General features: G+C 40.6%; 1 protein-coding gene across 3 annotated transcripts; it reads left to right on the forward strand.

Moving 5' to 3' along the window:
* Positions 1–968: 968 nt before the first annotated feature.
* Positions 969–40,906, forward strand: PCDH10 (protocadherin 10). 3 transcript variants are annotated; one of them, XM_077176772.1, is made up of 8 exons: positions 969–1,361; positions 2,077–6,739; positions 8,191–8,249; positions 8,783–8,889; positions 17,870–18,175; positions 31,490–31,585; positions 33,544–33,618; positions 35,888–40,906. In XM_077176772.1, the coding sequence occupies exons 2-7, from the start codon at positions 4,142–4,144 to the stop codon at positions 33,576–33,578; spliced, it is 3,201 nt and encodes a 1,066-aa protein (XP_077032887.1). In that variant the 5' UTR covers positions 969–1,361; positions 2,077–4,141; the 3' UTR covers positions 33,579–33,618; positions 35,888–40,906. The 3 variants fall into 3 exon arrangements, with proteins under 3 accessions (XP_077032887.1, XP_054489486.1, XP_077032889.1); XM_054633511.2 differs by lacking the exon at positions 31,490–31,585; XM_077176774.1 differs by lacking the exons at positions 31,490–31,585; positions 33,544–33,618.
* Positions 40,907–72,089: the final 31,183 nt, after the last annotated feature.

The raw sequence follows: 72,089 nt of genomic DNA on the forward strand, positions 1-72,089 counted from the left end.
TGAAGGGCAAAAGAACTTGGCTGGGGCAGAGGGGATGCCCTGGCCCTGGGGCACCAGCACAGGCTGGACCTGGGGCTGAGCACCCTCCAGATCTGACAACTCTTCCCCCTCTTATGCACATGCATTCAGTTTTGTGTGTGGATGATTCACCTTCCTGCTGTGTATGAGTTAAAAGCAAAAATTTTGTCTTTAAAATGATCCTTGAGGTTTGGTAAATGGAGGTGCCAGGGAAGCTCTGTGTGAGCAGAAGTATGATTTAGCATCTGTTCTCCTTGTTAGAAAGTGCCCCGTTGTACTCGGGGTGCCAAGGAGGATTTGGCAGGGGAGAAAGGTTTGACTCACCCAGGTGCCATCCCCATCAGCACGGAGCATTTACAAACCTGGCATCCTCTCTCTCCATCTCCAAATCACAGCACACTGAAACGCAGCGATACGAAAGATTAGTCTTCATTCGGCAAAGTAATTGCCAAATTAAATGATGCCAGATGGAAAAACTAAAGGCCACGGTGTCAGGGGTCTGTCCATAGCCCTGGGCTTTAGGAAGAGGTAAATACACAGGTCTCAGCTGGTGCTGCAGGAGGTACGTGTCCGGCGGGAAGCCGGCGCTCGGACTGTGCCGAATCGATACCTGCTATCGAAGGGAGCAGCGCGCAGCGTTAGGGCCAACCCAGCGTTATCAGAAAATGATATATTGCACATTAGGATGGATAATTCATGTCGCCTTCATCGGCTCAGACCGTCGCGAAAATTCATAAATCATTTTCTCGTTCATGTATCGCCTAAGTGCGATTTGTCACTCGGCATCAGCGGGAGGGCGGCCGCGGATCCCCGCCGGATTCCCAAAATGGAGACCCGGCTGCGCTTGGAATCGCGGGGGCAGCTCGGATCCCCGGGCTGCGGGCCCCCCGGGAGGGCGGGAGGCGGCTCCCCCCGCGCCTATACACGTGTGTGGATATAAATATGTGTATGCTCCCCGCTGGCTGCTGCCCCCCGCATCACGCCGTCTCCGCAGGAGCCTCACGTGGGTGTCGCGCCTCGGGAGCGCCCCGAGCCCCCGGGGATGTGTGCCCCCCTCCCAGCCCTACCTCCGGGGCTTCCTCCGGCCCGCACAGGCGGACACGGACACGGACACGGGCGGGCTCGGTCTCCCGGGTTTCGCCCGCGTTCCTCGAAGGCAGGAGACGTGGCCGCTCCGGGGGGCCACGGCGGCGGGGAGAGAAGGGCTAGAACTGCCCCGGGTGGCGTTCAGTGCCGGGCAGCGGCCGCTCCCCTATGGGCATCCACGGGTCGTTCCCGCAGGAAGGCAGGACAGGCAGGATCTCCGCTGGCCGCGCCCGGAGCTGGCGGCAGCGGGCGGGCAGGTGAGCGGCGGCGCTTCTGCACGGGAAGGCAAGGCAGCGAGCTCCCCGTCCGCATCCCGCGGGCAGCGCCAGCAGCCGGGCCATTCTGAAAAAAAAATTTCAATTTGTCTGCAAAGCACCCACTGGAATCACCCCGCTACAGAGCCCGGGGGTGGGTAGGGAGCCAGGCAGAAGGGGAGAACAGGATGCAGTTTGGGGGAGAGTGGGCATCTCCGTGCCTGCCGCGCCGGCTGCCGCGGCCTCACAGCCGGCCAGGGGAGCGCGGAGCTGGGCGGAGAGGGGCGGCAGGGCCGGGGCCGGGTCCCGGAGCGGGTCCCGGAGCGGAGCGGAGCGCGCTGAGTGCCCCGCGGGGCGGCGGCGGCGGCGGCGCTGGCGGGCGCAGTGCGGCGCTGGAGGCGCTGGGGGGCGCCCGCCGCCCGCTACAGCGGCCGCGCCGCCGGGGGAGGGGCGGGGCGGGGGCGCGCCCGCGGCTCCGGGCGCTGGAGCCCGGCTCTGGACATCGCAGAACGGCTGGGATCGCTGGGAATTGCTGGGGAGCTTCAAGGCCGGCTCCAGCCCCTCCTGCCACGGGCAGGGGCGTCCTGCACCAAACCGAGTTACTGCCAGCCCCGTCCAGCCTGGCCTTGAATACTTCCTAGGATGGGGCATCCTCAGCTTCTCGGGGAGAGCTGTGCCGGGCCTCTCCATCCTAATGGGGATTCCTCTGTTTCCGCAGGAAAAACGCGCCTGTAGTTCATTGAGATACGCGGACGGAGCCGCTGCTGTGTGATGGATTAGCGATGGGGTAGGAGCAGGAGGTGCACGTCCCTGCTTTGTGCTGCTCTTCAAATAAAATAACATTTGGGGGGGAAAGCCTCCGCAAGAATTATAACTATTGTATTCTTTTACTCTTAATTTATTCATTCGGTAGCCTTAGGGACGTGGATCTCTCAGCCAGCACCGACAGCCGGTACCGGAGCGTTTCCCTTGGATTCCTCCGGTTATCCCTGAGAGAATATCGCACTCCAGGGATATCCGCCCCACCACCCTGAGCACCCAATGACAGGCAGTATTCCTCCTTCTCCCTCTGCCACCGCGCCTCACGGTCTCCTGTTGCACCAGCGGAAATTCCAAAATGGAAATAGGAAAATACCGGCGCAGGCTCGCGGTGCTTTAAATTGACTGGAGCTGCAAACACCGTACGAGTAAATGACGGAAAGTTGCGCTCTCTCCACTGTGGAACACACCAAGGGGCGGGGAAGGGGAATGGAACAACAACAACAACCGCAAGTTTCCCTCTGTTTACGCTTTTTTTTTTCCAAAAAAAGCTCCACTGGAAAGGAAAGTTGGTGGCGGCTGGGTGGAAAATCCCTCTCCAAGGAGCGGGGCTTGTTGACGTTTACCCGGGTTGCGTGTGTGTGTGCCAGGGACGAGCGGCGACCCAGCGGCCGCGGCGGGGGAACCATCACCCAGGAAGGGGAGAGAGGCAGGGAAGGAGGCAGAGAAGGGGAGAAGGAGGCAGGGATTGAGGGAAGGAGGCAGGGAAGGAAGGAGGGAAGCGGGCAAGGAGCGCTGAGGGGCTGAGGCGGCTGGCGCGCGCTCTGCCCGCTCTGCCCGCCCAGCCCGCGCGCGGCCCCGCCCAGCCGTGACGCAGCGCCCCCGGCGCGCGACGCGGCCAATGAGACACCGCCCCCGGGGGCGGTGCTGGGCGCCGATTGGTTGGCAGGAGCCGGGCGCTGCGCAAAAACAGCGGAGCGGAGCGCTGCCCGCTCAGAAACTGCTGGCAGAGATCGGCGGAGCCGGGCCGGGAGCGGAGCCGGGACGGGAGCGCAGCGGCGGCGGCACACATAGATACAGGGGCTAGGCGAGAAAGCAGCAAGAGAGGAAAAAAAAATAATCCCCACCGCGATCGGCACCGCCGTAAAAGCAGAGTGATGATGATGAACGTACTCGTAGCAATAACAGAAGAAAAGGAAAGACCTTTGACAGAGGAGAGAGAAATCTAAAATCTTTAAATTAAAAAAAAAAAAAAAGGAAATACCAGGGACATCGGGGAATGAAAGTTTTGGGTAGCTAAGCTGCTCTCTGCCTTTTTTTTTTTTTATATGAAATCTTTGTGCGGGTAATTTTATTTTTTTTTTAATTTCGCGGTTTTCTGCCTTTTCCTTGCATCCAAAGAGGGCATGCCCACCGGCTGTTCCAGCAGCATCTAGCCTCCAACTCCCACCAGGAAGACAAACCGAGGACAATCTTGAAATACAAAAATTTCCTCCTTGGAATTTGCTGCTGCTGCTGCTGTCTCTGCCGCCACTGCTGCTGCCGCGGTGCAGTGCCAAGACTCTCGGAATAAATAAAAGAGGGCTACAGTGTGTCTCTAGCTACAGCCGGCTAATAGCTATTTTAGTTGGCCGTACATCTCGAAGATCACAGATGAAGCGGGGACGCCTGTCTTCTTCGTTTGCTCAGCGTGTGAAACATTAATCCCCGTAACAGAAAGGAGGGAGATGGGGGAGAAAAAAAATCCTAACATGAATCAGAAGAAATAGTATCTAGCAACCCTCCCCCCCAGCCCCCCCAAACCAACCTCTCCCCCTCCCCTTCCCCCGATCCCCCTCTCTCTCCACACGCTTGCAGGCGCGGGCACGCGCGCGCGCGCACACACACAGACACACAGACGCGCGCACACAGACACACAGACACGCACACACACTGTACTGTGTATTTTCGAAGGAGGAGGTGGCTTTTGGAAGAGGAGGCAGCGGTGGTGTCGGGGAGGGGGGAATCTCTTTCCCCGTCTGGAGATGGTTGTGCTATTCCTCTTTGCCTTGCTCTGGATGGTGGAGGGGGCTTTTTGCCAGCTCCATTACACGGTGCAGGAAGAGCAGGAGCATGGCACGTTCGTGGGGAATATCGCCGAGGACCTGGGCTTGGACATTACAAAACTTTCGGCTCGGCGCTTCCAGACGGCGCCCAACTCCCGCAGCCCTTACCTGGAGCTTAACCTCGAGACCGGGGTGCTCTACGTGAACGAGAAGATCGACCGGGAGCAGATCTGCAAGCAGAGCCCCTCCTGCCTGCTGCACCTGGAGGTCTTCCTGGAGAACCCCCTGGAGCTGTTCCGGGTGGAGATCGAGGTGCTGGACATCAACGACAACCCGCCCTCCTTCCCGGAGCCCGACCTGACCGTGGAGATCTCGGAGAGCGCCACGCCGGGCACCCGCTTCCCGCTGGAGAGCGCCTTCGACCCCGACGTGGGCACCAACTCCCTGCGCACCTACGAGATCACCCCCAACAGCTACTTCTCCCTCGACGTGCAGACTCAGGGCGACGGGAACCGCTTCGCCGAGCTGGTGCTGGACCAGCCGCTGGACCGGGAGCAGCAGGCGGTGCACCGCTACGTGCTGACGGCGGTGGACGGCGGGCAGCCCCAGCAGCGCACCGGCACCGCCCTGCTCACCGTCAGGGTGCTGGACTCCAACGACAACGTGCCCGCCTTCGAGCAGCCCGTGTACACCGTGTCGCTGCCGGAGAACTCGCCGCCGGGCACCCTGGTGCTGCAGCTGAACGCCACGGACCCCGACGAGGGGCAGAACGGCGAGATCATCTACTCCTTCAGCAGCCACATCTCGGCCCGCGCCCGGGAGCTCTTCGGCATCGCGCCGCGCACCGGGCGCCTGGAGGTGAGCGGCGAGCTGGACTACGAGGAGAGCAGCGTGTACCAGGTGTACGTGCAAGCCAAGGACCTGGGGCCCAACGCCGTGCCCGCGCACTGCAAGGTGCTGGTGCGGGTGCTGGACGCCAACGACAACGCGCCCGAGATCAGCTTCTCCACCGTCAAGGAGGCGGTGAGCGAGGCGGCGGCGCCGGGCACCGTGGTGGCCCTGTTCAGCGTCTCGGACCGCGACTCGGAGGAGAACGGGCAGGTGCAGTGCGAGCTGCTGCAGGGCGACGCGCCCTTCCGCCTCAAGAGCTCCTTCAAGAACTACTACACCATCGTCACCGAGGGGCCGCTGGACCGCGAGCAGCCGGGCGGCGACGCCTACACGCTGACCGTGGTGGCCCGGGACCGCGGCGAGCCGCCGCTCAGCACCAGCAAGTCCATCCAGGTGCGGGTGAGCGACGTGAACGACAACGCGCCGCGCTTCAGCCAGCCCGTGTACCAGGTGTACGTGAGCGAGAACAACGTGCCCGGCGCCTACATCTACGCCGTCAGCGCCACCGACCGCGACCAGGGCGCCAACGCCCGCCTCGCCTACTCCATCCTGGAGAGCCAGATCCAGGGCATGTCCGTCTTCACCTACGTCTCCATCAACTCCGAGAACGGCTTTCTCTACGCCCTCCGCTCCTTCGACTACGAGCAGCTCAAAGAGTTCAGCTTCCAGGTGGAGGCCCGCGACGCGGGCGAGGAGCCGCAGCCGCTGGCCGGCAACGCCACCGTGCACATCATCGTGGTGGACCAGAACGACAACGCCCCCGCCATCGTCAGCCCCGTGCCCGGCCGCAACGGGACCCCGGCGCGGGAGGCGCTGCCCCGCGGCGCCGAGCCGGGCTACCTGGTCAGCCGGGTGGCGGCCGTGGACGCCGACGACGGCGAGAACGCCCGCCTCACCTACAGCATCGCGCGGGGCAACGAGGCCGGGCTCTTCCGCATGGACTGGCGCTCCGGGGAGCTGCGGACGGCCCGCAGGGTGCCGGCCAAGCGCGACCCGCAGCGCCCCTACGAGCTGGTCATCGAGGTGCGCGACCACGGGCAGCCGCCGCTCTCCTCCACCGCCGCCGTGCAGGTGGTGCTGGTGGACGGCGCGGGAGAGCGCTCCGGGGGCGGCGGCGGCCCGGCCGCGGGCACCGGGGCGGGGGGAGGCGGCGGAGGCTCCGGCGAGCATCGCCCCAGCCGCTCCGGCGGGGATAACTCGCTGGACCTCACGCTCATCCTCATCATCGCCCTGGGCTCCGTCTCCTTCATCTTCCTGCTGGCCATGATCGTCCTGGCGGTGCGCTGTCAGAAGGAGAAGAAGCTCAATATCTACACCTGCCTGGCCAGCGACTGCTGCCTGGGCTGCTGCTGCTGCTGCCCCTGCTGCAGCCGGCAGGCGCGGGCCCGCAAGAAGAAGCTCAGCAAGTCGGACATCATGCTGGTGCAGAGCTCCAACGTGCCCAGCAACCCCGCGCAGGTGCCGGTGGAGGAGTCGGGCAGCTTCGGCTCCCACCACCACAACCAGAACTACTGCTACCAAGTCTGCCTCACCCCCGAGTCCGCCAAGACCGACCTGATGTTCCTCAAGCCCTGTAGCCCCTCTCGCAGCACCGACGCCGAGCACAACCCCTGCGGGGCCATCGTCACCGGCTACGCCGACCAGCAGCCCGACATCATCTCCAACGGCAGCATTTTGTCCAGCGAGGTAAGGACCGGCACCCCCCGGCATCCCGCACCCCCCCAGCCCGCGCAGACTTCATCCCCGAGCATCCTTCCCCAAGCTCCCGCTCCTCCTTCTCCTCCTCTCCCGTCGCGAAAGGCGTTTTGCATTCCCAATCCTGCTCGTTTCTCCTTTAATCCGTCCGCTGCCTCTCCCCGCTTTGCCCTCTCATCTTTGGGGGGTTTTAGCGACAGGCGGGGGTCTCAGAGGCGATTGTGGGGTAGACACACACGCGCACCGCTGGCTCCCTCCCGCTCGGGCTGAGCAGCTGTTGCAGCCGAGCGTGTTCCCCCTGAGTCCCCCTCCCACCCCCCTCCGGTGCCTCTGAATGAATCTGGGCAGCATCGTGGCGCAGAGATGCCCCCGAGCCTGCGGTAGCTGTGAGTGGATTGCCTGTGGGTTGGGAGATGGGCGGGGGGGGGTTACAGCTCTTTGCAGCATCTCTCCGCTTGACAAGGCTGAAGTGGCGTGGGGTGTAAGCACAGGATGCTCTCAAGGAAGGCTTTAAACGCGTGTGTTTTTCGGTCCTGAAATCTTTTCATGTGTGACTAAAGCTTTGGGGGAAACCCCCTTTGGGACTGTGACAATCACTGTAGTTAGCAGGAGCTTTAATTAATTTGTGAATTAGGGTTTTTGACTTTTCTTGACTCTGTCTGCGCAGCTCTTTATAACCCCAAAGTTTGCAAAGAGCAGCAAGAAAGAGTTTCTGTAAAATTGTGTGCTGAGACTTAATGTCCCCTGCAGTCTTGCTTATGCTGTGTTGCCTGGTGTGTAGAGAATTTTTACTAAAGCATTTACCATGCCATATTGCTCTCCCATTAATCTTTTGTGCTGGCTTAGCTCATGTATATTGTCAGCACCTCTCTGCCTGTGCACTAGTGAAAACCTCACCTTCTCTCCTACCCTGAAACCTGAGTGCTGTCCAGTCTCACAAAGGTGGTTTGGATGGTGTTTTCTAAGGCATTAAGTTCTGCAGTGAAATTTCTAATATTGATTTGTAGTACTGCCCTTGCCTCAAAATGTCTACAAAACTCTTGACTTCTGCTGCTTTTTTGATGACTTGAGGGTATCTCAATGTATTTTTTTTTTCCTTATGGTGCAATACCAGTACCATCTAAGCAGTCCACAACTCTAGAAATAGTTATGCTAATTTTTGGTGGGAGTCCTTGTGATGCTCAACAGTGTGCACTGTGAGAAAACGTCAGAGTCTTGTCTCAAAAAACTCCAGAAAAAAATCCCTTGTGCCTTCCCATCTGTGTGACTCAGAGCTGATTCTTTCCCCCCTTACATTCTAGAAACAGATTTTGGAGGCCTACTTGCAGCTAAGCATTGCCATTTATAGTGACTATGGTGAGCTGCTCCCTTGTATATTCTCTGCTGCTAGTTACAGAAATATCAAGAGTTAAAATATCTCCCAATAATTTGTTTTCTCCTAGACAAAGCATCAGCGTGCTGAGCTCAGTTATCTAGTTGACAGACCCCGACGAGTAAACAGGTAGGAGTTCTGCAGCCTTGGTTTCCTCATGCATGCTTTAGCAAGTCTGAGTGCTGTGCAGAAATGTATTTACTACAGATGTGACTGGGTAGTAAAGCAGTGGGAAGTCGAATGGATGTAGATGCACCAAATAAAGTTCGATTTAAGGCTTTTCTAAACTGGTTTTCAAACTGACTGAAAAGAGAACAAAATCCCGGTTTGTACGAGTCTAAAACGTGCTTCAAATACTTAATAACACGTTTCTGTAGGATCTCCCAGAAAACATTGTCTCACTGAGCGAAAGTTCAGCTAACCAGCTTAAGGAAATGCTACCAAATCACTTTTGCAGACCGCATGAAAACCAGGAGGGGCAATAACCCTTGCTGGCCTGAAAACTGCTCGTTTTGTTCAGGGCGGGCAGGGCACCTCGGTGCGAGCCGTGCAGGAGTGAGGGGGGGTAATGCAGCGCCGTGTTTGGCCATGTGATGGCGGAAGAATGTTTTACGAGCTCCTCTTTCATGTTTATTCTAATGTAAAGATGTTTCTGTGTCTAGTTCTGCATTCCAGGAAGCAGACATAGTAAGCTCTAAGGACAGTGGTCATGGAGACAGTGAGCAAGGAGACAGTGATCATGATGCCACTAATCGAGGTCAATCCTCTGGTAAGTCTGATAAGAGAATGGAAATATTGGATCTTTAAGTAGGGAGACTAGAAGGAACAGTTACTTATAGGAATATAATACAAGAGAGGCATAAATAAGGTGAGCGTATTTATTTTTTGGGAGGCTGGGTTTACATCAGCTTGCTGCTACAGGAGGCAGTTTTGAACCTCTTTTGGTCACGGGGCAGAATTTATTTTATTAATGTGGTTGGGGATGGGAATTGGTGTGTTAAACTCCATCATTCACTGTAGCAAAACTTCCTGTACATTAAAACAAAGTTATTGGTACATTTGATAGTACATTTTCTCCTATGGCAGATTTAGAGAATCTCAAAGCATTAAGCAATTCCGTTTAGTAGGCACTTCAGCTGGCACAGCAGTGAGAAGTGAAGGAGGAGTTCCCAAGGGAAAGAATGAACCCAGTGATTGAATGACAGCCAGACTGTGAGGGGTTTTTTTTTCAGGGGATCAGTGGAGACACGTTGGGTGCTCTGAATGTGTAATACCTTCAAATTTTGGAGGATTGTCTGTTAATTCGAATTGAGGCACCATATAGAGCAAGTGGTCTCCATGTTAATAAGATATTACTAAATACATTTTCTTGACAGAGGAAAGAAAGGCTTTCAAAGGCTATGAATCACTTAGGAAATACACACATTGCAGTGTTATGCCCATATGTAGGGCTTGCTGTCTCAGTTCGCATACTGTCAGTTTGCTTCTGAAAGGAACATTTGTTCAGAGCCTGTGCATTAGAATTCACGCTCACCCTCTCACTGCATTTTAGCTACAAATGCTGGGCTTTCTTTCCTACCACAGCCTCCCCAGGTCTGGTACATCTTTGTGCAACACAGTGCTGCCTTTCCCCTTGTTTCCTTTGTGCTCTGTCACGTATAAAGATTTGCTACAACCGTGTCATACAAACCACTGTCAGTCCTCCTTTTCTGAATTCCCCCTGACCCCCACCTTAGGAGGCACAGGGCAGGGGACCCAGTGCTGCCACAGCAGTGCTGCCTCACCCTCCTGCTCTGTTAATGTCCCCTATTTTCCTGCTGCTGTAGTCACTGTGCCCTTAACGATGGGAAACCCAGGCACCAGGGGAAGAGGAGGCTGCCACAGGGCCTCTTTCTATTGCTGCAAGTCATTAATATGCAGACCTAATGAGACTTGAGAAGAGCCAAGAGTCTCTGGAGCTCCCTGCTTCTTGCAGGGCTTCATGCTAAGTGAACAGAGTGTCTATTTTGTGTCTGGGAACCTGACAACAAACCAGGTCTTGCCAGAAGTTTACATCTGAACACAGAGCCTCTTTCATTTTTGGCCTATATATGGCGTATGATTTATTATTGTTTGAAAAAGCCATGTATTTAGCCTCCCCCCACCCTTTCTTTTGCACTGTTTCTGATGCAGCAATCAGGGCTACTGAGTTATAAAAAGCTCTCTCTCCTCCTGCCCTCCCTGCATTCCTGGTTTTTTTTTTTCCTGCTCTTTTACGCATTTTACTGCAGCAGTCATCTCCATGAACATTTCAATCAGCTTAGTCCCTCAACATAATGAACCATAATAACCAAACAGGAGAGAAAAGAATAAACATCTGCAGAAGGGGCTGGATTTGACTGATGGTGGGAATATAATCACATAGTTGCACATCAACTGAAAGCTATTTTCTTTTAGATGCATTCTGTGCTGTTATTGTTGTGCCTCTGTTCTTTATGCTTTCCCTCCATTTTAAAAGTAGACTATGAATACTTTTCCTATTTGGCATTGATCCTTAGTGGGGTAAATTCTTCTACATTTATATTTTATGAAATAGTAGAGAAAAACTATTCTGTACTTTTAAATAATTTCAAATCATTTAAGAATCTGATGTGATCTGTGAACTTCTGTATCTTCAGTGGTGATCACATAGTCAGTAATGAAAGCTGACAATTAGGCTTGGTCTACTCACAATTAGTAGGTTGAACCGAAAACTCAGACTACACCAATTTCATATATTGCTACTGAGATTTGAGAATAATTTGCATGCACCACTTTTTTAATGCTAGTCCCAGATGAACATTTCAATACAGATCTCTGTAGAAACTGCTTTAATCTTCTTCACACATATTATCTACTTTTCCTGTAAGTTTTGGGCTGAATCATGCTGCCTAAATGCAAAGAATGTGCCCTTTTACCTCAGTGATGACAAGATATTTTGACATAAATCTTCACTCTTGCTATGAGCTTTGGGGATGAATTTTAAGGGGAAAAAAGTAGCATAAATCTTGTTTGATCTCAAATGGCTACAGGAAATATAGAAGGAATGCCTTCTCAATTGCATTGGTCATTCTGATGCTCTATAATCAATTCTTTCTAAATTACTGAAGGAAAGCACATTGATTGATAGCGTGGCAGCAGTTTGGGCTGTTTTATTTTCCCAAGATGTTACCTGATACTATGCAGCATCATATTTGTTTTCAAAAGCATCTGAAAATATTTAGTAGGTAATTCACAGTGGCAGACAAAACTCATTCCCCACCAGTTTAGTCAGCAGCATGTTCTGATGGCAGAATATCTATTTACTGCTCAGCACAGGACCTCTGCCACTGGTGAGCACTCCTGTGGCACACAAGTAGCTATTCTGTAGTAGTCCATTGCAATCCAAACTGTGGTGTCATGGTCAGTTATTAATTGGGAAGGAAAACATGTAGGATGAAAATCCATCACGCTGCCACAGCTTTATCTCGTAGAATTTAGAGAAAAATCTGAACTGTGCCGCTCTGCATATCATAAAATGTTTTCTTGGGTTTTGAAGTTAGATCACAGCTCACCTTTTCACAAAATATGTTTGCTTAAAAGTGATTTAATCATGGTTTAAATGTGCTGAAATGCATGTAAGGGATTCATATTTTTCCCATTAAAGTAACATATAAATGCCTCACAAATATCCACATTCTTACCTACCTTAACACTGTTGAAGTACTAAAGTGCTGTCATCTGCTTTTTGCAGGGAATGGTAAGGAGTGAGATGCTCAAGATCCTAATTTTTTGTGGATTTAATAGTTATTTCATTGACTGGGTTAGTAATCCGAGCTTTTTGAAAAAAAAATGACTTTACAAAAGTGAAGAAGTGCAGGAGTGTTTTGGCAAGCAGAGGAGGGGTTTCTCAAATGTTTGAGAGAAAAGCTGCTACTTGTTTTAGAGTAAACACAACTCACACAACACTTCTACCTCTTAGGAACACGCTGCATTTCAGCTGTGTTCTGTAGGAGTAATTCTCAAGCATGAGGTTAGTTTATTTCCCATGGTTGATTAATTTCTTGGCCTCCCTTGTGAAACTGCCAGCTTGGGTGCCAATTAATGCTCTGCATGTGTGTACATTTAAATTGTATGATTAGACACCTGTCCTGTAAGATTTGGACTGGTGCCATCAATTTATTTCGTATGGTTGCTCACTAGCTACTTGGCTTTCCCAAGCAGAGTCCTTCACAGTATTACCCTTTTTTTTTTTTCCATGGAATTGGCACAGAATCTCAGAGGCACTTCAGGGAGGAATGCCCAAGATGAGGAGCCAAGTAGATTCACTGCTTTGTATATCCTGTAAAATGCATTAAAATATCCTGCCTTGTATATCCTATAAAATGCATTTTTTGATCTGCTTTTGGACAGTTTACATTGGTGACTGGCTGAAACCTGAAACTAGGCTTTTCCTGTTGGATTTTATGAAGGGAACTGGTAAGGGTTTAATGCGAAGGCACAGGGTGAAACACTGGCTCACACCTTTTCAGTACAGATTAGCTGAATGCCAAGAGGGTTCATTATGGCAGAGGAGCTGCAATATTTCAGTGTCCATAAGGAGAAGAGTAAGAGAGGTCAGAAGAAGAATTTCAGTGATAAAGGGACAGAGAAAACCAGTAGTTCCTCTGAGCCTATGCAGACTGACAGCTAAATCCTGTTTTGAAGATCACTTGGGCAAAAAGTCTATCTCAGATAAAGTGAGAGTGTACATGAAAATGGCTTAGAAAAGTGCTTTGACTGAAGCTAAGTGCTACTTCTGCTTTTTGTTTTTTTGGTTTTTTTTTTCCCCCCTCTTCTTCCTTGGCTTGCATGCTTAATAATGTTCACATCTCAGTGGTCCAGATAGGCCTTTGAAGCTGAGATTTGGAAAAGCTGAATATTCAAGATATTTGAGTCTTTATTCATGTTCTGATGCAGATGAAGTCAGTTTTATCCAAGGCAGCACACCAATTACTTAGTGAGAAAGAGTGATAATAACCTTGTTTCTTAAGTCCAATTCTAAAGCAGATGACTACTTTAACATCATTATCCTCATTTACCAATAGAAAACATGAATCCTGGGAAATGAGATACTTACTCATTGATAATCTAACCAAATGGATAGTTGTTCTGGGAATGGGAGCTCTGAGAAGACCTGGTTCCCTACATCACACCTATCTCACATCTAACTAGCACAGGAGAAACAGAAATGTTATTTCTTTCCAAGTAAAAGGCAAGGTTCTCAAAAAATAAAAAAAATAATCCACACATTGGAGAAAAACCCCTCTCAATAATGGTATTGCAAAAAATATTTTGTCAGCATTTAATTTGTGGTTTTTATTTTTTGTTACATCTTTTACTGAGTAATGCACATGAAAGTGTTCACTTGTTGCTCTTGGTGTATGGTTCTTCTCTCTTAGTTAATTTGAGAAAGGACACATTGTTTAAAAATGAATTTAGGCCTAATTTTTTGCCTTGACAAAACAGTCTTTCAAACCAATTAAAACTCACAGAGAAATTTTGATTTTCTTCTTTTGAAATATGAAAAGGAAGCAAAATGGACATCAAACAGACATCAAACTTAATTAACACGTTTCCTAGTTTTTGGCAGCTTTTGAGGGAGGGACAGGGGTTTGTTTTCCTTTAAAATCTGCAAAGTCAGAGTTGTGGGAGAGTTCATATTGTCCACTGGCCCCTCTGGTAATGAAATAGGAGTGAGCTGGTGGCCTTTGTCATGAGTTGTTCCGTTTATGCTGCATTTGGAATAGTGCAGTGCTGATCCCTGTCAGAATTTCAGTGCACTGTCCTGTCTGTTTGTATCCACAAAGGACATTTGAAATTCCTAATTCAGAGTCACCTTTAAAATCTCAGTTTGTCTGTATGTGCAAGGTCAAACAGCATAGCTAAAAGAAAAATAAAAATACAAAGCGTTTTTCTTTGATGTGGATGTGTAATTGTGATGGATAGTTTAGTTCAGAAGGATCTTATATATATATATATATATATATATACATATATAAAACCAGATTTATGAGAGAGATGAGATGGAAGTGTTAAACTACTGCACATTTTGTTATAAATCAAGAACATGATTCCTGGGGTATGAAGGAGTTCTGTGCTGAGTATCTCACTTCTTTACCATGGTATGTCCTTCCTTCTTGGAAAGCCACAAATAGCCCTTGCTTTTCCCCAACCGTGTGTTAAATGTTTTTCAATTAGAGCCAGAAAATTCTATACTATGACCCACAGGAAAAAGGTGGGGAAGAATAGCCAGCATTCATACCACAGGCAGTGTAAATTGCATGGCTGCCCAGGGATTTTGAAAATAAGCTGCTAATTTGAATTTCTTTTCTGTCAAAATACTAAACCCGAGGGCTTGGTTCTGCACCTGTTAAACTCTTAGGGGCTGTTGTGACTGCTTCAAGCTGGAACAATTCCTAACCCTTGCCTCTCTGAACATTTTGTTCCCATTCTAAACAAGCATTTACATTTAGCTATGTGCTCCAGCAGGGTATATTTAAATTCCAATGTATATAATTTGGTTTTTTTTCTTTTTACAAGTTCTCCTCTCAAAGAGAGAAAAAGTTTGCAGTACAAGCTCACATTATATATCCCCTACATTCATTACTTTGTTTATTAAGAATCCTGACTTATAGTGGCTATAACATCTCTTTTATAATAAGCTGTTATATAATACTATTCAGTGCACTGCAGTAGACAAGCAGTATTGAAAAGGGAACAAAAAAATATTTGTATAGAGACATTTTGCAGTTTAGCAGCTGATGTGAGAACAAAATAATAAAATGGAGGGTAATATTCCAGGTGAAATAAAGATCCATGAAGGGAAGAAAAGGGTATATACTTGAATGTGTATACTTAAAACAATATTTTTCTAATCTTTCCTTCCCCATAGACTAAAGAATATAATTTAATATTTACCCCTAAGTTTTTCTTTCTCCTCCTGTCTTTCAGGAAATATTCAATTAATATGGTCACTGATACATTATCAGCAAAATGGAACTGTAATTATTTTCTTATTAAACATAGGGCAATTTGTTTTTTACATGTATCTTTGCCAAGAAGTCTGCAAATTGTAACACTTTCATGTTCATTGTCCCTTATATCTCTGGAAAGGCAAAAAAATATCTTTCTTCAGATATTTCAATACATAAGATACACACACACACACGGTTTTATAAACATTTTTAGATAGTAATTTCTTTCTGGGTAACCTGCATCTAAATATTTCTTTTCAGTCTTTGATAGCTACTACCAGTACAGAATTTATTTTTGCACTATTTTTCTCTTTGCCTGATGATCTTCATCTGATTCTTTAAGCAGTTCTGCAGTTCACATTTGCATTCTTCAACAGTTCACTGATCAGAAATTTATTTTCAGGCTTCTGCATGCCAATTATCAAGGCAAGCTTCTAATCGAAACTGGACCTGGCATTGTATATTGCTTAATTTAAAATTAAAAAGTCATTATAAAGTGAGATTAATCTGAGACAAAAACCTTTTATTTCTCATTTCCTCATGATTTTTTTTTCCATCTAAATGATTGCCTTTCTTACTCAAGCACTTGTTGATAGCTCATAATCATTGTTCCTTTCTGAAGAGATTGTTTTTTTTCTGTAGTATGAGATATTACATAAATATTATTAATATAATTCAAATTAGAGTTCAAAACTGTGGTAGAATTCTTAATACTAATCCTCACACTGGAGATCAAGCTAATCCAGTTCTTTACAGTGTTCCCTGGTAAATGAGCTACATTGCATGAATCTTATTACAAGAATCAACTAGGTTGGAAAAGATCTTTGAAGTCATTGAGTCCAACCTGTGCCCTAACACCACCTTGTCAACCAGACCACGGCACTGAGTGCCACATCCTTAAAGTTCAAGGCACATCCTTGAGTCTTTCCTTTAACACCTCCCTGTTCCATTTCTGAGTGGAAATTCTTCCTAATGTTCAACCCAAACCTCCCCTGGCACAGCTTAAGGCTGTGTTCTTTTCTATATTACAGCTGTTCAAATTTTTTTCCTGTTTCTGTTACAAGTAGTGTTATTTTTTTTTGTAATTCTAATGAAGTGCTTGTAAATGCAATGTTTATAACAGATTTAGTTCAGTTTTGATACACAGCTAAGATGCTCAGTTCTCCTTATAAATACAAGAAAAGGAGCTTTTTTTTAGTGTGATGTTGAAGATTGTATTGGTTTAACCCAAACAGCAGCTAAGCACCACACACTTGCTTGCTCATTCTCCTAGGATGGAAAGGGGAATCAGAAAAAAGTGAAGTTGTGGGCTGAGATAAGAATAGCTTAATAATTAAAATAAAGGTAATAATAACAAAATGGAGAAAGAGAGAGGAATGAAATTGAAGACAGAGCAATGATGCACACTACAGTTGCTCACCAGGCACTGAGCGGTGATTGGCCCCTCCATGCCTTCTCCCAGTTTATATAGTGGGCATGATGCTCTCTGGTGTGGAATGGCCCTTTGGCCAGCTCACATCAGCTGTCCTGGCCATGCTCCCCTTCAGCTTCTTGTGCATTTCCTCACTGGCAGAGCATGGGACACTGAAATGTCCCTGATCTACTGAGTAGCTACCAAAGAATTAATGTGTTACCAACATTATTCTCATATTAAATCCAAAACACAGCACTAGTACCAACTACTAGGAAGAAAATGAACTCTGTCCTACCCAAAAGCAGGACAAACCAACTTGCAGATGCTGTGTTTATTTTAACTCTGTCCCTGTGATTTCATACACCATTCCTCTCAAGTATAATCCAATGACTTCGTGACTCTTAGCCAGGAAATATTCCTTTGGAAGGCTGATCTGAAAGTGGTCAAAAGCAGCATAGCTTGTCATTTGAGATCTTAATAGCATTAAAGGATTTGTAAGCAAACAGTTTGGTGTTGGCATGGATAATTGTTTGCTTATATAGGGGAAGCATTAACAATTTTTTCAATAGTATCCACAGCCACATCACACTGGACTGCAGTTGCCTTTGTACTGCTAATTGCAGTATTTTATTACAGGGTTCTGTCCCATTTCTTGGATGACTTGATAATAGCAAGGTCTACTGCAGCAGCAATGAAAACTGTCTCTGAAAAAGTGATGTAATGATTGAATAAGCTCTCCTGATCGCTTGAAAGCTCCATTCCTACTTTGTAACATCTGCTTTTAATATCAATAGGCTCCATCTGTATACTGATGTATGCACAGATAGTTCTTTTATAGGACTCATTAAGGTTTCATTTCATAACTGAAATCTGTGATTTCTAAATCCAGACTTTCAATTTCTTTGGTCAGAGACGCATTTATGTAGAAACAATTCCTGCATGTTCTTAAGCAGGTATTTTCAACCAGTGAACCACAGACATCAACCTACAAGCAGAATTGAACTTTGTAGGAATGGGTTCTAAATAGGGAGATCTGCAAGGGATTTTATAAGAACCACTGATACTCTTCTTGTGGTATTTTTGTGTCTGTGTGTGACATTCTGGCATTTATTTATGCTTGTTACAGGGTGTCTTTGACTTCTGAAGACTGGACAGCTAGATTTTTTTCGTGTTGTTGTTGAGGAGATGAAACTAGCGGAAGAAGTTCTTACGGCATTTCTCTTTCCGCTTCTCTTTCCTTGGCATAATCTTTCTTGTCTGTCAGCAGCTGTTCACGATGCTGAAGCTTATATCTGTAGTTTCTTTTTCTTTCATGCTTGCAGGCATGGATCTCTTCTCCAACTGCACAGAGGAATGTAAAGCACTGGGCCACTCGGATCGGTGCTGGATGCCTTCCTTTGTTCCATCCGATGGACGCCAAGCTGCAGATTACCGCAGCAATCTGCACGTACCTGGCATGGACTCCGTTCCAGACACTGAAGTGTTTGAAACACCAGAAGCCCAGCCCGGGGCAGAAAGGTCCTTCTCTACCTTTGGCAAAGAGAAGGCCCTTCACAACAGTCTGGAGAGGAAGGAGTTCGATGGACTGCTGTCTAATACACGAGCGCCTTACAAACCACCATATTTGAGTAAGTACTGCTCAAAAAGCTCTCTGGAAGAGTTCCCTTTGCTGGAGCAAAAATTAGCTCTTTCTGCTTTTCATGCTAGGAATAATACAGGCACAATCTTAGGAATGGGGGGGGAGATGACTTCTATTGGATTCAGGCACCAGTGAAGAAGGCATTGTTCAGTGCTTTTTAAAAAAAAAGACAAAATCTTGCTTGTTTTTAGTGTGACATCATTGTCAGCAACAAAAGTGTCAGCTAATATTAGTGGGGGAGTTACTGTGTTTGCAGGGTTGCCCTGATGAAGGCAGGAATGATGAATCCATACTCCAATTACTCCATATTCTCAGAAGGCTAATTTATTACTTTATGATACTATATTATATTAAAGAATACTATACTAACTATACTAAAGAATACAGAAAGGATACTTACTCAATGCTAAAAAGATAATAATGAAAACTCGTGACTTTTGCTAAAGTCCCAATACAGCTTGGCCCCAATTGGGCAAAGAGTCAAAACAACTCACACCAGAAACCAATCAGGCAATCACCTGTGGGTAAACAATATCCAAACACATTCCACATGAGCAAAACACAGGAGAAGCAAATGAGATAAGAATTGTTTTCCTTTTCTCTGAGTCCTCTCAGCTTCCCAGGAGAAAAATCCTGGGCGAAGGGATTTTTTCAGAGAATGTGAGTGCCACAGGGGAGTCACTCAATTTTGTTTTCTGATGCTAGATTATTTCCAAACTTTTCTTCAGTAGATGGTTTAAACGTTGGTGTTGCCAGGCTAGTGTTTTCTATGACTGGAGTTAAATTGAGAGAGCTTCTAGGAGTTTCTTTCTGTAACTGAGAAGTGTCTTGTGAGTAAGCAGTATGTATATTATTTTGAAGTAGCTGTTTTCATAGTTTGGAAGGAAGGGCCTTCAGTCTGATCATCTTTCAGCCTACATATTATTGACTCTTGTCAGTGCTCCTCTGTGCCTTCTGTCTCATTCCAAAATCTTGCCTCTTTCTTTAGTCACCTTTTGACTATGGTTATGTGGTATGAAAGAGTGTGATAGATCTCAGAGACCTTTATAATTCCTTTTGGAGTCTGAGCCAGCTGTAGAACCCTTGAATAGCACTTTGATCTAATATGTCTTTTTCATTCCATTTGATGCATTCTGTATTTTATTAGAGACTGTAATTTCCTTGACTTTGAGAATTTATGATGTTTATCTCATCCAAATAAGCCAAAGACATTAACACTGCAATATTGACCCTGTTTTAAAGCAACAGAGGTCTTTTAGGACAGCAGATTGGGGATAAAAGAGAAAAGAATCTGTCTGAATGGTATTAATTTATTTATTTTCCTAAAGCATTTAGTTGTTTTGAGGGGTGGTGTGCTGGCAGTCCTGATATGTGAAGATCTTTGGTACAGATCATTCTTAGCACAGTTCTCCCTTCTAAATTGGCTGTCCTGGTATTTTCATTCATTTAGGAGAGGTCTTTTTACCACTCTTCTCTTTAGATTCACTTTACTGACAACTTTATATTTGGCTATCAGTTCTGATCTGTGAAAGCTCTTCCTAAAAACCTGTCCTGAGACAATCAGCTTATTTTGTGGCTCAATTACTTATTTTGGGCTAAAATGTCATGTGCCAATCATCCAGTCATATTCTAAAGATTGGTGGGAAATTTCAGTACGGCCTAACAAATTTCAGTCTTTGCTGAACTGATCTTTCATCATTTATTTCTACAAAATATTCTTCAGCACTAAGGCACAATCTAGCAGCATTGATTTCATCACTGTCACCTCAGCTAATTTTAATTTAACAGGTTTGGTAGCATCTTTAGATGGTCCAACCACAACCGGGTTCTGGTGCAGTATGGATGTTGCAGTGATGATTGTTATCTGATGACACCACAATGGTAGTTCTGCTCTAATTTGTTCCAGGCCTGGGAGTTTAATTTCAAATAGCAATGTCATACTTGTTTTATTGATAATTTAGAGATTTTAAATTTTGTTACACTAGCATAAGTAGTTTTGTTGAACAATGTCTTTACATAGAGACATTGATCTACATCTTGCACTTTCCTGGCACAAGGGCATAAAAAATTGGAAGTAAAATATCAGAAGTAACCAATATAAATGAGTGTTATTACATAATCCACGCTTGAGAATCCAGATTGTTTTGCTTTTTTTCCTTGAACCTCAAAACTAAAATTTCTACAAAACAAGAGTAATGCTTCTCTGGTTTATTTTCCCTTATTTTGGTGAGGGATTTTTTTGGGTTTTGTTTTGTGGTTTTTTTTCTTTTTTTTGTATTTTAGACTATAATTTTATAGCAAAGAACAGGAACAACAAGAACAAAGTAAGCAGTAGTTGTAGAAATGAGTAAATAATTTATTATTAATAATGTATTAAATAAATGAAGAAAAGTATATAAGAGGAAGTTGATTTAAGAAGGAGCCTTATTTGATTCACCAGGTAATTGCAATTAAAAAAAAAATTAAATTCAACTTCTTAACACAGAAGACCATGTCAAAATCAGTTTGCCAGCAGAATGACTTTTTAAAAGAGATATGTGTGAATCACAACACTCATATTAAGCAAAAACACTATAAAAAGTTGAAGCATGTTTGAAAATGGTCACATGATAAACATGTGAGCAGCTAAGAATAAAAAGTGTATTGCAGAATGCAAAAACTATTTGAATTTAAAAGGTGTCTTAAAAAAAAAAAGAAAGATTCTCAACAAATGATCAGAAAAGAGCAGAAATTCTCACTAGTGACTTTGAGGATAGTAATTAGTGAACACAAAAGGGACACCTTAGAGCAAAATAGCCAAAGGGATGCAAACAATATAGACAACTTCAAAATACCAGGTGTAGTAAGGTAGGGGAGAACTGGTGAGTCTCTTGAGCTGCAGTTAGTGAGGACAAGGATGTGGCAGGGATTCTAAACTGTGTCTTTGCATTTGTATTTACCCAAGGAGGGACAGAGAAAGGCAGGCACATCTAGGAAGGCACCCATCCCAGGTAACCATTTTAAATAAATGTGTGAAAAATGGAAGAGGATGTTGTTGAAAAAATTGACTAAAATAAATAGAAAGGAGTCAGTGGATTATGTGTTTTGTTAATTTTCAGCTCTTCTAACAAGAGCTAGTAACCAAAGAATGTCAGGAGTTGTGTTTGTCACTTAAAAATGTACTAGAAAACATTGTAAATTAAAGACCGATGAGAAGCCTCAGCATAGGACATACATTTGTAATTTAGGGGTTTTAGGAACAAGGCAGCTGGCATCTGACCAGGAAAGTAATGCAGGAAGATTGTCAATCTATTAGAATTTTGATAGAGTGAGAATTAATCAATAGAGTGTATTTGAACTGTCAGAAAAAAACCCTTTAGCACAGCTTCTGTGTAGTAGAAGAAGCTCCTAAAATAATCAAGTGTTGTCATAGGTCAAAGCCTTACCAGACTGTGCCTAAGAGGAAAAAATCATGAGGATAAAATGTTCCATTTACTTGGGGGTAAATGTTCCATTTACTCTGCAGAAGCAGAGTCCCCCAAGCGTTTATGCAGAAATCCAGGGAGTTTAAAAAAAATAATTATCTAGAAACAGCAACCAGAAAAAGAGGGAAGTGTCTGCAAATGTCATGAAGGGGTTTGGGAGCACTGGCTCTCAAGTAGCACATACCCCTGATGTGCAGTGAAATGTGGGCAAACCTCATCTCCTTCCCAGGTCCCTGGCTCTGGAATGGAGAGCTGCAGAGCCCTGCCAGCACACTGGGAATGCTGAGGAGCTCACTCCATGGGGCTGTGCCCTTAGTCAGTGGCTCCAGAGGTTAGCTGGTAGCTCTAGGTGGGGCTTTCATGGTGCCACAGGAGTGTGTCTGCTCTGGGATTCCTCCAATGTGCTCATTCAGTGCAGAACCTTCAGAAAGATCAAGGTGGCGGTGCATGTTAGCACGAGAAATTTGAATTCATCCTTAGGAAAAAAAAAAAAAGACCGTGGAATAGTTCCCTCAGAAGTTTCCCACAATGCACAGAGCCAGCAAGAAGGAAATAAAATACCAGGTTGTAAAAAGGGGAATTGAATTGAAAATACACTGAAAAAAGTGCTACAAAACCCCTACACAGATCGTGTCACTGTGTTCCTCTAGACAGTCTATTCATTCCATAGAAACACATGGCATAGCAGCAACAATACTGAAAATAACTCTGCAAAGTCATATCAAAAGCTTGCAACTAATTAATGTAGGCAAGCCACGATAGGGATGGGAAGTGAAGGAGGCTGCATGAGAACTGGGGAAGTAAACTGTGTGCTTTTGTTTGCTGGGCTCAACAGCAAGGGAGCAGCGAGGCAGAGAAAGAGCTGCAGGGCAACAGGGTCATGAGCTGATCATCCACATTGGATCGTGCACCTTACACACTTGATAAAATACACATAGATCGCACACATTTGATAAAATGATACCAATTTGACATAAATTGCAGTAACCTGTTGAACTTGTGCAGCATGATTGAAGCTGAAGGCTCCATATAGTGGGAATTTGGGTATTTGGGTCTTTGCGGTTGGAGGTTTAGGCTATTGCTTGGTTAAGTGAAAACAGCAGCTGTATTACAAATTGTTATGTAGAAAAGTATAAAAATCTCATATTTTCTTTTTTTTTCCATCATCCAATTTTCACTTAAGCCGTTGGACTTACTCATACACCAATTTCCACATAAACATTCATATTCTATGTATTATTCTGAATGAGATGTAATGTAAGTAGATTTCTAAGTACTTAATATATTTTGAAGAATATATTTATTTCTGTAAGTTTTATGTAATTGCTATGAGTAAAAATTACAAAGTTATGATTGGATCAGTAAATTGTAGGATTTTTGAAAATAGTCTCCTCATAGAGTGACTCCAGAATTCTCCTAACTCACATAATTTTCTTACTGTGCAACTAGCACTTAGTACTTGTTGTTCATCCACGTGGTTTGAACAGTGCATTTCTGCAGACAGTTAAGAAATTTTCATAATGACTTGAATGTTCATAAAACATGAAAGAAATTCTGAACTTCACCAGAGAAAATAAGTGAAATAACACTGGTGAGGAAAATAAAATGTAGCTTTTAAAGAATTCCTATGCTTTCAATTCTAACCATTTACAGCATTTTTTGCTTTCAGTGGTGGTTATATTAGCCATTGTTTTTATAAATATATAGCTAGAGTTCCCAAAATCCCTAATCCAAGATTCAAAATCAGTTGGACCAGATTCTGTAGGATATATAACAGAGACTATCTCCACAATGAATACCTGATCAGTCTGATTCTGCTCTATTTATAATACTTTGAACAAGGTCCTGACATGATAGCAGTGGAAACAGCACCATTAAATCTACCTCAGGAGTATTTTGGTCTATAATTAAGAAGAAATAGCTTTCATTTTTTTTTAAATATAATTTCTGGTTCACTCTAGATGGGCAATAATTTTATAATGCTTTAGAGCTTTCCTGAAGTTTCATACTGACATTAGCAACAGAATAATTTTTCTTCCTATTAAAGGGTTTGGATTTTTTCACTATACAAAAGCAGTCAAAAATTGCCATAACACCTGAACTTTCTATGTAGAAATGCTTATTTTGCTCTAAAAAAAATTACTTTGGCAAAGCTTAATCTCCTTTGAAGGCAGGTTGAAATAAACTACATAAGGGCACAATTTCCTGCATGAAATAACAGTGTTTATACAGGTAGACATTCTGAAATAATGATTGTGTTCTAGAGTAGCCCCCTTGTTAGCTCTGCAACATTTTCTACATACACTCAGGCATTTTCATCCTCACTGATGAAAAGCTATCATTATCATAGAAAGTATTGCCACCACCATCAACATATTTTCTGTATGAATCAGGATTTTATCATGTTAGTTAGGACACAGAGGATAAAAAAGCTGGACTCTTACCCAAAGAGCTGGTGTCTAAGCAAGGTGAATTGGAAAGGGGGAAGAATCCCTTTCTTCTTGAACAGTTGTTCATTGTTCATGAATTGGACCATTAATTTATTTAAAATAAACTACCACAGAGCTGACACAAAGCACAGTTTAACTTATAGTTATTATCCACATCCCTGAATTAGATTAGAATAAATGACCTAGAGGAGAAAAATGTTCATGTATTTATACCATGACAAGAAGTGGCTCAGAATCCTTTGATTATTTTTCAAAGGAATAAAAAAAGTGCATGTAAATATTTATTGTGTATTTTGAACTAGTTGGGATCATAAAGGCCCAATTCTGTATGCCAGGATTTGTAACACAACATTTTCTACTGATGTCTAGCATAAATATTTGAAAAGATGTTTTAAGCAAGAAGTCTTCACTGTCTGGAAACAACTTTCCAAAAAACAAGAAATAAAAGAGGGAGAGAGAAATTACACTTTGGTACAGTCAATATGACGGAAGAAGACATTTCTTTCATTTTTTATTTGTTTAGTTACACCTCATTTCTGGGAATTATTTGGGTAGTTTTATCACAGCTGTGATGGACATAATAGTTTTCCATTTACATAAATATCAATAAGAGCTTTTTTGAATGGGACACTCGATTAATTTTAAAAAATGAGGCCTTCCTGCATTTTTGCTTTTAAAATTAGCCTACGTGATTTCTAATACAGATCAGGTATAAATTTGTGAGCTGTCTGATCCCTTCATTAATAGGTTTATAAATTCAATTTGTGATTTTTGCACCCACTTGAAGTAAAAAGGCACAGAAGTAAAACCCAAGAAATTAGCTCCAGTAAATTGGAGTTCTTGGTCTAAGAAGAAAACATCATCATGCTGGATTAAAAGAAGTTGTGCAAAACAAAATTTTTGAAACAAAATGTTTTTATTGTTTTATGTACTTGTTTTATGAATAAACAAGTTTGGTGTGCACAGTAAAAAGTTGTTCCTTTGTAAATAATACAGTTTTGTGGTCAAAAAGAGTTAAAACTATGTGGATATCCTGCCACAGTGAAGCTCCCTTATATTCAGGGGTTCATCCCTGGGACAGGCCACAGCTCTGATTTCTGCACAGATTTGTGCAAAATTGCTCAGCAGAAACGGAGGATGAGTTGAAGGGCCACCATCTAATAATGCTAAGAAACCTAATGGAATTTTTTTTTTCTTTTCTAAAAGGTCTAGTAGAGCATTCCCATAATTGCTGTATTTGAAATGCTGAGGTTTATTTCCTCATAGCTCAAGTTTGCCACTTCAGATACATCACCCCTGTGAGGTAAATAAATCTTACAAGAAACCTCCTACACCTGAAATAAAACTTAAACGTGTGCGCTAATTACAATATAATTGAGGGAGAGCAAGACTCTGATGTACTTTTACTCATAATAGTAGGTTCTTTATGATCTTGAGTAAACCACTTCTGATGATTCAACTGTTCAGTGTTTATTGCATAACTTCTGAAAGGTATTTTTATCTCACACTCACGACTGGTTCACGTTCTTCTTCTGAATATATTCCTCTTGCAGCTCCTGCTCAAGGGGAAGAACACTTACAGAGCATTATTGCAGCAATAGAAAGGAAATGGATAGTTCAGAAAGCCAGATTAGAAAGGAATATATAAATGCAGCAAAGAAAACTTGGCTGTAGCCCAATAAAGCCTATAAATTACATTATTTTAATCAATTTTTATGGAAATAATATAAGAAAGTGAAATATGTGTTCTTTTAATTTTAAAGCACAGGTGATAGCTATTAAATACTATTTGCTTCAATCTGTTTGTGTAACTGTGGTCTTGGAAAAAAATTAACAGTGTCTGCCACTGTACAAAATACTGATTAAAAACTGTGCCTGTCCTTGAGTTTACATAATGTCTTTTATCTGAAATAACTCTAGAGCGCTTTCCAGCTACAGTGGAGGAAAGTAATTGGAAAAAGTTAGGAAAAAAAAATAGTGAGTTTTATTTGAAAGAAAATTATACTTTTAATTAGTCCTAAAAATACAGAATTTCAACTGCTTTTTTTCCTCTAATGGCAGTAAAAATCTGTATTTGCCACTTCTGACTGGAATGCATAGAAGTCTCGTGTATCTGAGCTATCTCAGACTGCTGCTATATTTATTCATTTAGGTCAATTTTGGCAGTGCTTATGTGTGCTGTGCATATACCATCTGTGGAGATTTTTCTTTTTAAATGATGAGATACCATTTTCTGTGTTCCTACCAGTGGAGTATGACAAAGTCTGAAAAACCTAGCAGAAAGCTTGCTTGAAACTTTAGAGTAATTTTTAAGATTAGTGTGCTATGCTGGTTTAAAATTCCAAAATGCCTTTTGTCCCATCAATTTAAATCCTATGCCAAAAGCAATTTAGCCACTTAGGGACATGAATCCCTCTGGGAAGCATGGAGATGTTTGCAGTTAAAATTTTCAAAGGCACTGAAGTTATTTATTTTTGATAGGCAAAATTCTATTCATTATAAATAAATGCTGTTCTCCAATGTACAAAACCTCCTTGCTGTGACAGTCAGGAGCTGGAGAATTGAATGTGTGCCTGATCCTGGGTTTGTGCACAGCAAATCTTTTCCTCTCTGCGTGCCTCTGCCCAAGGAACTCCTTGGCCTGCAGAGCAGAGGCAATTATGCTCGCTTTGGGTCTTTTCCTGTACACAATAACTGTGATTTTCCATGGGCATTTCCACTGCTTTAATTTTTAGAGGGTTTGCCTTTCCTTTTTCTTCCTTTTTCTTGCCTTGACCTAAGTGGGAAAAAGAGGGAAAAGCATTTAAAGAGTGCAACAAATAAGCGGTGAGATGGGGAAGCAGTGCATCTGTTTATCACGTTTGGACAAGCACGCTGTAGGGATCGGTGTTGCTGTTTGTCTGGCTAGCCTGTAAACAGCTTTATTTGTGTATTAACCACTGAGAATCCACATTTCCATGCTAGTAGTCTGATGACTGCTGCTGGGAAGTAGCTGTGAATATATTTGTTTTAGAAACATAGCATGGCGAGGTCAGAAAAATGAAAAATTAGGTATTGGGTACCTTTTTGGAGAAGAAGTAGGAGATACAAGAAGAATATTATTTTTAACTTCAATACCTGTTGGAAAAACTAAATATGATGTAGATTCACAGAAAATCCAAACTCTTCTGAGGTAATTTGAGTTCTTTCTTTGTTAGGATAATGATCTTTATAGGTTGAAGAAAATGCAGTGGACATGGAGAAGCAAATTTTCAGAACTTGGTTCCTAGATTCTGCCTAAAAATCACAGGCGTGTATGAATACTTGCAGGAGTAAATCTGCATTTTTTGCATACACATGAACCTATCTCATATGTGTAAAGGGTGTAACTTTACATGACATTTTTACAGCTCATCAGAAGTAATGTGGCTTAGAAAGGGAAAATAAAGGATGCAGAGTAGATCCCCCAAAGAAGTCCAGGGATGACAGACTCCTGGTTTTGCAAGTGAGCTGAGTCTTCTGACTTTATCTTTTTCACCTTCAGCATCACAGCTGCCTTCAGCCCTGGAAAAAGATCCATTATGAAACTGCTTGAACACAACCTTTCTTTATTCATAAGGGATTTTATAGATGCTGATAGTGTGAATTCATCTTTTGTCAGAGTAAAATTCTGTCACTTTGTGACTTTTTTAGTTGACTGTTTGGGCTTTAATTTAACATCCATTTATGCTCAATTGGAATTTAGATGACAATTGAATAGAGCTGCACACAGCTGTGGGTATTGATAGGAACTGAGATCTAAAAAAGTTCTACCTTACAAATGAGATGCAGTAATAACTTTTTTTCTGCTCCACTTGAGATAAAGGACTGTGTGCTTTGTACTTCCACGCTTCTTTATGGCTACTCTGATGAATTAAACAGGATCCTTTCCACCACTGGAAGGTCATGGTCTGTACTCTCACACTCTCTGGCCTGTCTTTAACCTGTGTCAAGCAGCTTTTTTCCCTAAAAAGTCTGGGACATGGTGCCAGGGACGACAACTGAAAGCAGATTGAATTTGTTCACGTGCTGAGGCCCACGTAGATTGCTTGATATGGCTGAGAAATTTTAATGATGTGGGCATAAATCATTCCATTCTGGTAGTCTTAACTCTAAAGAATGGTGATGGGCAAGCTTCATTTATGGATAGAAACAAGCCAATATGTGATTTTGAAAAAGAGAAGTTTTGAAAGGCTTGTGACAAGGCTTCTTACACTTAAGTGTGTTATCTTGGTAAACTGGGAAAGACTCCCTGAAATCAGAGTGTGTGCTGCTTATGACAAGCAGTGTGCTTTAAAAAAGAGAATAAAACATTCAGAAAAAGAGTGGGAACATACTTGTCAGGTCCTAATGCCAGCTAATCCCTGCTAGGAAAGAGGAATGTTGGAAAAAAACCATCATGGCAAAGATAAATTGGATAGGAATTCATCGTGTGATGCTGATGTAATGCTGTAATGCATGTTACCTCATGTAAGAACAAGTAAATTTAATTATTTCAGGCCAAACCCTGCATGAATAATTTAGACACCTCTGAAGGCCACCAAATGGTGATCTACATGTCTGCTTCTCCCTGGAATCTATAGGGAACTGAGGCACTTATGAGCAATTTAGGAGGAATGGCTCCTATCCCTCCTCTTCTCCCCAGGGCTCTGAAAATTTTAAGTCACATTGTAGCTGGCCTTTAATGTGTTCTGCATTGGTTAACCCTCAAACTGAAATGTTCATTTTCAGGCTTGTCAGCTGAAGGAAATGTGTACTGCAGATTTTGTAAGAATGCAATAAAAATGGTGAATTTTTAAAACAAGGAAGAAAAACAAATGGAGAAAAAGAAAAGAAGATTGAGGAGAAGAAATTACTGTTGCATACATACATATAAGCAATTTTTGTTAAAAAAATAAGAAAGGAATCAAATAGGAGTTTTACTAAGCATGATACCAAAATTGTTAGCTTATAGTGAGTTGCAAAGAATGTGAATTGGTGCTACAACATGTATGCAAGTAGAATAAGTTGTTGACAGAGAATTTGGAAATATTCTTAGGGAATATGCTCTGTGCTTTAAGTTTGACATACACCAGGAGTAATTTGGGAGTTATTTAATAGGCCTTAACAACACAGAACATAATTATAAGAACTCTTGCAAATTTAAATATTCCGTGGTGATGTCATGCATTGTCTTTAGTGCTTTCAGGTAGATAATATAGTTATAATAGTACAGAAAGACAAAGAAGCTTTATTCCCACTGTATCTTGTGGAAAAAAATGGTCTTTTGTGTTTTTATGGTACATTATAGAATACAGCTTAGTGCTTTTCTCTGCTGAGTTGTAGTAACTAAAAAGCATTGTTTCGGTAGTAAATAATCAGAGCCAGAGATAAATCAAATCTGACATCTACTGTGCCTCTGGCTGTTGCTGGGGGTGGAAAAGAAAAATTCTCTGCATTTAGAACAGAAAATCAAATGCACATGAAAGTATCCTGTGTGCAGCAGAACATTGATGACAAAATCCAGGGCTTGATTCAAAAGTCAATCCCTCTTAGTCATGTGCTTGATGTAAAGCACATGTTGATTAAGGTCACTGCTTACATGAACTGGGAATTGGGTAGTTGTTCTTAAAAGCTTTTTTTTTTTTTTTTTTCTGTTTTTTCCCCTTTTTTTTTCCTTTTCCAGAGGATTAGCAAAGTCCAGGTAGCAAATAAATCTCAGATCACCCATTAGCACCAGAGAAACATTATTTCAATGGCTGTCATGATGTGTCAGCATTTGTATCAGGCATCTCACTTTCCATAACAAAATAGTTGTGTGTTCTAAACATTGAAAATACCTAAATACCTTTTAAGTATGTATTTTCCAATCTCAAAGCTAAAAGAAGTGGCAATATGTGTAAATCAGCAATTTGGTCAAAAATGTTTTTCTAAAAATAATGATAATCTGATGTTGGTCTGGAACATGATGTTCAAATTTGAAAAGTGGCAGTTTTGTGCTTAAGTGCAAAGGACAAACCTCTCTCCCCCTTTTCCTGGAGTAGGTAACACTACTTGTCAGGTTTAATGCATTATGGTCAGTGCAGTATCCAGCACTGTCAAATTTTGGCATGGTTGAGAATCTGTCTTTCTTGAACGGATTGAAATGAATATAGACATGGAAATGTTATGCACTCAATGAAAGGAGAAAGAAAAGCAGAGTATATGTGGTTACATCGTTTTCTTTAAACAAAAGACAGGGGTTTTTTTCCATAATCATATTTGTTCCAGAAGTAAATATATAGTCTCAAATGAAGAAACTATTTTTATGGCCTGTGGAGATTATTTATTTAGCTAAAATCAGGCCTGTTTCCAGAAAACTTTTAGTGCAGCAATAAAAACTTTTGCATTTTGGCCTACTCTAATTTATTCACAGCCTGAAGACCCAGTGCTCACAATTGGTTTTCTTGTTTCACACGAAATCTGGGTAATTGTACCCATCAGTCCGAATGCTGTCGGTTTATTTTAGAAACAATATTTATATCTAGGATTTTGCAGATGCCAGAAGGAACATTTCAGCCATGCTGAATGCCATATTGTTATGGGGTGGGGGGGAAATTCTACCCTGGGGCAAATGACAGGTTCACGTGCAGGAGCTTCTCCTGCCTTGCCTGTGTTGTCACATGCCAAAATTCAACAGGCAGAACGTGGTCTCATTGTCACCCAACACCTGTAGTGGCCTTCAGGGCCCTTCAGACACATCCTAAAGCACACAGACAGTGATCACCAAAGCCAGCAGACTCATTTACATTAGGGGAGATTTGAGCTTATTTAATTATTTATCTATATTTTCAAATGCAAAAATAAGTATGTTCCATCTTTCTTCTTTTTCTTTTCCCCTCCCCGAACTATTTGATATAATGCAGAGTTCAAAAGTATCACATTAATTGTGTAAAATTAAACCCACATTAATTGTGTAAAAAATTAAACCCACATTGTGTAAAAAATTAAACCCACATTAATTGTGTAAAATTAAACATGGGCATCTGGAATGCAAGGTATTTTATCCAAGATTTCTCTACAGAATATACAGATTTGAAGAACGAAATCACTGCACTAAAGCCTTGAAAGAAAAGGAAAAAAGTTCCCCTTAAACTAATTCATGAGGAAAAGATATATGAGCAAAATGTTACTTTTATATTTGTGTACCAAAGTTTATTGGCCTGGATGAGACACTCTCTTTTTATAATGCCATTAATGGAATATTCATAAAAGATTATTAGCGATGCTTTAGCAAACTTCTTTAAGTAATAGATCACTTTTAAAATAAAAAATAAAAAAAAAAAGACTTTATGGATTGCAAAATATACTGAATTGACACTTGCAGTGACTGGAATGCTTTTTTATCCACAGAACATGGGTGGCAGCAGAGTAATCCCCATCCTCCATCCCCCAGCCCCAGCCCCAGCCGTGTGTCTCACCCTTTACCTGGATGCACCACTACGAAGGGTGAGGGAGCTATGGCAGTTTACTCTGCATTCCCATTCACTTGTTGACCTCTTTCCAAAAAAGCCATACTTGCTGATATCTGAGCTCCAAGCTAACAGGAGCAGCCAGGTTATTTCTCACAGAATACATTCTACCACTGCTTAGGTCTTGGTCTCTATTTGCTTGGGTGGATTTAGAGCAGTCTGGTTGGTTGGTTGATCACCAGAATTATCATTTTCTGGTTCTGGATGGAACTTAGTAAAGAGCCATGTTTCATATGCTACAGTTAAGATGTAGACTGTAAGGCAAACCATCAAAATATGAAGGACAGTTAAAATTAACAATGCAGATTTACAACCAACCTTGCCGTAATGCATATGAGGTGATTAACTCCTTTTTTAAATTATTGCTCACTGCAAGTGAAGCCAGAATAGCTGGGCTGTTTCTGAGTGAAATGCAGGAAGTTACAGCACCCTGTGCTCCTTCATCATTTGCTGTATTCTGTGGGGAAGGCTTGATCTGTGTGGCATGGTGAGGCACACAGTTTGTACAGGGCACCCACAAGAGAAGACAGTGAGTTGAGTGCTTGCACAAGAGCCTGTGTGAAGGCAGATATTGCTTGGATATTGTCTGAACTTAAGGAATGCAGATCTGAAACAAGAAAAGAGTTTACATAGTGTCTTTACCCCTGTTCTGCGGTTGCAGGGGGTTTTTGATTTAAAAAAAAGGGGTTTATATCATCTTTCTCCTAAGTGAAGGGGGATCAGGAGTATATCTGTAACAGCAACAGCATGCCTGGTTTTTTATATTCTTCAGAAATTTTATTGTCTAGAAGTTCCTTTGGATCTTTAGGCTGTTGGCACTTGTAGGGGGACTCAGCAGTTGTTCTGTTAAGAGCAGAAATAATGCTGTGGGAGCTTATGGAGCTCTTAAATACAGTCCAGAGGGAAAGTGACAATGGTTATAAAAGGTATAGGATGAGTTTATAGTATGGGTTTTTCTTTTGCTGCTTGGGTTGCCAGCTGTGGAGGGAAGCACTGAGCCCTTTCTCTGTCCCCTTTAGATTAGCTAGCACTGCTAAGCAGCAGCAAAATTTGATTTTGAAAGTTTGAAGGTGTTCCAAGCACAGGCAATCCCTTCTAGGCTTTTCCATAAGAGGAAATGCTCCTGCCTGTACTCACAGTTTATAAAGTAGTAATCCAACATCGAGTTGGATGCAATAGGATGATTTGCAACAGGGTGAAAGGAAGATTTATTAAAGAGACAAGGGCTTTACAGTATTTTCTGTTCATTTCTGATCCATGAGCTAGGAATAATTACTGCATACTTTACTTTCTCTTTCCAGTTTATTGTGTTAGTGTTTTCAATTTCTTTTTCTGTTCCACTACCACTGATGTCTTGACATGTCTTCCCTTATCAGTCTACACAGAATTAGCTCACTGTGGATGGGAGGCTTATTAGGGTGTCTTGAGCAACAAATGAATCTTAATATATTTTTGCCAGTTCTTATTTTATTTATTTTATTTTATTTTATTTTATATTTTATTTTATCTTATTTTATTTTATTCCATATAAATTGTATGCATTAAGTACTCTTACCGTAATGCTCAGAATCTTTGTTGTTCCAGGAAGGATTGATACAGCACAAATCCTGTACCCTAAGAATTTTAATTGTAATGCTTGTGAATCTTTAATCATCTTGCTCACCTCAAATAATATTAGAATATATTAGTATAAATTACATTAGTATAAATTACATTATCAGAATTACGGAACTGCTTGTGACTAAAGCCTTTTTTCTGACTACCCATACTCACACAGACTTGAAGGTTCCCTGTGTACTAGTTTGAGAGTTTGGAACAGGTGGTAAAATAGGGATGAAAGAGAGAGCTGTGATCTCAGAGGAGATATTAGGCACCAGAAATTATGGTGTTCTTGTTCCAGCTCTTACACTGACTGTGATACTTCCATTTCTATAGCACTTGCCATCTCTGGATCTCAAAGTGGATTATAAAGAATAGTGATTTAAACCTTCCTGCACCTCTAGGAGATAGGTAAGCAATATTATTCCCATTTTACAGATGGAGAAATTGTGATACAGAGAGGCTTAGTATTTGTTATTTAAAAGCTTATTTATGAACACACATGCATGCACACACAGAGAACTGGAAACAGATGTCAGAACTTTCGTTGCTCTCTTTTTTTAAGTTGAGTCCACCCTCCTTTCCATTTAACCTCTCTGATTTATATTCCCCATCTGTAAAAAGACGGAAACTGGTATAGACATGCAGAGATTTGCTTGCACATAAATTTCTGTGCAGAACCAGAAAAACAGCCAAAAGTTGCCTTTAAAATCCAATGCTTTTTATGTGTTGGCAGAGGATATTTTAAGATTTGGTACAACAATTTTTGTAGGTGGGGAGAGTTGCAGTAGTTCTGCAACTTAAATGCATACTATTTAGTTATTGCTATAAAAGGGCTTGATTGTTTTGTAATATAAGCATGTTAACTGGAGATTAAAAATTTCCAAATGCATCAATTTACATGGCAAAAGGCCAGACGCAGCCAGTAACTCAGTCTCTGCATTATCTGGAAGATGGTGCCACATCAGTACACTGTGTCAGACAGGAGAGGGGCAGTGGTGCTGCATAAAAGCAGTGATTGCCCCAGCTGCATCTCTGCTTATCTTTCTCCCAGCAAAGTCCTACTGTGTCTGTAGTGCAGCACGAGTTCCTCAGTGGCAGACACCAATCTAGACAACTATGCCTAAATATTTACAAGAGAACTGAAATTATGACTGAACTTTGGGAAAAAAGTTTTAAAGATCCAATATAAGTCTTGTTATTTTTTCTACCATTACTGGAATGATTGTTTCTTGTAATATTAAAAAAATACTCTTTAAAAGATATTTGGATACTGGATTTATCTGATCATTCACTGCACCATGAAGGTTCTGATCTCATTATTCTTAAAAGCATTGTTTAAAAAACATCTTGCAGAAGCTTTTAAAAATTCTTTCTAATTCTGCTACTAATTTGCTACAGAACTGAAACATTGACAACCTCGTCTATTAGATGTTTTATTTTTAACAACACATCTGGCAAATTTCTGTATGTTGAACAGACAGCCTATGCAGAAATGTTTTTCACATTTTTCTGTGTGCACCCTGTAGCATAGCCAGGCTAGATTAGACAAACATCCAACACCCACAGTAACATTTTCCTGTAAGTAATCTAACTTCCAATCTAACTTCCTTGTGATACAGTACCCCGATTTCATACCTTTACTGGTGAATATATATCTAGGAAATAATTATGGCTAATGTATATATTTCTGTTAAATGGAACGGAGACTGGATGTGTTTATGTGTCACCACGCAAGCATCAACCTGTACATTGATTGAAAGATTCATTTGAAAGTTAAGATTCCTTTTTGTTTCAGCTGTAAAACTTCACACAGAGAAGCAGACTGAATTTCAGGTAGGGATTTAGTTGATTTGGAGCTAAGGTAACACCTGATTTTATCACTCTAAGTTTTACCAGATAAGAATGGTGCTGATGCTAATTATAATACTTGAGTAAGTGAGTTAGTTCGTTGGTTTAATGTGTGACTGAGATCAGAATTTAACCTGGGGTCTTCCTGAATGCTGGTACAAATCACTTGTTACTTTTGCTCCCAATTACAGTTAAATTAACCAGTGTCTTGAGGTAATACAGCTACTGCAGCTGGTGGATTAGGATATGGCTTTGCTAATGCATTGACCTTCTTCATCTGTGTAACATGAGTTAATTTTCAGCCTGACAGTAAGTGCTGAAATTTGAATTGTAGCACTAATGTACCATTTTTTTCATCCGTCAAACCAGACTGAAGGGTCATTTAGTGATGAGGATAATGGTTCACTTTGAAAGAGAAGGAAAACTAGCTTCTGAATTTTAGGGGGCATTCTAGATCTTGCTTCAAAAAACAAGCTGAACTAGGGGAAAATTAGCCTGTGACATTCGAGTAATACTTCACCTGTAAGTCTGAATATTTGCCTTATACTGACTCTGTACAGGCACATTGGAATATTTGCCATGACAAGTTAGACAGAATAATAAAACAGCCTATGAAATTTGATATTCAGGCTATCAAGCCTCAAAAAGAGGCTTTCTCTGAAAAGTGAATCAACATTAAACTGTTTGCTATAATGGGAATTTCCAGCATCAGTTTGTGACAAGTTTTGATTGTTTCTCTACACCCTAAGAAACCCTAAACCTAAGAACTGTTGGAGACTGATTTTTTATTTTTGTTCCTCTCAGAAGTGTCTTTCTTTCTTTCCTGCAGCACGGAAAAGGATATGCTAGTCACTTCTACAGGACTTACCTGAAGCAGCATGATTTGCACAAAAGAAAGTCGACCAACAAAAAGCATCAGCTTTCAACTTCATTATCTTGGCCATCCAGTTCTGTGTAACTGAAGGATTTGTGTGCTGTTGGAGACATCCTGGCCAACAATAGGACCTAATTGCTCTCAGCAGGCCTGAGAAATGAGTTGAAATGTGTAGAACTGTAGAAACTTCAGAGGCAACTGATCTTGCCTCTCTGATCAGTGTGTGCCTGTTTACAGCACTATATATCTTTCTCTCTCCAAAATGTCACTGAGCCCTTTAGATGTTTATATTCACCACAAAAAGCCAATCGTACAGATAAAAGAGATGTGCATTATAAATGCAATATCACTGTTTTAAACTTGACTGTTTTATATTATTTTTGTGTGATTCAAGTGTTCCCCAAACTATTCCAACTTTACAAGAGAGATTGTGATCATGTTCTTTTCACCTGTGGGTCATAAAAATGTTGTTAATCTGAAGACCCACAAAATTATCAAAGACATTTCTGTAGTTTATACACCGTGTTGCAAAGTGTTTACTGTACTATTTCAAAGCTTCTAAATAAATATAAAATATATATATATTATATTATATATAATTTTCCGAAAAACGTGGTACAACTTAGTTGATTTTTAAATGGATTCATACAGTCTACACCATACACTAAAGCGAGAAGATAATTCAGGGTTCCTAAGCTATCCTTGCTAAAAACAAAAATAAAATAAACCTTTAATAGTACTTCCCCAAAATTCGTATTTTGGTCGATCCTGTTTTTCTTGTTTAAAAAAAAAAACAAAAAAAAAAAGCTGTAAGCAACAACATTTTGTCCAAAAAGTTGTAAGGAATTTTCAATGCCAAAGATGCAGCTGTCAATATTACCCCAATGAGCGCTATGTACTATCAGAGGTATAAACCACTCTCCGTTATTTTGATTGTGTTTCTATGGTTTTTAATTTGGAATCACAAAACCTTTTCTAAGGCTCTATAAATTCACCTGTATATGTTGTTAAAAAGAACACTGGGTGTCTGTACATTTTGCAATGTAAGATATAATGTAAGTGAAGTTAAGTATTTTAAGAAAATCATCCCAAGCTCATAAATATGTATACATACATACATACATAAATACATACACACACACACAAACACCCACACATCTCTCTTTAACATAGTTTTGTGAAACTATACAAATATATTGCCTAAAAATATTTCTCTTGTGGCTAGGAATAGTTGTCGATAGAATTCAAATTACAAAGGCAAAGTGTATGCCAGACTCTTTTATCACAAAGGAGATTTCCAATTAGGAACATGGCACATTCTCAGCTGACCCCTGTCCCACGGGAGTTCAAATGGTGTTGGCCACCATCTTTGTTGGGAAAAGGATTAAGCCCTTGCATATAATCTTTATGTTCTGTAATAATTCTGTGGTCTGAAACAGTATCTTAGAGCGTTTCTTTTCTATGAAATATTGAAAAAAGTAAAATTTCGAAGGTAAAGTTTAAAACTACTTTCATGTCCATGGAGTTTAAGTACCATTTACTAAATGTAAAAACCTAGTAAAATTTTTTTCTTTTTTTTTTTTTTTTGTGCTGTGATTTTTTTTCCCTTACTGTACTTTAATACATCAACTAATGAAAGCAAATGAGAGCACACCTTTGTTGTCAGCCAATGCCTAGCCAAATTCAAACCAATCTCTTCTGATGATTCAATATTAAGTAAAACGAGAGCAAATGTTTCATTGGTTGCAGTGGGATTTGGATCATGCCATTATTTTGGAATTCTGTTGTCCCCACCAATGCTGCCATGGGATGAATGTGTGAGAGGTCACTGCTGTGTCGTAATAGAATTTGGGTTTCTCATTTTTGTTTGTTGGTTCTGGGTTTTTTTTTTTTTTTGTTCTCTTTAATGGCAGTTTCTATTAGATAGGAGTATATAAATCACCTGTATGAAAGCCATCTTGCTGTGGATCCAAATATACACAGGGAATCCAACATTCCTGATCAAATTCCACGAGTTCTTTGTACAACTAGTGGACTGGGCCCTGATGTTGTTAATTTAATATTCCAAACAATTTAATATGTTAATTAAACACTTTAATGTGCACGCCTAGCACGTTTGTATAACGACAAATTGTTTCATGAGATCCTTTTAAAAATGTGTTTTATACAAAACCTAATTCAAAAATCCCCCAAACAACTTCAATAGCTATTGATTTGAGCAAATCCAACAGTGAAATGTTCCTCCTGCTCCAGGTAGCAGACCTTTTAGTTGCCTACAGGCTTCATTTATTTTATGAAGAAAAGCAATGGAATTTGTGACAAGTATTCCATTTAAAGGAGATTGCTAGATTCTTGTGTCTGCTTTTAAAGCAAGAAAGTCCTTGCCATTCTGAAACCTGTTTCTAATTCGGTTTTTAACAGACATATATTGTAATTTATGGTTGTTTTTTGGTCTTTGGGAGGAAAAGGAAATTGTTTAACTTTCTATATCATGGAAAGCCAAAGTGTTTCTATTTAATGAAACTCTCTTCACATTTTGCATGCCATTTTTTTTTATTTTTTTCAAAAATTATTAACCATATCATGTCCTGTCATTCATTTCCAAAACTGAACTTTTTCCATCAAGTATGATATACATACAGATTATTAATATTTTTTTATTCTTATTTAATGTTAAATATCATTGGCATTGGTCCATATATACACAGAAATCCTTGTGAGTTCACTGGGATGAACTCAGTTCATCCTAGAGAGCTCCTAAAAGGAGTTATGGTAGGATGCAGAAGTGTCAAGGAAAAGGAAGAATTGAAGTACTACAGCCTGAGCTTTTGAGATGAAGCTGTAGCTCCTGCTGATTTCCCTTGCTCCCTGTGAGTTTTGGTGCACTAACCTTTGCTGGCACAAGCCTTGGGACGCATTAAATCCCAGTACATAGCTGCTGTCCCAAGAGAAGGGCAAATTGGGCAGTGCAGAGGCTCAGTTTGTCCTGTTCCTTTGTTTTAGTGGGCAGGTGGCCACCTCCCTTTGAAATTGCCTTGTTCAGCATCTCCCAATTATTCCATCACACTGCTGGGAGCAGGGGCACGTCTGTGAATGCCTTCAGACCTCTCCCAGTGTGTGTGTGCCTCCTCCTCTGAGCACAGGTGATGCAAATATTGAAGGACTCTCATCTGCAGGTTGGACCCAACAGTGAACTGAAAGTAGTCAGGAAATGTTTAGGTTGGGTATTAAGGGGAAAGATTGATGCCCATAAAACTGAGATGAGGGAGGTTTTGGCATCTTCCTCATTGTAGGTTTTCAAGGACAGTGCAAAAAAAACCCAAAAAAACAAACAACAAAAAACCACCTGTAAGGGATGATATAAGTGTAATTAAAGCTGCCTCAGAGAAAAAGCACAGAGAAGGCTCTCAGTCCTGTTGTTCTGTACTGTTCCTGGTGGGGCATGCTGAGCTTTGGAGGGGTTAATCTGTGCACAGCTGTAGGGATAAGAATGTTCTATCCTTCAATTAGTTATTTGAAGCAATATTTAATGTCTCAATTTACCATTTATGAGCATAATAGAACAAGCTGCCTGTGAGAATAACTCTTTGGAGTAAATTAGAGTTCAAGCAGAGAAGATAGGGTCTTATAAAAGATAACAATATGGAATCAGGTCTGTGAATCTTTTTTTTTTCTTTTTTAAACTCCTGATTAAGATATGTAGCAATAGATTTCTAAGCAGCTTGCCTATTCAAATTCTTCCAAATCAAACTTCAGTTTCTTCCAAAACTTAGAAATACTAACATTTCACTACTTGAAATAGAATTTCAATTTTTTAAAGCAAGTTTTTGCTAACATGCCTATTGAGGGAAGGTATTTCCATGAACGTATTCTTAAATTACTGGAACAAGGTGTAGTAATTTAAATAGTTTTTTTTTTCATTAGTGTTGTTGCAAAATTAGGTGAAATTAAATACACAGATAAATACAATTTGTAAAGATTCCTGCATTATAGCCTCTATATAGTTGTGAGGGAGATACATGTGTGTGTGTATGTGTGTGTGTGTAACTATAGTTCAAATTCTGGGAAGTTGCCATGGGATTTTTTTCCTTACAGCTCCTATCAGTAAATGTAAACAAAAGGGTAGAAACACACGTTAGGGTACTACAAAACAAGACTTGTTCCTTAGTGTAGAATGGAGTTTTGCATTCAAGAATTAAATTCAGCCCCTTCTTCATGTGTTAAACCCACAATCAAGCACACAACTCATTTTTTTTTTTTTACTTCCAAAATGTTACCTGCTCATAGAAGGGGTTTTTTTTTCATCCTTTTTTTAAAGTAATATCATTCCTCAGGGTAAAGGGTGGATAAATAGATAGTCTTCCTAGGCTGATAAATTGCAATTGCAATTTTGCAAGGCTGTTAAATATTTGTATGTCTTACCTGGAGAAAGCTGATCGTAACCCGCCACTGTTCCATGTTCTTCTAGTCTCAAGTTTTATGGCATTTGGACTTGTGAATTAAAACCTATACAAAGGTGTAGGGGCCAAAATAATCATCTTTGACATGCATTCAGTTATTGCAATTTGATTGCAAAAAATTGGCATTAGGTGTCTATAAAGGGTAGAAAGGTGTTTATTCTGTTCTGTTTGCAGTAATGTAAAAGACAGCCAGTAGGACTTTATTATAATATTGTGCTATGACAAATTCTGAAACTGTGAGTCAAATCCTTTGCACTGATCCCTACAATCATAGATCAAATTCTTCTTAAAGACCTCCTTAATTTTATTTTGTCTCTAAGAAATGGATACATATATATATATATATATATATAAACAAATATACACAGCCATTACAATCCATTGTTGAGCATCTGTGTTTTTGTAGATATCCTCATATGTAAGAAATAAGCAAGAACTAACTTGGACAGATTTCTTGAACTGAAATTGTTTTTGAATCTGAATTTGTTAATAAAGTTCATGATATTGACAGACATCAAGAAAAATGAAATCTCTGTGGGTGTAGCTCTCCAGAAGGCAAACGCTTCACTTTTAGGAAGCATCCTGTCAAAAAACTGTATAAATGCAACTGCTGGAAATCTTGCTGAGTCAAGATGAAAGATGCTGTGCTAAAGCTTTCTTGTTCACTGTGTCAGCACTGATTAAAGTGTCCTCTGGATGGTAACCACTTTAGGCAAGCAGAAGATATCAAAAATTGCAAGTGCTATTGAGATAATGTTTACCATAACTGTGGAAGAGAGACAAATAGGTGAATTTATACTGAAATATTGATCTATATCATACAATATGGAAAAAACAGTTAAATCAAACATTTAAGAAAAGACAATGCTTTCAAATACAGGCACTTTAATCTTTGAAGTTCATCTGATGCTCAGCTTAGAAGCATATTTTGGGTAACTCATCTTTGATTTGCACTAACCCTGGAGAGCAATGTATTGTATGACAAAGCCTTACCACTGCATGATAAAGGGAATGTAACCAAACCAACCTTAATTTATAGAAATCTTGGATCCAAACATTCAGGCTGCAAAACTGTGCTGTATTTTATATGCATCAGAGCCTAATTCCATTAAAGGTAGTGGCCCAAGTTGCAGTGATATGAAGGAGAGCAAAAGGAAGTTTTCGTTTCTTTCTTTATGCATTTTTAAGCAAGAGCAGCCTGCAGTAAAATTATTTGACATCAGAAAAAGGGAAACTTCACTGGCTTTTCTTTTAAAAAAGCTGCACAATCCAGTTTGGAAATTTGAAACTTTGGACATGGCTATGTGTCAATGTAAACCAGATATTTCTAATAATTTTATCTCAAAGCAAAATAACACAGAATATAAATGAAGTTATATAAATGTTTAGGTTTTCTATTAAGATAAAGACAGAAATGCAGTCCTGAAAAGACAGATTCATGTTTTTATTATGCAGAAGTTCAGACAACTAAAAATTCATTGGAACAGAGTATTCTCACACTGCCCTAGTTGTTGGTTGAAAATGTGAGCAAAACAAGCAAAAAAAAATCAACCTCAACCTCATGGATGTTTCAGAAGGTTTTGCTCTGGAAGGTAACAGATCCTAAGAACATTATCTCCTTTCAGAATTGGCTGAAAGATGTTTTCTAGCATCTTTGCTGCCCTAACATACTTGGAGTGTAAAAGCAGCCCTCTGAATGGTTTGCACATTCACCTCAGTGGAGAGTTCTCATTTGTTGAGAATAATCTGGAAAAACGACCTAGATGAAGCCTGATGTCAAAATTGCCTAGTAATTCCATGCCCATCACTACAGCTTTTCTAACCAGGTATCAGAATAATTTAAGGCTGAAATGTTTTGGGATGCTGATGGAAAAGCAGTGGTGTGGCACTATTCCTATGTGGAAAAAAAAAAAAAAAGAGAGAGACAAAGAGAGAAAATATTCTCTGTTCTTCCTAGTCTCACAGACATCATTAATTGATACTTAAATAGTGTTTTGTTCAGGAACATAAATACCAAAAAAGGAGAAGGATTTCACCATGAGAGCAATATATTTGTTGTGGCTTGTGCTATATTAAAAAAAAAAGGGAAGAATGCAAGCAAACATTCTCATTCTCAACCCCCTGAAGATGATGCTAAATGATGCCCTTGGAGCTCACAGCCATTCAGTTTTTGAGAGAGGCTCTGTTTGATTTATATTCTGGCTGTCAAAAAAGAAAGAAAAAAGAGACTGCGCTGGAAATTAATATAATTAATATAATCTAGGGGAAAATGCAATATACCTTGTAATAACATCATTAAACCTCACTGAGCTGCCTGAAACAATCTGTTGAAAATTAAACATACAAGCAAACAAACCCCCCAAAACAAAACACAAATCTCTTTCTTGGCACTCCAGGTACACATTTACATTAGATCACAGCTAAGCTGAAATAAAATGGCTGAGGTATATATGGGAGGGATCACATTTTTCTTACACCTGTTTCCAGGGGATGGGAAGGGGGGCAGTCCTGGCATCCAGCACTTCCTTGGGGACAGGAACATTCTGGAACATTCCTCATCCTATTGTGACAATTTAAGAATTTACATACTTAGTTCCAGATGTATTATTGCATATTCTTCTTCAAATACAACTTTTTCAAGGATGATACTTCACTGTGCTTTTGACCATTTATGTCAGCTATTTTTGAGGGGTCCCTCTCATTAGGAATAGTTAAGTAATAGACTTACCGGTCTAACTTAATTTTTCTTTTATAATTATAGATGGAGTTCAAGCAGCCCTTATCATATAGAAACTATGATTAAGGCCCCCAGGTTTAATTTTGCTCCTTTGATTCCTGTTGTCACTTCCTGTGTTACAACACAGGGAATTAATTTAATTTTATTATTAAAGAAATACAATTTTGTTCTATTTAGTAAGTCTGATCTAAGAAATATCCCTTAATTAGGAAAAGATTGAGGCAAAATCAAGTAGATAGCTGTTTTTCTTTTCTTATATAAATAATTTCCAGACCTACCACTGTTCAAGAAGGACATAAAATGCAGTAACAGAAAATATTTGAAGTCTGCACTTTGATTCACTGGACTAGGGAAATTGCTTTCCTGTTTCCTTTCTATCTGGAGTAAACTGGAAACCACTGTTTGCATGCAAACTTTTTAGGTGTTTAATTCTTCATTCACAGATTTAAATCTACTGCTTTACTGAACACATTGCTAATATTCACAGATTTAAAGCTTCAGGGGAAAAAAAAATAAACAAACTCAAAACATCTTATGTTCTCATCCCAAATATAACTTTCAGCACTGGGAAATATATGGAAATTGAAAAAAATATTTATTTGAAAGATGGATATTTTTATTGATAGATTTTTTAAGATAGATTTTTAAAGATAGATTTATTTGCTGCTGTTCTGTGTGGTTTCATATCCTTTATTAGTAACCAAAATATACTCCAGTGTTATGACAGATGCCTGCATCACTATCATTATTTTCCTGAGGCACAACTGAGAAACTTCATACTGCAGAGGTGGGAATAAAACCTAATTCCTAAATCAAAATAATAAGGTAAAAAAACACCACAACAATCATTATGCAAGAAAATAATGTGAAATCACATGGGTGCAACCATGCTGAGCTCTCCCCACATCCAGGTTAATGAGCTAACTAGCAGTCTAGAGAGCAATATGCAATTTGGTGCCCTTGGTCTCTCTGTCAAAAGAATATATAATTATTCTTTTCAAAATGGGACAGCTTCAAAGAGAAAAATGAAGAGCTCTTCATCTTTCCACTCAGAGCCTAAATCCTTTTGGATATGATGATTAGGGAGGGTTGGGAAAAGGAAATTGGGTTTAGAGCCCATCATATTAAAGAAGCATTTGTCCTCAGCAGCCAAGATTATGAGCAAATACTATGATCATATGGCATAAAAAGGGCCTCTGACAGCATTTCTTTGTCTGGTAGTTTTCTGCTCAATACTTTTTTTCTGCAAACACCTAAAAACAGGATCCTGTTTTTGTTAAGATGTTTGTTAAGGTGTTAAAGACTAGATACCTACGATTTCCTGGGCAGATGGTATGACTTCTGGAATATTTTACCAGGATGTGAGAAATCTGTATTCAGTTCTTTCCACCTCGTGTAATTTCTGCATCCACACCCAGCCTGGAAGAATTTCTAAACAGCAAGTTGGAGGATTCTCTCCTTTTCTACTGTTGCAGTCTGCAAGATCATTTAAACCTCCCATGGCTGACCACTGATTAAATACAAACTCATTTTCTTGCTCTCCAGTGAGTGTGTGATACTGTGCAAGAACTTTTGCTCGGTAGGTGTTTGTAGATGACACAGAGTTTGGCAGTAGGTGTATAACAGAGAGCTTTCTCCTCTTCCAAAGGGAGAAATCAAGAATAAACCACCCCTGAAATGCTGGTCATGTAGATGAATGTCTTACCAGAAAATATTTGGACATAGCAGTGGCAAGGGCCATGGTGGTGTTCACAGGGGTCTTAGGATGAGGGAAGAGACAAGGATCTGCCTCCATGTTTCAGAAGGCTTGATTTATTATTTTCTTATATATATTACATTAAAACTATACTAAAAGAATAGAAGAAAGGATTTCATCAGAAGGCTAGCTAAGAATAGAATAGCAAAGAATGATAACAAAGGCTCTGTCTTGGACAGAGAGTCCGAGCCAGCTGGGCTGTGATTGGCCATTAATTAGAAACATCCAACATGAGCTAATTGAAAATCCACCTGTTGCATTCCACAGCAGCAGATAATCAATGTTTACATTTTGTTCCTGGGTCCTCTCAGCTTCTCAGGAGGAAAAAATCCTAAGGAAAGGATTTTTCATAAAAGATGCCTGCAACAAAGGGCAGTCTAAAAATCCTACACGAAGAGAATGCATTGCTGGGAGGGACTTACTTGGTATTTACTCAGCAAATGTCGAAAAGTTCAGAGATTCTGGATAATTGAATACATTTTCTGCAAGGTCTGTCCTGAGTCATCCTGTTGATGACAACAAAATTACCATACCAGTTGAGTTGTTTCCCTGGAACGAGTGCCTGCACTCCAGCATCATAAACTGCAAAGGCACAGACAAGACACAAAGTAAGAGTGTGGCTCACAGAACTGCTGGTAAAAAAGAGGATTTGCCCACCCCTCAGTGCCCAGGGTTGGGGCTGTCTCCACCTGCTCTCTGCTTGGGAGAGTGGGATATACGCTGTCCTGCCACCCTTGGGAGGCCCCATCCCCAAAGCACCTTGACATGAGGCAGTCATTGCTCCCAAATCTCTTCCCTTGCAGCAGGAAAAGAACTTTGAAGCCATTACCAATACAGGCTGACCTAACCTGTTGCTAGAGACTGAAATAAAGCAGGCACGATATGCCTCCATTGTGAAAGGGAGATCCCAAACGTGGTGCAAAAAGAATATTTCATTTTAAGATGCAGCTTTGTTTTGATTATTTTATTTATTTGATGTTATATTATTATGAAATACTAGAGTATTTAGATTGCAAAATACAAGTTGTTTCAAATAAATCAAACAAGAATGTTTCCTGTGCATATGCTGTCACTTATATTACTTGAGGTCTTCACTTTACATACTTGGTCCTGGCATTCTCTTACAAAGGAAAATCTTTCAGACATATAACAGAGATCTGTCTCCCTCTTTCCCCAATTTTCCCCCCTTCTGAGACATTTCAATTGGCCTGACCAAATGAAAAAATAACATAATGGGAGACATATGAAAAGAATTTCATTTAAAGAATTTTGTGCACTTGTTGGCGTGCAGGTAAAATCCTACTTCAATTCCTGTTTTATCCAAATAAACCAAGGAGCAAAATGTAGATTCTTAGCCCACTACAGGTCAACATCTTGCCCTGACAGGTCCATTGTAAAGAGGGTAAATGGACACATTAATCGAAATACCAAATATCTATGTAGAACTACAATGGTATATTTATATTTTATAACTATAAAATATAAATATACCATACAGTTATATTTTATATTATAAAATATAACATTATATAAGTTATACTTTATAATATAACTTATAATATAAGTTATATTATAAAATATAAATTATATAATAAGTAATATTCTATATTATATATAATATATATTTATAAATATATTATATTTATAAATATATAACTATAAATATATAATTATAATTATAAACTTATAAAATATTATAATATATCATAATATACATCATAATATATTATATTATATTATATTATATTATATTATATTATATTATATTATATTATATTATATTATATTATATTATATTATGTATATATTTATATATAGTATACATAGAATATATATAAGTATATATCTATATATATTATATTATATATAAATAATTTGACATTATATATTATATTATAATATATAATGATATACTATAATAGATATTATTATATTATAATATATATATATATATAATAACTAATCAATGAATGCAAACTGTATTAAACAGTGAGATATGGGGTTGTCCCTCTCAAAGGCATAGCACAGAGTTCACAATTTAGGGAAGAAGAAATGAGTTAATATAAAAAAGTATCTGAATGCATCACTCTGCTTTCTTGAGATAGGCTAATTATACTAGAAGTTTGTCAATTTGTCATCAGTCATCCAGACTAAATTAGATTATATCATTCCAGATTGTATTATTAGAAGTAGAGATCTCTTTTTGCTCCCATCCTGTTCCCAGGATTTGTGCTCCCTTAGGGCTTTCAAAGAAGAAAGAGGAGAGCAGCAGACACTGTTCTGGCTTGATGCTGGTGAGAATATCTCTCTGGACTGATCTTGGATTTTAACACCCTCTTGTATTCCCCCCTGCACTTTTTCAACACACAGGAGCTAAATTTGGAGAAAATGTCTTTCTTAAGAGATCAAAACCGTAGCAGGCTTTGAACCCTTAAATAATATGGAAGATCACAAGAAGCCTGTTCAAGTCAGAAGGATCTGCTTATCACCCTGAATTATATCAGTACCATCTTTCTCTTTATTGCCCTGAGAAAGGGCAGAATCAAAGATAAAATAGCATAAAAAATGACACCCTGTGGCCTGCTCATCTCTGGCTGCCATTTGTATGTTAAATCACCAGCAGCTGTCATGATCAGAAAGTGTGGGAGTCTGGGTTGGAGGGGATAAACATACACAGACAAAAATTAGGGCTTACTTCCTTAAGGGAAGGCAAAACAAAGTAGAAATTGAGTGGTATGGACAGTACAGGTGGTGAACAAGTAACTAACAATGTTGTTTGAGGAATATGGGGCAAATTCTGTGTTCATATCTCAGTACTTCTGTCTGCATCACTATAGTGTATTGCTTCTCGAAAACTGAATGGAGAACACTTTTAAATGTCATTTTATTAGGCATTTTCATTAGGTTTGGTCATGTGTGCTTATGTCATGCTATAGCTACAACAATCAACAAAAGTTTGGAGTTCCAGAAGGTTGCAGCCAACTCTCCTGTTTGGGGGATAACACCATCCATTTCTTTGCACAGTGAGCTCACTTTGCTGGGACTTCAGCATGGAGCCTGCTTTTGGTTACCTTTCTTTGAATGAACTGGGGAGCAGGCCATTCCTGCTGTGGAACTGTGTGGGAAATGGATTTGTAGAGAATTCTCAAAGCCTGACAGAAGGCTCACATAGTGTGCACGTGTATGCAAACCCGGAGATAAGAAATGCTGACTTAGAAATGCCATGGAATAGGACAAACATTGTGGAGAGAGAAAACAAGTTTCAAAGGATAGCCTTGCAAATGAGACTAGATACTTTGGACAAATAAAACCATGAAAGATGCATTGTTGTAAGACCCAAGAGGGGTAATTTTTTTGATGATTAGCTTTAAAGCATTTACAGCATGGTGTGGCTAAACTGATAGGCCAAGAAACACTTATAGTGTATTGTAATTAGGAAATAGTTGGCTTCTGATTGTGATGGTGTGAATTATAACATCTGTATTGCCTCACCCTTCTCATGAGACTGAAAACGGAATAAAAGTTTTTAAAACACCTCTCAGTTGCTCCATCTCTAGGTCAGGAGAAGGGTTTAATCTGGCAAAACTATCCCTTGGTCTGTACTCAGGCTGAAGAGTGGATCCTTTACAACTCACAGCCAAAAAGAAATCAGCTGTGGAAAGTAATTTTTATCAAAAAGTGCTTCATGGCTGTGGCAGTTTATGGGTGGTATCCTCCAATTTAGTTTTCCCGCTGAAACCGCTCCGAACCTTGTGCTGCTCACTTCTGCTCCCTCTCACTCTCCCCCTGCAGCAGGATGGACAGAACTGGAGGCACAAAAGGAAAAGATCATGTGTTGAGATACGAATAACTTACTGGAGGCAGCAATGAAATAAGGAAATAAACAGCAACAGCAACAATATTAACAACAAAAGTGTGAGGGGAGGGGGTGAGAATCACATGCAAACGCTCACCACTGTAGCATGCGGAGCCTGACAATACCCAACCACAGCCCTCTGCCCCAAACTGTAAGGCAGCTCTTCCTCTGCTCCCCCTAAAAATGATACCAGCTGGCATAGAATATACTCTAGGTCCTGGCCATATCCCACTCCTGGATACTGCAGAAATTAACCCTGTCCTGGCTGGAACCAGGGCATTGTCTCCAAACAAGGATTTAAAAAAGTTCTGAGCAATCGCAGGTCAAAGGGTGCTGGGAATATCCAATGTTTCTCAGAAACATGTTGCTACATTAAGAAGGAGCCTGACTTCCTTTCTCCCCAATTATGGATGCAGCATTTCCATCATTTTTATTTAAACATTAAGCTTTCTTTGTTCAACAAACAGAAGGCACATTTACAGATGTCTGCTGGGAGGGTACCGTGAATTTTTCTGTCTCCCTTAGCTGCATATTTATGCAATCCATGCTGAGCACTATTTTACAGGTAGGAACTTATGCATGAAACAATGTTGAATTCCACTTGTTTGTAGTTTGTGTAACTTTCAACTGATAGAGTCTCATGTGTTACATCTGTTAGCACTTCACTGGGAAGTAGCTTTCCTTGATGGCCTGCCACTCCTCAAGAAGGATTCTTCCCTTTTGTTCCTAATCTCTGCACAGCATTGCTTTCTCTTTGTTACATGGATCACTTCTCCAGAATTCATAATCTTTAATAAACACATCATCACACAAAATGCTTTCATCTATTCTTTAGATTTTGTAACATCTCTAGAAATTATTTTGTTCCTTCTACGTGTTTTGCATAAAGTTGTCAGCAAACCTATTTACTGCACTCTTGGAGAACTAAAGTTTTTACTTTCCCTTTGTTCTCCCAGTTCAGTAACTCTTCATCAGATGGCTTGCACTCTTTGGTGGTGGTTTTTTAACCATTCACTGTGACAACTGAATCAATCATACACAGTCCCAGGGCTCATATATCCCACTGATGTCAATGTAAAAGAAAGATCTAAGATGCAGATTTTATTATATGCAAAATACTTGCAGCAGAGTCTTGAATTTTTACATCTCAGCATGTGTAACAAATTGACACCTTTAAATTTCCCCATAAAAATAGGGGTATAGTAGTATATACAAAACGTTTTGTAGTATATACAAAAAGGTTACTCACACGTATAATAAAAATTCTGCTTCATATTATGTGATTTGCTGATTAATGAAATGCATGCAATGAATCAGTACAAAGACAAAATATCCTTTCTTACCCATACTGGGTGTGGATAAACAAAAATCAGATTTTGGTTTAGCAATATTTTTTTAAAAATAGCACATAGGATACCCAGTTGTAACAGTTTAATTATTAAAGGCAGTAGCAGGATTTAGACAACCAAAAAAAAGGAACACAAGGGAAAATACCCAACAATGAGAAGTGGGAACCCAGTCTATGTGGTACTGAAGTTCAGCTGTACTTCACAAAAGATGTGTAGGAAATATGGCCCAGTGACAGAGGGTAAGCAGGGATGGAGAAAGCTGGAGAATTTGAGCTTTTCTTCACCAAAATATAAATTCTGCAATTCCACTACTTGTGTAAGAACAGAGATCCATCTGGGGACTCTTAGCCTTCAGAACTAATGAAGACAAAATACTCAAGTTTCGGTGTGTGCGACCTTTTGGAACTTTGCAAGTTTGAATTGTTGCATGTCGTAGCCTAGATTGATCCCATTTAAGTTTAGACATCAACATTAGGTGACCCCATTAGGATATGGCAGTAAGCTGCTAAATAATACAGGGAAAGAGAAAATTGTATCAGGCAAAGTTAAAATTGAAGAAGTACTGGAATGACTGGTAGTGCTGCCTGGTTCCTGGCCAAGAAGCAGGTCAAAATTACATAGACTTCAAATGCTGATGGCTTCATTTAGGCACAAAAACTTCAATACAATAAAATCTGTCTTAAAAAGCCTCATTTTCCTAAGGCAGAAAGTTCTCTGAAGAGTTCAGAAGTGGTGTGCTGTCCAGAGAAAGCTTCATTATTTAAATCTTGGCTAAACCGAGTAATTGCATTCCTACAAATCAATCAGAACACAGAATCACAGAATATCCTGAGCTGGGAGTGACGTACAAGGATCATCGAAATCCTGGCCTTGCTCAGGACACCCCAGGAACCACACCATGTGCCTGAGAGCATTGTCCAAATGCTTCTTGAACCCTGTCAGGCTTGGTGCTGCGATCACTGATTGTCCTGGGGAATCTCTTCCAGGGTCCCACCACCTCTGGGTGAGGAAACAGCTTAAACCTCCCCTGACAGCCTCATGCTATTCCCTCATGTCCTTGTAGTGAACCACTTGGACCTTGTGGCTAAACTTTGCTTTGAACAAGCTGGTTTTGAAACTGTCATTAAGAAATAGATCCTGAAGAGTAGCAGTGTTTACATATCTGTCTCTTTCCTACACCTTGAACCAGGTGCAGCCTCAAAACTCAGGAAGTTTACTCAGGATCTTTGTTCAGTGTCGTATTTTCAGGGTCCCTCGTGGCAGGAAGGAAATGATGAATCTGACTCCATGTTCTTAGAAGGCTGATTTATTATTTTATGGTATTATATTATATTAAAAGAATGCTAGAGTAAACTATACTAAAGAATAGAGAAAGGATACAGACAGAAAGCTAAAAGGTAATAATGAAAGACTCGTGACTCTCTCCAGAGTCCTGACACAGCTGGACTGTGATTGGTCATTAAGTAAAAGCAATTCCCACGTTGGATAAACAATCTCCAAACCACATTCCAAAGCAGCAAAACACAGAAGAAGGAAATGAGATAATTATTGCTTTTCTTTTTCTCTGAGGTTTCTCAGCTTCCCAGGAGAAGAAATCCTGGCGAAGGGATTTTTCCAGAAAATATGACAGTGACAGTTCAGAAGCTTTTTCCAGGCACACCTGGACACACAGACATGGACACACCCCCCCCATCCCCTTGATGCCACCAGACTTCCAGAGTCTCCCAAGAAGATGCATGCCCTGCTTCTGGGGTAGGTTTAGGGGTGTTTACTGGAAAAAACCAGGGTTGTAAAAACCCCAATTTTTGATGTGTACATTGATCCCCACCCCAAATGGACCTGGACTGTATGTTGCAACCCCAGACAACAATCACCCACTCATTGCTGGTGACATGGGTGGGGATCCCCCTAGTTCTTCTTCTACCTGTCTTTCCCTACTTCTCCCTTGACAATTTCCTCTCTTAGGGTGACCATACATCCCAGGATGGCTATACACCCCTTTTCCAACCCATTCCTTTCTTTTCCCAGCTACGGTTTCAAAGCAGTTGTTCTAATAAAATTCTTTGCTCGGTTATTTAACATCATTTTGCTTTAATCCATCCCAGGGATTCTTTAGCAATGAACCTGGTTGCCCTGCCTCAGAGGTGGCTTGCAGCAGTCCTGCCACTGGTCACCAGAGGGAAGATATCTGTGCCTGCCCCTCCTCTTTCCCTCAGCAGGAAGCTGCAGCCAGCTATGAGACCCTCTCTTCTGCAGTCTCCTCAGTGAATTCAGCTGCTCCTCCTACAGCTTCTCCTCAAGACTCTTCACCATTTTCATTTTTTGGACATTTTCTCATCGCTGATCATGGTTCAGCGATGCTATTCCTCAATGCAGTGTTCCCACTGAAACGCCCCAAACCACACTCTGCTCACCAACTCCCCACTCACCCTTCCCTTCTCCTGCGGAGGGATGGGGAGAAGAAATGGAGACACAAAAGGCAAAGATCATGGATTGAAATGAGAACAATTGCTGGAAACAGCAATGAAATAAAACCAAACATTAAAAAAAACAATAATGATACCAGAGGGTAGAAGAGAGGTGAATACTCACATGTGATTTTCCACCATGCAGAACCCAGGGCTTCCCTTGCTGCTTTTTTCACCACTGGCACAACTGAAAGGGACCCTTTTCCTCCTCCTCCTCCCCACCCCCTGTGCAGAATAAATAAACAGAATAAATAGGTGTAGAGAATAAATGAACTCAGAGTCCTAGCCATGGCCCCTCCTGGACACTGCAAAAAATTAACCCTGTCCTGGCCAGAAGCAGGACAAAGCTTTTTATATTTCTTACGTTGTGGTGCCTAAAACTGGACACGATACTCAAGGTGAAGTCACAGGCAGATGCTGGTGGCACAGTTGGAGCCCTTACCAGGGGAAGTGACATGTCCATCTCTGTAAGAATTGCTCAGCAATAACAAAAACATCACTGAATTATCAACACTGTTCACAGCAGAAATCCAAAAACACAGCCCCACACCAGCTACTACGAAGAAAATTACCTCCACCAAAATCAGCAGAAAATTTAATTTCTTTTTTCAACATTTTAGTTACTTCTAACCATTATTTTAAAACAGAAAATAGCAGCTAAAGTTCTAAATCAACAATAGAAACTCAACTAGTTACTGCAGTTCATTATTAGCTTGGAAGAAAACAGAGCAGCCACTATTTCCCTAATTGTCCTTAAAGTCATTATTACATATGCAAGTACAATTTGGTACTCTCCAGAGCCTTTCCCTCATTACACTCTGTGATTCACTAAATTACACGATTGTGATTAGTGAGGCAATGGGTGTCCAAGTGGTATCAGGCAACTACAGGGCTCCTTTTGCCGAGGTCAATTTAATTACATTGTGCATGACAGAAACCAGGCCAACTGAGTACTGCCTTTGCCATCAGCAATTGACACCTGAGTGTTAATGAGCTGGTAATTAAGACTTGGCACAAGCAGGCACATTTTAGTATTTGGGACTGGGATTACCATATGCTTCGATGTCTCTTTGCTAAAAGCCTGAAGGTTTTGTTGTTTTTTTTTTTTTTTTTAAATATGCGGGATTCTAAAATAAAGGGAAATTATGGCATTTGCAAATAACAAGCAAGAAAACAGTTTTAATCAGGACTGCATGCTGCCTGTCATAATCTTCTGAGAAATCCTCTCCTCCTACTTGTAATCACTTTACCAGCATTTTATTTTTTGTAGTACATGTTGTATTGGGTAACTGTGGCCAGGTTTTGGTCGTGGGATGGGGGGAAGAGGGGACACTACAGGTGTGGCTTCTGTGAGAAGCTGTTGGAAGCTTCCTCCATGACCAGCAGAGCCAGTGCCAGGTAGCTCCAATATGGATGTGGGCCAATTAGAAATGGCGGTAACACCTCTGTGATAATAGATTTGAGAAGAAAAGGAAAAGAAAAGAAAAGCTATTGCTGTAATTGTGGCAGAAAAGAGTGGGGTGAGAAGATGTGAGAGGAGCAGCCCTGCAGACACTGAGGTCAGTGCAGGAGGTGCTGCAGGCACCAGAGTTGGGATTCCCCTGCAGCCCATGATGGTGACCATGGTGAAGCAGCTGTGTCCCTGCAGCCCATGGAGATCCACAGGGATGCAGAGACCCACCTGCAGCCTCTGGAGAGCCCTGATGACCCCTGCTGGAGCAGGTTCCTTGGTAGGACCTGTGACCCTGTGGGGGATCCACACTGGAGCAGGCCATGCCTGAAGGACAGCCCCATGGGGAGGAGTGACTCCTGTGGCGGCAGTTTCCAGGGAGCTGTTTTTGTGGGATGGACTCACACTGGAGAAGTTGATGGAGAATTGTCTCCTGTGGGAGAGACCCCGTTCTGGAGCATGAGAAGGATTCCTCACCTTAAGCAGCAGCAGAAACCATGTGATGATCTGACCTTAAACTCTCTCCTCCTTCTCTCTGCTCAGCTGCAGGGGAGGAGGTAGAGTGGAGAAGGAGGGAGGGGTAATGGGAAGGTGTTTTTAATATTTTACTTTTCCTTATGCCGCTCTGATTTTGTTATTTATAAATTCAAATTCAATAGTATTCCAAATTCGAGTCTGTTTTCCCTGGGACAATATTTGGTGTGTGATCTCTCCCAGTCTGTCTCAAACCATGAAACCTTCCTATACTTTTTCTTCTCTGTCCATTTGCAGGAAGAAGTGATGGAGTGGCTCTGGTGGGTTCCTGGCATCAAGCCAGGATCAGCCCACTACACAAATTTACCAATATATGCTCACATTGGAACTGCCTATAATCAGAGGCATGTTTTAAAGTTTGTTTATAAGTAAAGCAGCATTTTTATTAATTTCACTACTGCTGTTTGGCCTAGAAAAAAATTAATCAGAGCTGAACCTGTACTGAAAAAATCTTGCTTAAAATTTAGAAATCAATGCAATATGTTTCTCAAAGAACAGAAAAATGAAAATGGATTAACATTAACAGAAATGCCTTTAATTTCTAAAAAGCTATAAATACAGAAATTTAGTTTTACTGTTCCTATTTGTTTTGGGGTTTTTTTACTGATTTCCCTAAATTGTTGTGATATCTTCTCCATTTTTAAAATGAAATCCTGTGTTCCAGTCTCTTCACAATAAAGCTTTATAGAATAAAGTCATAAATCTCCACACTTCTAAATATCCAGGATGCAAGTCCTTGAATCTCTGGTATCATTCATAATATCGGTTTTAACTTGTTGTGATGCTTTTCTCAGCCAAACATTGATTCCCAGGCCCTTCCTAGAAAAAGAGAAAAGCAGGGCTTTGCCTGCAGTGCATCCCTTGGGGAGGGTGGCCTGGCTGGCAGCTTTAGCAGAAGGCAGTGGGAGAGACAAAAAGCAGCTCTGCTGGAGCTGTCTTCCTGTAGGGGGATGCAGTATGGGTAAATGAAGGTGGTATAGAATGTAATCTTATCCCCTAAAGAGTTGCAGCTGGACCAATTACTAAACATTAGGAGCAGGCCTGATGTTAACAGGCCACACCTGCAGCCAATAAGAAGAAGAGTGTTATAAAAAAGTGGATTGGACACCTCAGTGCTTAGAGGAGCTACCTACAAGAAACATCAAGGAGGTATGAAACTCTATCAATGTGGAACCCTTGTAATGTAATGACAATAGGAGTTTTGCAATGTAATGACAACAAATGTTAACCCTGATGTGATTCAGGAAAAAGAACTTGACTATATGACCCTCTGGATTTGGGGAAACAGGATTTGATTATATAACCCTGTGGATTTGAGGAAAAAAGACTTGAATACTAAACTATTGGTAAAATATATCAATTGCAGCTATTAGTGTTTGTTAAATATGAGTATAAAATATTTTGAAGATAAGTACTTTGTAAACTGAGAAAAGCTGCAAAACTGAACCAACGCTTAGAAATATATATGTATTCATACTGTAATATGTTGTCTGAACATCTGTATAACTATTGGTTCTGAATGAAATATATGAATATGTCATAATGTTAATTTATTTGAATATGTACTTCTGGAAATGCTGCAACTCTGTGGTTAAAAGCAAAAGGGGGAATTGTAGGGGAATAGAGTATGGGTAAATGAAGGTGATGTAGAATGTCATCTTACCCCCTAAAGAGTTGCAGCTGAGCCAATTACTAAAGATCAGGAGCAGGCCTGATGTTAACAGGCCACACCTGTAGCCAATAAGAACAGTGCTATAAAAGAGTAGATTGGTTGGTTGAGGGGACCTGGAGTTATTTGGCTGCTGCTAGGACAAAGAAGAGTCAGTGCTAGAGGAGATGCCTACAAGAAACATCAAGGAGGTATGAAACTCTAGCGATGTGGAACCCTTGCAATATAATGACAATAGAAATCTTGCAATATATATGACAACACCTTCCCACTGCCTTTACTCTCCTCTACAAACAGTCCCTACAGACTGTCCAAACTTATGAAGAAGAGAGAAGGTGATGCAGGAGTGTGATCCCAAGGAGAGCTGAAAAGTGACTGGCATGAAGGAGAGTTTGATGACAGTTCAGTGGGGGGGAGATGGGGAAGAAGACTGGAAAATTAGAAGAAAAAGCTATGTGGTAGGGAAACATAATCCCAGAGAAATAATTCCCAAAAATCATAACCCCATAAAACTTAGAGAAAGTTAGTAGGATATGCTATGTGGTAGGTAAGCCACCTCTAGAAAATAACCCCAGAAAATTGGTACTACCGGCATGCATGTTGAAAATATTTCAATTTTAATTGATGATCATGTTCCTCAAGTCCTGTGACCCTTTGCAGCTCAACTTTAAACTTAAAATCTCTCTGATTTATTATTTTAAGATGAGTATACAAATGGGGTAAGGTGAATAAAAAACACCCAAATGACTTTCAGCATTTTTGAGGTTAACTCTGCATCTTCAATGCAAGGAATATTATGAAAAAAAGTGATTTCTGTGATGCAGTGTGTAGCTATAATTCCTGTATCTCAATTTTGTTAAATAGTAGTGTGATATGATACTGTCAGTCCTTCCATTACTGAGTTTTACCTGGGACCCTGGCTGAGCACCCAAGCCTGCAGCAAGCTTTAGAGCCATCTGTGACAGCGTTCACAGGGGTCTCAGGTTGAGGGAAGAGATGAGGATCTGACTCCATGTTTCAGAAGGCTTGATTCATTATTTTATGATACATATTCCATTAAAACTATACTAAAAGAATAGAAGAAAGGATTTCATCAGAAGGCTGGTTAAGAATAGAAAAAGAAGGAATGATGAAGTTTTGTGGCTCAGACTCTCTGTCTGAGCCAGCTCACTGTGATTGGCCATTAATTCCAAACATCCAGCATGGGCCAATCACAGATGCACCTGTTGCATTCCACAGCAGCAGATAATCATTGTTTACATTTTGTTCCTGAGGCCTCTCAGCTTCTCAGGAGCAAAAATCCTAAGGAAAGGATTTTTTCATAAAAGATGTCTGTGACAGCCATGGATCCCTTGTAGCAGCTGCGATTCCTTTATGCACTCAGACTGACTTAATGCAGTGGCTTAGACAATTTTCTGGTGGCTTTATGAATCCACAGGCTGTTCACATCAGGTGAAAAATGTAGTAACTTTACTGAATCTTACTTGTGGGATTAACTCCTGATTTTTTCTTCAATGGATGAGGCTGGGGTTTTTTTTTAATGCAGCTGAACCCTCTGTAGGCCATACAGTCTTTTATATGCAGATTGCTATAATTATGCTTTGAAACAGCTTTGAATTCCCAGTGGCTTAAAGGAGAACATGAAAGGACAAATGGTAGAGTGAGCTGAAGGAAATGTAAGTGGCATGTATGTCCATCTAAAATTAGATGTAGGGATGAACAGCTCTTTACACAGCCACACCACCTCTTGGAAACTTATAGAAGGATCTCTGCAGCCACAGAGGAAAACTTGGGTGGCACAGGAATGCTGCCTGGGGACAGATTATCAACTTATATTTTCCTTTTTTAATAGCAAAAGGTGAGCAGGGACTGAGTAAGGCAGGAGAATGTAGACCTCCAGGGAATCTGCAATCCACCACAAATCCATGTCCCAAAGTACCACATATGGACATTTTTAAGCACTTCCAGGGGTGGTGATTCCACCACTCCCCTGGGCAGACTGTTCAAATACCTGACCACCGTTTCAGTGAAGAACTTTATCCTAATACCCAATCTAAACCTCTCCTGGAACAACTGGAGGCAGTTTCCTCTTTCCCTATAAGCCCTTGTTAAGGTGGAGGGGTTTTTTTCCCCTCTATTCACAACAGGCTGAGACAGATGGAACTTTTCCACCTGGTGAGTGGAAGGCTCTGGGGAGACCTTCCAGTATGTGAAGGAGTGAAGTGGAGATGGATTTTTTTTTTACAAGGGTATGTGATAGGACAAAGGGGGATGGCTTTAAACTGAAAGAGGGAAGACTTAGACTAACTATTAAGAAGAAATTCTTCACTGTAAGGATGATGAGACACTGCATCAGGTTCTCCAGGGAAGCTGTAGGTGTCCCATCCCTGGAAGTTTCAGCCCCAAGCTGGATGGGGCTTAGAGCAACTTGATCTAGTGAATTCTTCTGCTGGGGGCTTTTTAAAAACTTAACTTGAAGTGCCTCTGTTTTGAGTAGCACCTGAAGTGTTCAGGCCAGGCCCCATTCAGGCAGGGTTAATGACACACCTGGGCAGGGTCAGTGTGGAGGGTGAGGGGAGGGATTTAAAGGAGGGGAGGAGAAGGACAGATCTGGTGGGGAGTGCGCTGCAGCCATGATCAGGTGGGTCTGGCAGAGGTGAGTGAAGTTGGTGGTGGGCCAGGGAGCTTGTGGCTGTGGGCTGGGTTAGGGACAAGGCACAGGGAGATGCCTGGGACAGCCCTGAGCTGTCGTGGATGAAGGCTTGAGCTCTTTTGTTGTGTGTTGGTGCCCAGAGGCAGTGAAGACTGGTTAGAGAGTGGCAATTGGAAATCTGGGCTGATCAGATGACATCTGGGCTAGAGATTCCCCTACTGAGAAGGCTGGGTCAGTTGTGTTGGTCATGGCTGGGGCATCGTGCTCATGCAAAGGCTTCCTGTATTTACACAAGGCTTAAAACCCTCAAAAAACCCTACCAAGATGCCTCAAGGGTGCTGATGTAGGCTTGGAGCACTGTAGTGTGACGGTGCTCGCAGGGGCTCTTAGATGAGGGAAGAGATAAGGATCTGACTCCATGTTTCAGAAGGCTTGATTTATTATTTTATCATATATATTACATTAAAACTATACGACAAGAATAGAAGGAAAGGTTTTCATTAGAAGGCTAGCTAAGAATAGAATAGCAAAGAATGATGACAAAAGCTTCTGTCTTGGACAGTGTCCGAGCCAGCTGGGCTGTGATTGGCCATTAATTAGAAACAACTAACATGGGCCAATCACAGATCCACCTGTTGCATTCCACAGCAGCAGATAATCATTGTTTACATTTTGTTCCTGAGGCCTCTCAGCTTCTCAGGAGGAAAAATCCTAAGGAAAGGATTTTCCATAAAAGTTGTCTGCGACAACTTTTTGTCGATGGTATTTTGGAGCATTACTGTGGATGCATTTCCCTTCAAATCAGTCCCAAACATTGAACCTCAAAACTGAGATACTGTTTTTTTGTTGACAAAAGCCAGCCTCTGTTCTCTGCTTATTTTTAGTATTATAAAAATGCTAAAAAAATCAAGGCATAATAAATGATGAAATAAAGCTGTGCAGAAAACAACTGCTCTAGAGGTAATATTTTCACAATCTTTAAGTTCTGTATGCATATTGATAAAAGCTTTTTTTTTAAGGGTGAAGCAGTAGGAGATTTGCTTCAGCTAAAGACAGGCTGAAGTCTAAGAATTTAAGAAACTTTCTCTGCCATGGTTGAGTGGCGGTGGTTGTGTAGAAGCTTTAGAAATATCCCCCTTTTTCATTCAATATCCACAGAAAGCCACTGCCTTGATCTAGCCAGTTTGAAGACTCTAACAGAAAGCTTCATTTTCCTCAAATACTTGAAAATGGATTATCTCAGTTCAGAGGTTATAAAGAAACAGTGAGAAGCCTGAACATGAGCTAGGATTGAGTTGTGCTATAGCTAGATGTGTTTAAATGTTACTAATATTGAATTGTTTGTGGTTTGGAATGGCTTGGAGATGGAATACAAAACTGTGGTAGTTTTGGATGTTTGAGAATAGTGTAAATAGCCTAAAGAGATTAAGGTTGTTACTCTTGGGTGGATGAACCATTTGGAGCAGCTCCCCAAATGTTTTGACTACATGTCTGTAAAAGGGAAAAATGTATGTATTATAAATTATACAAATGCACTACTGTGCTATTGTGGACATCATAAAATGTACACAAAAATAGAAAGGGCAAAAGATGAGGTAAAGAAGAAACAATCATATTTAAAAAAAAAATAAGTGTACAAAAATATTTTTCTGGACACCAGTGGATTGTCCCAGTGGCTTAAAGGAGAACATGAAAGGACAAATGGTAGCCTGAGCTGAAGGAAATGAAAGTGGTGTGTATGACAAATGCCACTGACTTAGAGCATCTTAATAGCTGAGCAAGTAAAACAACTAACTCTCAGTGTGGTAGAAACAAGCAATGGCACAATTTGAAGTGCTTTTATGACCTGTGCAGTTCATTGTCCTATTTCTAACATGCCCATGTCCTTCCCCTCTTTCTCTGTATTCAAATTCTTCACTAGATTATCATCTTTGTGTGGTCATAAATATCTTAATTCAAATTCATTGGCAGCGAGAACTGAATTTTTCTTGGAAATACTCAATGAACCTAGTTCCACCCTTTGCTATGATCTTATCTTCTAGAGTTCTGAAAGGCACGACAAGTTTTAATGAAATTTTTAGATTGCGGCAATAGCTGAAAACTTGGATATTTGAAGTTTTTTTGAACGGATCTTGAGATCAAGACCTATTAATTTCTGGGAAACTGAACACAAGTTGGTGTACTGAAGTTCAGGCTTAGGTTCTACTTTCATTTTTAGATGCTATTTATTTTCCCTGCTTCTAGCTGTTCATTTGCAGTCAGAGAAGCTACAAGAAGACCAGTATGAACAATATGTTTTCTTCCCTGTAACCAACAAATTTCTGGCACTGGGAAGAGAGAGGGAGCTTAGTGAGAAGGATGATTTTTCTGGTAAGATCTCACATCTTGCAATTATTTGGTTTGTCTTCTTGCTTTTAGTCAAGGAAATTTTTTTTTAAAGCTTTTCTTGGATTAACACTTTAGAAAATCCTTGTGGAAATGAGAAGGAAATAGGTTGTGTGTTTTCATTATGAAAGTGAATCCTTGCTCCCCGCAGGTGTGTAGTAGCTTCACTAACTCTAACAAATGAAAGATGAGTAATTAAAAAGGAGAGTTTCCATGTTCAGCAGCTCATTGGGTCTATAACCTCACAAAACCCAGCTGGTGTGGTCAGGGTGTGCTTTAGAGGGCTGAAATCGGAGGGGAAGACACTGCATGTCCACTGTAACACAGTGCAGGGATCCTTGAGCTTGTCTCCAGCATGAAATCCTGCCCTCAGTGAGCTGTTTCCCTCCTGGCTCCCCAAAATAGATGCAGACCAGTGCTGTGGCTGCTGTTTTACTTCTGGGACCTGAGCTGGTGTTTTTGCAGGGCAGTGCACTGTGCTGACTCTTTATTGACCTCTTTGAGACCTTTCAGCTGATTTGTACAGAGTGATGCCTGCAGACAGTGTGGCTCCTGACAGCTTCTGCTTAGTGGAATAAGCAAAAGTCTTATATAGTATGTAGAGCTTGTTAAAAACTGGATTCCAGAGTGGAATTCCTGAACAGCAGACCTCTCCAGTCAACTGACAGGGAATGCTGACTGAAAAGAGGATACCAGTGTTTATTTTTTTTAATTGATATATAATATATATAAACATAATTATATATATATTATATGCTATATTTATATATATATTATATAATATATATAATATATAAAAATATGTATTTATATTATATATTTTATATTATGCAGGAAAGTTAAGGTTCTGATTTAGACAATTATCAGGCAAACTGGCAGTGAGTTCAGGTGGAATTTCAAGGAATAGGTTTGTTGCTTAGCATCTGGAGTAGTGCAGTCAGGGTGCGTGACAAATATATTGCTGATCAGGCCAGCTGAATGTAATATTAAATGTATGTAATATTCAGTCATGGCTGCACAGGGAAGGGAAATTGTATTTGATGTCCTGGTTGCTGCTGCACTCTTGGACATATTTTACTTTCCATGGCAAAGAAGGAGGGGGGAATTGCTCCTTTTCCTGGTGTTCTCAGGCTGAGGAAGGCTCTAGAGGACAAAGTGGAGTGGTGAGCTAATGAGAAAGGAAGAAAATGGAGGTTCTGCTTTCAGCAGGGAGCTGCTGGCCAAGCCCAGCTGCAGCAGGGGACACAGATTTTAAAGCCCTAAGAGAGATTTTTCTGATGGCTGTTCAACTTGAGAATGTGCTGAAAGCTGTTGGGCTGGTAATCAGGACTCTGAGGGACCCCTACCCCTATTTCAGAGATCTGAGTGGAGGGAGAGAAATGTTTCTCTTTCTTATTCTGATAACCCCCTGGGGGTTTTTTTGTGTTTTTTTTTTTTTTCCTGCTTGTGTATTGCTTTGCAAAAGGCTATCTGGGTGCATTCTAAGACAATACTGTTCGAGTCTGTGAGCCTGTTCTCTTGGAAGAGGCATAAAAGGATTAGGCAGCCACCCTTCCAAGTTTTGTTGAGCTCAAATCTTGGTGTGATCATGGATTTTTTGTTTCAACCTGGTCTTTTTCTTTTAATGTGGAGAAGAAATTTGATTTGAGGAATTGGAGATTATCTCTTTCAATAGCAAAGATGCTTTCTTGGAAATTTAAGTTACAGATACATAACCATTTATTTTTTCGTTATGTAGGCAGTTTTGTGTTTTTTGATTCATAAAAATCTTGGTTTTCTTTATTTAAGAAAAAGTCTACTTCCAAATTGCTTACATATTTCCTTTTTTATTCATAAAGGGTAAGGTCTCTGAACTTTTCTGATGGAAATAACCTCACTTAATTTGAAAGAAATTGCATTTCATCCTGCTGTCTATAAGGCACCTCGTTATTGTTGTTGCATACAATAAAATTGCTTCTTCCAAGTCTTTTTCTGTGAAAATGCCTTTAATTTTGCTGGTGAGGAAGTTATTTTCCCTAGTGCCTGCTTCTTGCTTAATATCTGTCTTCCTTCACTACATTTGGGAGCTTAGATGTAGGTAAACAAGCCTGCCATTGGAAGATGCAAAAAGTGGTTTAATTATTGCAGCCCTTATCCACCCTTTTCATTGCTGAGACTACTTTACATTTATATTTTGGGGATGCCACACTGATGGCTGTGTGGGCTGGTATGTTGCATCTCCCTCACCAGCGATTTATTTCTTTGAAAAATCAGTGTTTGAGAACTGTGTAGATAGGAAGGTAGGTGTCAAGACTGAAGCTCTTCATTCCTTGCCCTCTTACAACAAAATATGACCAGGTGGGCTGGTAGGTCCCCCTTGCAGGGCAATGTCTCCAATGGGCTCAGTCCCAGGGTTTGCAGATACTTAGTTTTAAAATAATTTTCTGAGGGTGATGAACTTCAAATGCACCTAAGGCTTAAGATGCTGACCTGTAGCACATGGTGTCCTGCTCATCCCTTGAACCTCTTCCCATTTCTTACAGATCCTGCAGGATAAATGGGCAAGGGTTGGATTTGGATGACTGAAGTGAAACCCTGGTAATTTTACTGTTAGACTGATTTTTTTGTTGGCAAAAGAAACAAATATAAAACACTCAAGCTATCCCTATCCATTCTGATTTTTTTACTTTTTTTTAGCAACATTAAGCTTAGATCTGAGGTCTGGGATCCCTTTCATCTCTCCTATCCTTATTTGCTTTTGAGAAACCATCCTTTCTTTCACTTTGACTCATAAGACTGGATTATCTTTGACATGAGAGCTGTGGCTCTAGTGAGAGGCAGGAGTGGTGGTGAGGCAGGTTCATGCACCCACTGATTCACAGACCAACATTTGCCTTGAAATGCAGCTGCATGGATTAACCAGGTGCCCTCTGTGGGCTTGCCCAGAAGAACACAGGGTTGTGGGATGACTACAGCTTGCTTAGCTGCACCCTTTTCTATATTGGGATCAATCAGTTTTGTTGATTTTGCTGTCTCAGGAGATAAACTGTGGTACTTAGGGATTCAGATCGTGTGACTTAGAAATTCACGTGAAAGAATTTGCGTCCATTTGCAGGTGAGAGTTAGAGGATTTAGCATGTTTATTCCACTATTCTCTAATTTTACTGTTAGACTGATTTTTGTTGGCACAAGAAACAGATATAAAACTCTTAAGCTATTCCTATCCATTCTGATCTTTTCTTACTGTTTTTTAGCAACATTCAACTTAGATCTGGGGTCTGGGATCCCTTTCATCTCTCCTATCCTCAGTTGCTTTTGACAAACCATCCTTCCTTTCACTTTGACTTGTAAGACTGGATTATCTTTGACATGAGAGCTGTGGCTCTAGTGAGAGGCAGGAGTGGTGGTGAGGCAGGTTCATGCACCCACTGATTCACAGAGCAACATTTGCCTTGAAATGCAGCTGCATGGATTAACCAGGTACCCTCTGTGGGCTTGCCCAGAAGCATACAGGGTTGTGGAATGACTACAGCTTGCTTAGCTGCACCCTTTTCTATATTGGGATCAATCAGTTTTCTTGATTTTGCTGTCTCAGGAGATAAACTATGGTACTTAGGGATTCAGATCTTGGAAAAGAATCGCGTGAAAGAATTTACATCCATATGCAGGTGAGAGTTACATGATTTGGCATGTTTATTCCACTGTTCTCTGAAGAAATCAGACTAAAATGCTTCTTAAGAAGGTAGGTTCCATGCTAAGGATTGTGCAGCACCCAGAACAGTAGAGAGGACAGAATTCCAGGTGCTGTTGTGAGCCTTCCTCAGCACACTGAAGCCTCAATTTGCTTGGAGCCTCAAAACTGCTACCTGCTTTTCATCCAGGAAATGTGGACTTACATATGTCTGTCAGTCCCTGAACCTAGTTTAAAGCCCTCTCCATCAGTCCCTACAATTCATGGTCTAGAATCCTTTTGCCCTTGTTAGGCAGATGGGGCTATCTGATTCTAGCTGGCCTGGTGCTAAAAAAAAAAATTGCCCCATGATCAAAAAAACCCAAATTTCCACTAGAGACACCAGCTGTTCATTGATTGTGTGGGTTCTCCTGCTCCTTCCACCATTCATCCCTGCTACTGAAGGGACTGAGCAGAACACCACCTGTGGGGAGCTCCTGTTCCACCAACCAATTAACCCAGAGCCTTGAAGGACTTTTTAATTACCCTGGTGCCCTTCTGATCAATCTCAGCACTGCCAGCCAAGACCAGATAATATTAAGGGGGCAAATTATATTATTATAGTAATATATTAATGTTTTATCAATATATTATTATTAATTATGGCAACAATGATATTATATTTATTATAGCTAGGAGAGAGATGGAAGAAGATTGTTAGTCTAGATAGGGAAGTATATTCTGTTTCTTCCTGTATTTCTCTTAGAGAAGAGAATAAGTAGCATTTAGAGAATATGTATCTATAGTATCTGTAGTATATATACTTATATATATATTATATATATAATAAGTGGTATTTTGAGAATATATATTATATAAAGAATATGTGACCCATCTGCCTGTGGGTCACTTATATTCTTTAATTCCAGGAGCAAGGACTGCAGAAGCCCATCCAGCAACGAGATGGTTTTGAGTGACCTGATAGATTGCTTCTGCTTAGGTTAATGGTGGTAGTTTGAAGAGTTAATTTTTAAGTATTTTTTAATGCTACAAACTCTTGTGAAATTCTGTTTGCAATGATAAAATATATAATTTGTTTTTTGAACAGAAAGTTCTTCACTGTGATTATTCCAGACTGACTTTAAGGGAGATGTGCAGAAAACATGAAAGCTAACCAGAGGAGTGCTAGAGTCTTTTTCATGGCTTTCATTACATACTGATGAAAAATTAGGAGATGACTCTACTTTTTCTGATACTTTATCAACTGGATTATAATTAATGAAGAGTGGAGAGAACTAGACCTACTGCTGTTCTTTAAATAATTTTAAAAAGTGTTAAGCTTCATTTGCTTGCAGTTTTGACCCTAACTAGAATAACTAGAGTAGTTAGTAACTCTAGTAGTTACTAACTAGAGTACTTGCAAAATAGCAAACAGAAAAGAGAAGAAAGCAACAAGAATAACCTGTGCTATTCAATAAGGTCATGTGGACTTTCAGAATGTATTTGCACATATAACAAAAAAAATTTTTAAGGAAAAAAATTCTTATCCACAGTTCATTCTGAACTCTGTAGACATCTGAAGAACCTGATCCTGTATAACATTACTTTGTACATTGAATTTGAAGTTCAGCCTTTAATTTCTGGTATAACTTTGGATTATATAATTGCTTTGAAATAAGACTTAGCTGAAAATGATTTGAGCTGCATCACTTGTGAGGAGCAAAAGAGGTGACTGTTATCTCTGAAAAGTATGAAGGACAAGTAGTGGAGCAAAGAAGGCACTAATGTACTCAGAACAAATATGTATATATCTGACATTACAGAATTGTTATAGAAGGAGAGCTGCTGGGAATTTATTTACATAACCATAAAACACTTCCTATCCCAGAAAACGTGCTGGACTGGGAAAAGTTGCAAGCTATTTAATATGACAGAACTAAAATCTAGCTGCTGCTGGAAACAGGAGGTGAAAACACAGAATGGACGGGTGATATTTAATGAACAGTAGCTGTGTACTATTGAACATCAGAAAAAGATCTATATAGCCAGATTAAAGACAGATGACCTTTTTATAGTTTAGTTAACCTTTTGGTCACTTTTGAGAGTTATCACTTAGGAAGATAAAGGTCAAGCTGGAGCTTGGTCTTCATATATTATTTTTTTCCTGTGATGAAAGTTATGCCTCTCTGTTCTGCTTTCTGAGGGAGCTGTAGGAGGAGTTCAGTTTAACCAGAATAGTGTGTGGAATGCTTTTATATTTTTTTAATCCTTGTCAAAATGATTTTTGAAGAGGGAGTCCTTTTGTACTAAATGGATGGTCCTTGATCATTAATCTTTTCAGTATCTTCCTGTTAGTGAAAAAAAAAAAAAAGAAATGTGAAAGAGATCAATGTTTTAAATAAATTGATGCATTACTTCAAAATAATTGCTCAAAATTGCACCAACTAATCTCTGGTTCTAGATGGGAAAAAAAGACCAAGCTATTATGCTCATGAATTCCAGAATAAACCTCAGCAATTTTATTACAGTAATCTATGGATTAATGGGTGTACAGACTCCTGACTGGCCAACTGTTTGTGGACATGACAAACTGATTTATAGCTGCTAGGCCTTCACTAGGAAATCTGTCTAACAGTTGCTGAATTTCTGACAGGTTATTGGTTTGGTGTCTTGTGAAGTTTTTTGGTGGTTTTTTTTTTTTTTTTTTTTTTTGTTGGCTTGATTTATTTTTTTGGGTTTTTTTTTCCTGGGTTGATTCTATTATAATTTATTTTTTTTTTGCATATTATAGTCCAGACTTTATGTAAAATTGCAGGCTTTCTTCAGACAGATGTTTAATTAGTTTTAGCATTTAGGTTGCTGATAGAGGTGGGCAGAACATGTTCTGAATTTTTTAGGCTATTTGCATCTACACTTTTTTAGCTGGCATAGGATCAAAATGAGGTGAAATTTTGTATCACACAGGTAACAGATGCATTTATATATCTAGGTACCCAAGTATTTGTCTTGGTGGTTTCTATGGATGTTGAGTAGTTCCCTGGAGAGTGGATCTGATGCACAGGGAAGGGGGTCTGTGGGTGAGAGATACTGAAGTTGACACCTCTGCTTTTCCTTCTGCCTCTCATGAGAGCAGCAGACAGGGACTGACAGTAGTTTTGAACACAAAGACTAAAATGTGTAGAAGATAAAGAACTGCTCTCTAGGTGCAAATAATGAAATATCTGGCAACTACCAGTTGTTGTTTTTTTTTCCTGGAACTTTAACGTTTACAGTAATCAAATAAGTCCTATGCTAACATTATGGAAAGTTTCAATTGAATAGGGGAAAAAAATAACTCTTCCACCAACCCTCCTGGAAGGTTATGTAGGCTGTGGAATTGTGTGTTGCACAGGAACTGGCCAAGTGGGAGTGCTTCTAGGCCAGCTTTTAGAACCATCAGGGTTGGAAAGGACCTCCAAGATCATGGAGTCCAACCTTTGATCAAACACCACCTTGTCAGCCAAACCACAGCACTGAGTGCAACATCCAGCTGTTTCTTCAACGCTTCCAGGGGTGGTGATTTTACTTTCTGAGCAGCCCATTCCAATGCTTAACAACCCTTTCCATGAAGAAATTCCTCCTGATATCCAACCTAAACCTCCCCTGGTGCAGCTTGAGGCCTTTTCCTCTTGTCCTGCTGTTTGTTACCAGGGAGAAGAGGCTGACCCCCACTTTACAACAACTTCCTCTCAGGGGGTTGTAGAGAGCAATAAGGTCTCCCCTGAGCCTCCTTTTCTCCAGGTTAAACCACTCATTAAGCTCAGCTGCTTCTCACAGGGCTTTCCCTCTATGCCCTTCCCCAGCCCTGTTGCTCTCTCTGGACAGGCTCCAGCACCCCAATTTCTTTCTTCAAGTGAGGGCCAATCACTGCCTTGCTTCTGCTGGCCAGACCATTTTTGATACCAGCCAGATCACCATTGGCCTTCTTGGCCACCTGGGCACACCTGGCTCATGATGATTATGTTGGGGGTACCTATTTCTTCCCCCTTGCCCTGGGTAAATCTCCTCTTCAGTTTCTTTATGCTATGTGCAATTGTGCAGGTTGCTCCTCTTGCTCTCTCTCTCCTAGTTTTCAGATAGCAAACTAATCTGCTTAATCCTCTTCCAAAGAAGATTTTCCCATATCTTTGATTATCCTCACAACAACATTTTGCATATTTTCTACTTTTTCAATCTTTCTGAAATGGGATTAATAGGATTGTATGCAGTATGGGTTCATAAATTTTACTGTTAGACTGTATGGTCTGTAGGAGGAATGGTGTGACAGTGTTCACAGGGGTCTCAGGTTGAGGGAAGAGACGAGGATCTGACTCCATGTTTCAGAAGGCTTGATTTATTATTTTATGATAATCTATTACATTAAAACTATACTCAAAGAATAGAAGAAAGGATTTCATCACAAGGCTAGCTAAGAATAGAATAGGCAGGAATGATAACAAAGACTCTGTCTCAGACTCTCTGTCTGAGCCAGCTGGGCTGTGATTGGCCATTAATTACAAACATCCAACATGGGCCAGTCACAGATCCTGTTACATTCCACAGCAGCAGATAATCAATGTTTACATTTTGTTCCTGAGGCCTCTCAGCGTCTCAGGAAGAAAAATCCTAAGGAAAGGACTTTTCATAAAAGATGTCTGTGACAGAATGGCTTGCTGTTTTTTGGTTTACTGTTCCTTTCCTAATAATCTCAAACCTTTTATTTGCCTGCTTTTGAATAATGAGCTAATGCCAGTATTTTTTTAAGTGATGACTCTCTCCTTAATTTATTATTGTGAGGCAAAAATATTTTTTTCCTCCTCAATGTACATCTTTGCATTCATCTTCATCTTTACTCATCTGCTTTAGGTACTCTCCAATCTGTCACAGTAATCCTCAGCTCTTAAACTCTGAACTCTATACCCTCTTGTCCTTTCTCCTTGTGCATCATCTTCTCTCTGCCCCATCTTGAACACTTGAGTGCACTGAGCAGTGAAGAGCCATATATATTTCAAGGACTAACTTAGCAACTGCTTTGAAAGGGCAATTTACTTTTTTCATTAATAAGTGATCAAAAGATAGGAAATAAAGGGTGGGATCTTCTCTCATCTAATTACAACTCAGTTTCTTTAGGAGCCTTTAATGAGGATTTGTGACAAAAGCCTCTAGGAAACATGAGTATACTTTATTGACAAGATTATCCCTGTGTTCCATGACCCCTTTGAAGGGCTTCAGCTTGAACTGAGAAGTGGTTTCTTATCCCAAACACATCAGTCTTCTTTCCTTGGTTTGTGTTCATGTCTGCTAATAAGTTTTTTTTTTAAATAAGTGGGTTTTCCTTTTTACTTTGCACACAAGGGATGGATTAAAATTTACTGTTCTCTTGAAACCAGTTTTAAAGATTGTTACATGGCAAACAGACACAACTCTACTTCTGTATGTGCTGTGCAGGTGACAAGTTACAGGATGCAGCTATTCAGCATTGCTGTATTCAGATTCCCTTAGGACCATTTGGATGAGCAGCTGACTGGCTGTCTGTCATTTGTCTTTTATGTACATTTTGTGGATTTGTTCTAAGATGTTTTCTGCTGATAACTGGGTCAGGTGTTCAGATTCAGCTGTGAAATAGTGTTGGCAAGGCAGTGAGAATGTGAGTGAATGGCTCTGAGGGCTCTGCTGCCATAGCCTGGTTGCTGTGGTTAACATAATCTCTCCCTGTGTGTATATTAAAATACAGACAGGAAGAGACCTTGTAAATCTTGTAAAGCTTTGGCTGGATTTAAATGGGCGCTGCCACGTCCAGAAAATGAATGAGGTTTCCTACACAGGGCAGGGTTTTCTCCTCTTGGCTGTCTCTGGCTGCTCTGACTGTGTGAAGTGATGTGAACCAACAGGGAGGGATGCACAGAACAAACTGGGAGGAGCTGAGGACCTCATGTGCATGCTTGAAGCATATCAATGTGCTTTTTGTCCTTTTTTGTTTATTTTTGGTTTCATTTTAATCTGATTCCATGGGCTGCCTATCTGCTTGACAGGAGTATAAGGGGTGCTTTGATTTAGCTTTCCTCAAAAGGAGCCCAGTGTCCACCCCACTGTGCAAACTGAAGCACAGCAAAAATATGTGTTTGAAAGCTTTTTAAAGAGGGTTTCCAATCTGCTGGTCCCTAAATGTTGAAGTGCCTGGTGTTCTGATGGATGCTGTTAAAGGTCTGCTTCAGTCTTTGGCAAGGCAGGACAGATTGACTCTGGGATTAGCTCTAATCAGAGAATGGTGCTAATAATGCCAAGATTGTGGGATTGATCCCTGTCTGGGACATTCACTTTGGAGTTAGAGGAGCCTTCTGGGTCCTTTCCAACTCAGAGTGTTCTGCGAATGTGGAGGAGCTTTGGGGAATTTTTCAATAACTCTGTTTCTTCATGGATCTGTTCTTCTGGTGTGTGCAAAAGGATGACTCAGACTCTCTGCACCCAAAGTGGGGTGAGTTTTTTTTTTTCACAAAGCTGTGACTGAAGTCCTACTACAGACTTTACCTAAAGATCAATAAAAACTGTCTCACTGTAAGAGGAATTGTCCATTGCAAAGCTTCTATTAACATGGAGGGATGAGGGACTTCATATTGAAACTGTCTAGGCTGAAATTAAAAGCAGATTTACCCAAGTAAGAGATGCCATAGTGGACATTTATGTTTTTATTTAAATGGTGTGTCCTTTTGATTCTACATATTTGATTCTGCAGTTTTGGAATATAGTCTGTGTAGGCTTTGTTAAGAAGTTTTTTTAAGGTAGTTCAAAGAGACTCCTTTTACTCCTAGAAAATAAAAAAGTAAGAACCATTCAACTGATTACATCAGTTCTCTGTTACTTGACTTTTTTCCCTTGGTTAGAAAAGCAATAAAGTTATGAATTTCTCATAATATTGGAAAGGTCTGGAACAATTTGCATCAACTGCTCTTCAAAATTAGAAGAGAGGAGATGCACATAAATTACGGACTGTTGTGCCAGACTTCATATTGATGGAAATTAACTTTGACAAGTCTTTAGTTGCACAAAGCAGGACTTACCATGGAAATGTGAACAGACATTTAAATCTATAGCATGTTTTTGAGGTGCCACTCATACATATTGTTTTATCTTTAAGTGTTTCTTGTTTGAACAAGGATAGGATGTGAAAATATC

Source organism: Agelaius phoeniceus, chromosome 4 (assembly GCF_051311805.1).
Source record: "Agelaius phoeniceus isolate bAgePho1 chromosome 4, bAgePho1.hap1, whole genome shotgun sequence".
Taxonomy (NCBI): domain Eukaryota; kingdom Metazoa; phylum Chordata; class Aves; order Passeriformes; family Icteridae; genus Agelaius; species Agelaius phoeniceus.

Coding starts and splice junctions, on each gene's coding strand:
- PCDH10 (XM_077176772.1), top strand. CDS start 4,142: ATGGTTGTGCTATTCCTCTTTGCCTTGCTCTGGATGGTGGAGGGGGCT. Junction 8,250..8,782: donor AGACCCCGACGAGTAAACAG/GTAGGAGTTCTG, acceptor TTCTGTGTCTAG/TTCTGCATTCCAGGAAGCAG. Junction 18,176..31,489: donor TTACAAACCACCATATTTGA/GTAAGTACTGCT, acceptor TTTTATCCACAG/AACATGGGTGGCAGCAGAGT.